General features: G+C 44.9%; 2 protein-coding genes across 7 annotated transcripts in view; both read left to right on the forward strand.

Annotated features, from left to right (window-relative positions):
• Positions 1-6,973: 6,973 nt before the first annotated feature.
• On the forward strand, positions 6,974-32,788 carry CNDP1 (carnosine dipeptidase 1). Of its 6 annotated transcripts, XM_033087372.1 has the most exons (14): positions 6,974-7,159; positions 7,255-7,413; positions 9,398-9,458; positions 15,034-15,159; positions 18,043-18,192; positions 19,460-19,622; positions 20,314-20,402; positions 21,833-22,033; positions 24,667-24,751; positions 28,227-28,387; positions 29,141-29,305; positions 30,636-30,777; positions 31,888-32,035; positions 32,220-32,787. In XM_033087372.1, exons 3-14 carry the CDS (start codon positions 9,435-9,437, stop codon positions 32,308-32,310), a joined length of 1,545 nt encoding a protein of 514 aa, XP_032943263.1. In that variant the 5' UTR covers positions 6,974-7,159; positions 7,255-7,413; positions 9,398-9,434; the 3' UTR covers positions 32,311-32,787. The 6 variants fall into 6 exon arrangements, with proteins under 6 accessions (XP_032943263.1, XP_032943264.1, XP_032943266.1 ...); XM_033087373.1 differs by having other exon boundaries at positions 6,974-7,413; XM_033087375.1 differs by lacking the exons at positions 6,974-7,159; positions 7,255-7,413 and having other exon boundaries at positions 9,093-9,458; positions 28,227-28,360; positions 32,220-32,788.
• Positions 32,789-47,786: 14,998 nt separating this feature from the next.
• ZNF407 (zinc finger protein 407) overlaps positions 47,787-71,423 on the forward strand; it is a 373,176-nt gene continuing 349,539 nt past the window's right edge. The window contains 4 exon segments of the mRNA XM_033087370.1: positions 47,787-47,830; positions 63,194-64,845; positions 64,847-65,597; positions 65,600-67,936. Of these exon segments, the coding sequence (XP_032943261.1) occupies positions 63,250-64,845; positions 64,847-65,597; positions 65,600-67,936 (4,684 nt within the window). The 5' untranslated portion in view covers positions 47,787-47,830; positions 63,194-63,249.

The raw sequence follows: 71,423 nt of genomic DNA on the forward strand, positions 1-71,423 counted from the left end.
ATTGGGAGGCATTCTCTTAGCCCCATGACCTCTCCGACACCTTCACTCCTGGGTCCTCCCCTGCCCCTAGCGTCACCTCTGCAGTCCCCGAAGCCTTGCGTTCTGCAGTCTTACCTCCATCCAGCCACCCCCATTTTTCTAGACCTCACGGGGGCTTATCTTAGGAAACCGACCTGATGTCAACCACTGTACAGCCCTGGAATGATCCTTTGAGCTACCTGCCCTGGAGTCTTTCCACTTGAACATCTCATTAGAGGATAAAAGCTTTTTATGCTAAGGCAACGGCCTAAGTCCAGGAGCTGTATTGTGCACAGGGGAGGCTTTCCTGGAATTGCTGAAATCCAAAGTTTGTCCTTGATGGCTTTACTGTTGCTCCCCAGGAGAAGGCTGGCCACCAACATAAACACAGCTGCCTGGTCTTATTTAGAAAACGGCAGGACTTGACTGGGCTACGTTCTTGATCTAGAAGAGGAGGGACCCACTTGACTGAGGGAAAGTCAACTTTACTCTGCTTTGTTACTTTTGGTATCTGGGTCAGCAAAGCTGTGCTAGATGCGAGGGTCCTTCAGCCATGATGTATTAATTAGAGATAATTAGGCTAGGCTGCTGTGACCAAACCAACAAAGGCTCACCGCCATGGCAGTTTACACATCTCTGTGCACAGGCAGGCCAGGCCGGGGCTGGTGTGGCTGTTCTGGGGGCCGGGCTCCCGGGTGGCACGTCCTCCGCTTTCAGGGATCTCTGCTCCAGTTCCTGCAACCCCAGCTGCATTTCAGCTGTGGGAGGGGAGTGGGGAGGGAAGACATGCTTCTTTGCCTTAGGGTGCAATCCAGAATTAGCAATCGTTTCTTCCATTTGCATCTTATTCTCAGAAAGTACAGGCCACTCCTAGCTGCACAGGAGGCGGGAAAAATGCCTGGCTGAAATACCTGCCATGCTATAGGAGGGCAAACATACTTGGCAGTCAGCCCTGAAATCCTTCTACACCATGATGTAGGTCCCAAGGAAACCGAGAGAAAGACTAGCATTAGAGAGGAAGGACTCACGGGACACTTGGTTACTCATTTTTCAGAGGAAATGAATGTCTGCGGCAACCCCTGAAACGAGAGGACGCTGAGTGGGAAAGCAGTTTGCTACCCCAACATATGCTTTCATGTACATGTTGGTTATTTTAAGTTGGTTATTTTTAAGAAACAAAAGACTCAGGAAGAACCTGTGACCTTCCCCCTAAATGTTAAAAGAATTTAGACAGAGGACCAGCTCCAGGAAGGGAGCTGACGTCATAGATGACTGTAGTTTAACAGGAACTCGTGTGTGATGGACGGAGAGGAACCTCACAAGGCCCATGTGATCCGAGTCCTCTGTGTCCCCTTATTAAGACGGTCCCGCAAACATTCATTTACCAAACATTTGCTTTTCCATCTCCTCATGAATTGCCATCCTGCCATTTGAAGTCCCCAACCAACCCCTTCCCTCCCAGCTCCTGGTGGCATATAAACTTTAACTGCCAATCTGTCCTCAGGTCTCCTATTCTTAGGAGAACCTCATATATCCTTACATAATAACTTTGGTTATTTAGTTCAGCCCAAAGAACTCAGAAGGAAAGAAGGAAAATTCATTCTTCCGCCCCCACCGTTTTGGCAAGCTAGGCAGGAGGACTCGACTGGTGGACACTATTTGCACTGGAACTGCTGGAGCCGAGTCCCTGGGCATCGCACAGGCTGGCACAAGGTAAGAGCTCTTACTGTGGCAGCACGTCGGCATGTGTGGGGTCTGGTGGAGCGAGAGTGGTGAGAATCTTTTCTCTCTCCTTTAGCCGGAGGAAATATTTGAGAAAATCATTTCGTGGGCAAACGTGACTCAGATGTGGTTTGAGTACTCTTGTTATCAGTTGACCCCGTTCCTCCTAGCAGTGGTCACTGTTTTTCTGTGCCGTTTGTCTTGTCCTGTGTTTGGAGAGCTTAGCTCCTCTTTGGTCTCTGGCCCCTAGACGGTGCACATAGGGACATGCATTTGGCAGCCATTCAAATAGACTGGAGGTTCTGAGCACCTGTATCCAGTAGGACTGGGCCAGCTGTAGCCAGTCGGCTATCATCTTTTCACCTTTATGTTGTTGCACTGTGCCAGCTCTCAGGGAAATTTGTCACGCGGGGTCCCAGTTCATCGGGCCTTTGTTATCTCAGCCTTTGCTGCTTTACTGCCTGTATCAATGAAAGGCTGTTATTGTCACAGAGTGTCCTGGAGCTGAACCTGCAGGTCTTGTGAGGGCTGCAAGCTTTGCATTCTTTTTTTTTTCTTTAATTTTTTTTAAATGTGTGTATAGTTCTAATTTCTTTTTTATATTAGTTTCAGGTGTACAAAACAATGTAATAGACATTTATCATTAATTTTATATATATATATAGTTACAACAAGTGGAGTGCAGCATTAGAAATAGAGACAGTGGGAATGTAATGGCTCTGTGCGATGTCAGAGGGGTAGTGGATGGGGAGAGGGTGATTATCACTGTATGAGGGATATAAATGATAAGCTTTGCACTTTTGTTGAAGCCTCTTAAACCGTAAAAGGCTCACTGGTTTGAGTCGCTGTTGAGGTTAATAGATCCTACCATCACTGGCCAAACACTGGATCCTTTGAGCTGGAAAAACTTCTATATTCGAAACCTTTTACAGATTTCGTTATATATAGCTGGTTTTTGATACCATTAGAAAGACCAAATTAAAAAAAAGAAAAAAAGGATACAAACAAATATGACTGCTAGCCTTACAAACAAAACCAGTTTGGAAAGCCTCATGGAATGTGCTGTCTTGGCTTTCCCTCACGGGTCTTACAGACAGCAATAAAAACAGTGGGTTAATTAAGTAGAGAATGGGGAGAGGCTGAGAGGACAGTCATGGGACTCTTCCCAACAAGGTAGAAATTTTTAAAAGGTTATTAAGAAATGAGGTGAACAAAGCAAGTATTGATAAAAGCAATAGAAAGAAGAAACGGAAGAGTCACAGGATTCATTCCAGCGGGGTGGAAATCTTTAGAAGGTTATTGAGAAATGGGATACATAAATCCGACATCAATGGGATTAAAGCAAAGGTTTTAATACAGCGCTTCCAAAGGTTGGACAGGCCAAAGAGACCCCCAGCTGGTCCCCCAACATTAGAGGGGTCCCCAAGCTGTCTGCTCTGTGTACCCCCGTCTGGAGAAATTTTAAAGCTAGAAGGCAGAGATTACAATGACAGTCCTGACCGGCAGTCTCTGGGGGCAGCAGCCAAGGCTGCAAATCAAGTCCCTCCTCGGTAGGGGACCCCCAAGCACGGCAGCACCAAAACCCACCCGCAGCCTGACTCAGGCGACAGTTAGATTGAGAGAATGTAGAAATGTAGTAAGAGTGTGAAAATTCGCATGTTGAAGCAGGTATTATGTAAAGAGGTTGTATCAACTTGACCTGAATGTTTTCTTGGGAATGGATATTAAATCTGACTGGGGAACTCCCCCTACCCAGTACTGTCAAAGAGAAGGCACGGAAATCCGTCCTTCGCACGATATATTTGGACATGCTAACTGTCCATCAGGAAGATGGCCTGAGCCCACATGCTGTAGAATAGAAGCTAGAGGCTTCTATCGGGCTAATGGGAACCAATGAAAAAGTAAAAAAGCTTGTAACTTGGATTGGATACTTTCTCTGTGCCTTTATGATGTACATTTTCTGCCCCCATCTTCTCTAGGACCTAAGAGCCATTCCTTTAAATGAAAATGATTCTTGGAAATTTGGCAAACGAAAATTCTTAAGTGTCTTCTCTACAACTATGAGATCTCTGTGTTTGTCTGTCTGTCTTTGTTATCTATGATATGTTATTTTTCTACCTCCAGATGGTTACTACTGAAAATTTTTTTTTCTTTTGTAAAGAACTTGGTTTAATTGGCTTAAAGGAGTTAAGCACTTATGTAAATTTTAAAATATAACAGAAAGGAAACCAAATGTCTTAACAGTTTCTAGGAAAATATTTGGTATTAAAGCTAATTTAAGTTTGTTGTTTTAATTAAAACAGACATGTCTTTAGAATTGTGAGAATTAAACATAATACATTTACCCATGGTATTTAAGTATAATACCTTTTATTTCACTTATTTTATAAAACTAAAGTCATATTGTCTCTTTTACAAAATTTGTCATCAGGAAAAAATTGCTTGGAATAATTATTGACTTTGATGTCTTACGGAATTTTCATGAGTAATCTAAGTATAATTATTAAGGATTAATAAACTAAATAGATGTAAGTAAATTTTTAAAAATTGTGGGGTAAAATTTTTTAGCAATAATTATATAGTATGTGTACTAAAAAATAGTTTCCCAAAATCTTTGGTAACTTGAAACCATAGAGTTTCACTAAGTTAAATTAAATGATGAAAATTTTTGAATATCTAGATCATTTTCAAATAAGAAAAAATACTGAAACGTTAATTGCTAAATAAGTCTATGTTTACCTAATTTTTTCTTTTGATTACAGAGAAACTAAAAGATGAATTTGGATCTTTTAGGGACTGTCTTATGCTTTGTTGAGGAGGCATATGTTTTTAAAAATTATGAAATATAGTTGCCGGTAAAAGAACCTGTTTTCCAGAGGTCATGAAATGTATTCATAAATTTGCTAATCTAAACAATGCTAATTGTTTACTTTTTAATTTTTCATAGAAATTAAGGTTTCTAAGGGTTAAGAATTCTGATTAATATGGAAGGAATTAATATATGTCTTTGGTAATAGAAGATATAAGGTATGAAAATACATTTTGAGGAAATTAAAAGAAAATGGTTTTCCTAAAATAAGTTGGTTACTTCTAAATGGGTAAGAGAACAAGAGACAACTGAGATAGGCAAGGAAAATGATACAAGGTTTATGAAAAGGAATCTTAAGAAAGAAAATTGTATGTGTGGTCAAGCTGAATAAGATTAAAATAAATTTAATTAAGTGAAATTTAAATATGAAAATTAGCTGATGCAAAATTAGAGTTTGGTTCTCTTTCTTTTTGTTAAAAGCTCAAAGTTTTCTTGGACTGTCAGCCTGCTCCCAATAAAATACTGTGAAAAGTTTTCTGTTCAAAAAGGAAAGATTCTATTTTATCAAAATAATTGTCTGTGTTTTATGTTGTCTTAATCAGGTCCTTGATTACTTAAGAAAACTGAATCTTTGTAATAGTAGGAGCTAAAGTTTTGCTAAGAATTATGTGACCTTCTGTATTTGTCTTTGTAATATTTTATTGTCACTTTGGTTAAATGGATAAGTATTGTTTCAAATGATCTGTGATTTTTTTTTAGTTAAATGTCCAAAACTTTTGATATTTTTTGATGAACTTCCCAAAATTTAAATTTTAAATTGCCTTTTTCTTAACCTGAAAATAATTGAGATTTTCAAAAAAAAAGTCCCCTTGGAACATTTCAAAGAATCTGTCTCCTTGTAAAAGGGAAATAGTAAAGTAATTAGTCCTTTTTGGTATGTTGAATTGCATGGACAGCATTGTCAAATAAGTAACAATTAACTTCCAGAGTAACTATTATTGTTATATGTCCCAGAAATTGTATGAAATTTCCAAACTTCTGATATGTCCTGATATAATGTTATCACTTGTGATTACAGAAATTTTTAAAAATGTTGAATGTCACAGAAATAAGCAAATTTCCTTATTGATTGCATTATAATAAACTCTCATTTAACCTTTAACCATGGGCATTTTAAGTCTTTTGTCATTTACGAACACTTATTGTTTTGTTCTGAGGCCTTTGAAAAAATACTTTCATTTTCAAAAAGATTCATAAAAAGGACTTCTGACAAATACAGTTTTCTGATAAACTTTCAGATCATATCATTGAACTGGGTAAAAATTTGAGAACTCTAATGGATAAACCGATGGCTTTATAAGATGCTAACAAAAGACCAAGATAAACACAAGTTAATTCTGTGGGGTTAAATGAACTGATGAGAACGATTATAATTTTTATGATTTTTTGTTTGAAATATTGCTGATTTTTAAAACCTTTTGTTTTTCAGTGATAAGGAAACTTGTTTCCTTAAACTACTTATGACTTAGAGCAATCTGGTAAATTATGCTTTTGTAAGCAGAATTGAAACATTTATCTTTTTCTACCTACCTGGTCCCTCTAGAATTCCAAAAATTGCAGTGAGTATTCTTATTTTCACGGCAATGTGATTATTTGGATAAATTCGCTAAGAATCTATTCTCCTTGTAACACGACACAGTCAGAAACTAGTTATATTCCCAAGGCCTTGACTGCACCGTCGTGTTTGAGAGAGACGTGCATGGACTCGGAAATGACCGGGCAGCTTTAAGGAATTAAGACTGACTTATGGACGCCGACCTGCTACTTGCCCACAGGGTTCCCAGCAGCCTTGCTGGTGAGTAAAGAAGGCCACTTCCTGGCAGGTGCAGGAACCTCAGCATATTTTGGATTAACCCAAATCTAAAGGTATAGGCAGTCTGATGGCAAGTATTGGGCTTGGCCTGTTAGCCTCGAGAGGCCTCTGAAAGTTCACTCTGAAGAGTCCTTGTGAAAAATTCCAGCAAAGCAAATATAAAAGAGCCCATATGATCAATTGTTATTCGTGCTATATTTACACAAATAATGGGCCAAGTTGATTGAAACTCAACTTATTTTGCAAGCAAATTAGTCCCAATTTATCTATCTTGGGTAAAAAGGAGGGTATTTTTAGAGAGAAGAATGATATCTCAGTAGACACTATAATATACAGTGACAGACATTAGATCCTAGTTTAGTTCATTGTCTTCGAGGTTTTAGCTTTTTACCTATAAACAGGATTGGACCCTGAATTCTTCTTGTTTCCTCAACTATTTGGGTGTAATGCTCTAAACTAAACATTTCCAATTTTCTCCCATCCTTTGATTTAAAGTCCCTGAGAACTAATACTGCCCTTTTCCCTGCAGCCCTGCAGACTGCAGTGAGACGACTTGTTATGAACTTGAGAGAAATCACAGCAGCTCATGCTTATGAAATCTCTGTGCCTGATACTGCCTGAGCCACTCCGATGTTTGCCTGAACACCTGCTGACATCGCCAGAGACAGTTCAAACTGAAAATCTTGGAGCCTGACATGTAGAAATCTCAACTGGTGGCTCTCTGGGCCCAGAAACTGGTTTATAATTTACTCCAATCATTAACCTTTGCTTTTCTTTTGTTTCTAGAAAAATGCCACTACTAAATACCTGACTGCTTGCTTGCACCTTATAGGCCTGACTGTGGGAGCCCTCCTGCCTCATGGCCACTGAAATAAGACACAACTCTTTAGCTGAACTGACCTATTCTCAAGACTGAGACTGCTTTGGTGAAATCTGAAGCAGCTACCAACTTAGCTTCTGGATTGTGAAACTTCTTAATCGAAGTTTCAAGGTAGGTCTGAGGGGAAGCAGTGTTTACCACCGCAAAGCATGTCTTTTTAAAAAGATATTATTTTAAGCTGCCTATTTGCAAGACACGAGACTCAGGACGAGCCTTTGACCTTCCCCCTTAATGCCTAAAAGATTTTAGATGGAGGAGATGCTCAGGAAGGGAGCTGACGTCATAGATGACTGTAGTTTAACAGGAACTCGTGTGTGATGGACGGAGAGGAACCTCGCAAGGTCCATGTGACCCTAGTCCTCTGTGTCCCCTTGTTAAGACGGCCCCGCAAACATTTGTTCACCACACATTTGCTTTTCCACCCCCATGTGAATTGCCTTCCAGCCCTTTGAAGTCTCAAACCACAACTCCCTTTCTCCTAAACTCAAGATGGCATATAAGTCTTAACTGCCTAATCTGTCCTGGGGACCCATGATCTCAGGGAACCCTGGTATGTACATATGTGATAAATGTGGTCGTTTTCTCCTGTTAATTTGTCTCAGGCTACTTTGATTATCAGTCTAGCCAGAAGAACTTAGAAGGGTAGAAGGAAACTTCAGTTTTCTATCCCCACAGTGGCAATGAGGAAGCAAACTGTGAGAATGGTGTTCACAGCCTTCCCTCCTTCCTTCCTTTTCCTCTGCACTGTTTCGTAATCAAAATGTGACCATGGGTCGTCTCAGGCTCACAGTGGAGCCGGGTAGCATCCATTCTTTTCAGTTTAGCATTCGACATCATGAATCACTTATGTTTAGTAGAATTGATTACTCTACAGCATAAGAGTCTGGCCCCTAGATGGACATATGGAAATATGGATGCAGAATTCCACTCACCTATAGTTCCCATGACCTTGGAACTGAGGCTGGTTCAATGCACAACTTGAATGGAACGTTCATTTAGTAGGAGCAGGGGTTCTTCGGGACAACAGACGTTCCTCCCAAGAGGGAACCGTGTGGACTCTGGCCCAGTGGAGGTGGTCCTGCTGCCCCCACCGTGATTGTGGGAGAGACCAGGGACGAACCCCACCCAGGGAGAACCCCCAGAGAGTCACATCCGGGCATGGTGTGCTTCGAAAGCCCTCTCTAGGGGATTTGGAGGCTCACAAGCTGTCAGGGTTTGAGTTGTGTTCCCCCAAAATTCATGTGTTGAAGTCCTAACTCCAGTAGCTCAGAATGTGACCTGATTGGGCTGTGGGGACTCTGCAGATGTAGTGATGATGAGGCCCCTCTGGGCTAGGACAGGCCCTATTCCACTGTGACTGGTGTCCTTACGAAAGGGGGGTATTTGGACAGGGATACGCACACGGGAATGCCATGTGAAGACGGGAAGATTGTGTGAGACATGTGCACGGCAAGGAACACCGAGATGCCAGCAACGTGTAGTGGAAGCTGGGAGTGAGGCCAGGGACACACTCCCTCACAGCCCTCCGAGGAGCCAACGCTGCTGCACCTTGATCTTGGACTTCTGGCCTCTAGAACTGGAAGATAAGAGATCTCTGTTGTTTACGCCACCCAGTTTGTGGCAGCCTGAGTAAACTAACACATAGCCTATAACCCTGCCCTAGCTCCTAGGTGGCATTCCGTCACGAGGGTCCCCAGTGACACAGCAGCACGTTCTGTCACCTGCTCAGGGTAATGGTGTGTTCATATCGCCTCTCTCTCGGCTCTGCTGGCCTTGGGCACGTGCACACTTACAGCGAAACACCTGGGTTGTCACACTCAGCCCGAGGCAGCCCTGAGGGCCGGCAGTAGCATCAGATGACTTCCGGGCTATTACCTCACCACATACAGGCCCATACGAGACACAGTGTTTCTTCTCCTGCCCCCAGATCGGATGGATGTCTCTGAAGCATCTTTGTTTTCCAGCGTGAATAGGTCCACTATGGGGCCTTGTCCTCCTTCCGGGGGAGAGGGAGGGGCACGAGACAAGCAATAGAGACATTTAATGTGACCTCTGAGGGCCTTGCTGAAATCTCCTCTTCCACTTCCCTTTGCAGTCTAGGGAGCTGCTAGAGGCTTCAGAGCTCCAGCCCAATGGACCCCACACTGGGAAACATGGTGAGTGGGCCCTGCCACATGTGGCGAGTAGCCTCCACAGGGCTAGACTTCCGTTTGCTGGGGAGTACGTGCTCCGCCGGGAGCCAGGTGGACAGAGAGATGCTGTGTGTGGTCCACGGGAAGCTGCTACTTAGAGATGTCTCTAGGGGTGCTATTTGGAGGGACTTGACCGGCATGCTTTGGTGGCTCTGGTGCTTGCAAACAATTAAGGGGCATGATTTTCAAGTAGTTTATGTGCCACCTGGAGTGCAGGTGTGCCGGGCGGTGCCCGGGCCTGGGCTCGAGACACGAGCAGCGACTCTCGGTGGAGTGAACCAGGACTCAGAGCAGCACACTTCTCCACACTCATGTTTTCTTTCCACAAAAAGCAGTGTTCTGATTCAAACCACAAGGCAGAGCTTGGAGCCGCTGAATGCTCAAGGCAATGCGCGAGAGGAAGGTGCGGACAGCCGTACGTCAGGTACCGTCCGCTGCCTTTCGCACTAAGGCCTGGACGCTGCTCACCACCCACACATCAGCGAACCGTTGGGGGAAGGGAGCCCTGGGATCTGCATGTTTAAAGTGTACGATTCAGTAACTTTTAGCACACTCACAGACATGTGTGACCATCACCACAGCTGCCTTTAGGACATTCTCAGCACCCCAAAAAGAAACCCCGCACCCCAAGCATTACCGCCTCCTCCCTTGTCCCAGCCCCCAGCCCTTAGCCCTTTCTTACCAAAACCACATCTTCCTTTCCTTGCGTACTTTGTACAGTGCTGTTTTCCTTACCATCATTATTCCTAGTCGTTCTACTTACACAGGTTAGAATTCTTAATCCTTAGTAACTTTAATAGCTAGTAAAAACTAGGAAGTAAGCCACTGTGAACTAGTTGTCACATTAGCAGATTTATGAGTACGTAATTTCATAATTTCTAGAAGTATATGTTTCCTCATAGTATGAATACAGTTTATTTTCAGTGTGGCAAAAGAACGTATTTACTAACAGACTCACATTTCTTCAGTCTCTACAGTAAGAAGCCAAATGTACCCTGTTTCCCCAAAACTAAGACCTAGCCGGACCATAAGCTCTAATGCATCTTTTGCAGCAAAAATTGATATAAGACCCAGTCTTATTTTAATGTAAGACCAGACATAATATAATGTAATATAATACCAGGTGTATTATATTATATAATATATAGTATATTATATATAATATATTATATAATATATAATTATATATAATATATAGTATATAGTATATTATATAATATATATTATAGTATATTATATAATATACTATACTATGATATAATATAATATAATATAATATAATATAGGATCTTATATTAATTTTTGCTCCAAAAGACGCATTAGAGCTGATGGTCTGGCTAGGTCTCATTTTTGGGGAGACACGGTATATAAACCTATGTTTAGAAATTAAGGTTTAAGTCTTTTATTTAGAAATGATCTGGACATTTAATGAATATCCATCATTTCACTTAGTATAATTTTAAGGTTCCAAGTTACCAAAAAGGTTTTGAAACTGTTTTTAAGCAGACATATTTTATGAAACAGAATCATTGTTTGCGTTGGAATGAGCAAAATGTGTGTCAGTCAGACATCAGTGAATGAGGAAATCCGAAGTCATGGAGGGAGGAAGGGCGCGGACAGTTGGCAAGGCTGTTCTGAATTGTGAGGGGCTGGTCGTCAATGCCATGGGGTGCAGAGGGAGGGCCCGTTAGGCCCGAGCAGCTGGCACGGCGTTGCTGCTGAACTTCGAGGCTGGAGGCTCTGGGTGGTGGAGAGAAGCACTGAGACCCCAGGCAGCAGAGGGACAACGAACAAAGGGCCAGCTGTGGATTTTCAGGGATCTTTGGGGACTCCTGAGACTGCCAGGAGGAAAAAGAACCTGCCTTATTCGTGTTTGCAGCTGAGAGAGTTTTCTTTGTAGACAGAGTTTGTGTTACCTACACGATGTTGAAATGGAACTCGTTATATTAGTGAAAATGACCCACTACTGGTGTCCTTCAAGACATTGCATTCATTTATTCAATAAATGTGCCCCTCACTCTGTGACGGGCACTTAGGGGCATGGAAATAAGGGAGACTAACTGCTGGCCCTCAGGCCGCTTATGTTCAAGCAGGTTGGATGGAGAATAAGTAAACGAAGAATATTAGATCGTGACAAGAAAATAAAGAGTGGACTGTACTGGGTGGAATGATGCCCCCCCAAAAAAATATGCATGTCTATCTGGAGCGTCTGAATGTGACCTGATTTGGAAGGAGGGCCTTTGTAGATGTAATGAGTTAAAATGGGGTCCTACTGGATTGGGGTGCTCCCTAATCCAATGACTGGTGTCCTGTGAGAAGAGGAGAGGGCACAGACACACCCAGGTGGAGGCCAGGTGGTGAGGTGGGGGCCCAGGCTGCAGTGACCCCTGCGAGCCAGGGAGCACCCAGGACCGCTGGCCACCACCAGATGGTGGCGGGGCGGGGGGCTGGAAGGGCTCTCCCCTGGAGGCTGCGGAGGAAGTTGGCCCTCCCTACCCTGATTTCTAACTCGCAACCTCCAGAACCCGAAGCAAGTACATTTCTCTTGTTCGAAGTCACCAGCCTGTGGTACTGTGTTACAGCAGCCCCAGGAAACCAGCACAAAGGGGTTGGTGAATTCCTGCCCTCTCCTCAAAACTGCCTTGTTCTTGAATGTTCACTTTGTGAACTTTGGTTCACAACCAAAGTACAACCTGCACGTGGTGTCGTGCCGCCTTTGGATCCGGGAGTGAGACTGAGCTGAACTCTCCTCTGGGGTCAAACTTGCCAGCCAGTCCCAACTAGAGGCTCCTGAACTTTCTGGGAGATTCTGCCCTTCCAGACGGCATCCTTCACGCCGCGTGAGCCCGGGCTGCCCCCCAGAGCTGCACGCACTGGCTTGCTCTTTAGGACTCACCAGACCTCGTCTCGGCAGGAACGCGTGTGTCCATGCAGCTCTGCAGGGGACTGCGCAGAATCCAAACGGGCCTGTCTGGGCTTTGATTTCTAAGCCTGTCATGGGGAGAGAAAGTGAGCCAGTACACGCATTTTTCCCTGGATTGTAACAAAAGTGCCAAGACAGACAGGGCTGAGCCACCTCTATAAAACAAACACTCCCGTGGGACCCTAGATGGCTTGGTAAGTGGCCTTCTGGGCATCCAAGTTCACCAGCATAGAGTCTCATGGGCGGAGAAGGGTTTGGCTGATGGGCCATTGTGGGCACAGGGGAGGAACCAGGCTTGGCCGGGCTGTGGGGGTGGGAGGCAAGAATGCTTTCAGTTTTCTGTTCTATTTGACATCAGAAACAAACCACAGCAGCAAAGAGTTCAAGAATGGGTTTTGTCAACAGCTGGCCTCCTCCCAGCCTCTTTTTGGGGTGCCTGCTATTAATTTAGATGGATGGACTGCAAAAATTAGTCTCCCCATTTCAAAGAGCTTTTGCCCGGCTCCTGGAGCTCCTTCTTCCTGCTGCTGTCTGTCTCTGGGAGTCATTTCCTCCTGAATTATTTGCAGCCCCTGGGGCTTGGCTCTGCCAACCCTCCCCAACCCCCCCCCAGCTTAGCTGGATCTGGCCTCATTCCTACCGGAGCAGGCTGCAGAGGGAGCTCAGGAACGGCTCATTGGCACCATCTGCTGGACCCAGTTCTTAATGTGCTCACGAATGAGCGCGGCTCACTTTTACCTTGGTTTTACCCACTACTTAGTTTCCTGTATAGACATTTTTCATAGTCAATAATATATTTATATTGTTGAACGAGTGTTTAGGTTTATGATTATTGTTTTTGTAGCAACCTAATTGCAGTATAATTCACATACTTACCATCCATCCATTTAAAGTGTGCATTTAAATGGTTTTTAGTATATTCAGCATTGCACAATCATTGCCACAGTTAAGTTTAGGAGATTTCTACCTCCCAAAAAGACCCTCCTCCAGTCATTACCAATCACTGTCCATTTCCCCTCAACTCTACGAAACTCTGGCAGACACCAATCTCCTTTTGTCTCTCAGGAATTAGCTCTTCTGGACATTTCATGTAACTGGACTGATACAATATGTAGTCTTCTGTGTCTGGTTTCTTTCACTTCATTTTCAAGGTTCATCCATGTTGTCGCAGATGGCAAGATTTCATTCTTGTTATGGCTGAGTAATATTCCATTGTATGCATAGAACACATGTTGTTTGTCCGTTCGTCCACTGATGGACACTCGGATTGTCTCCACCTTTTGGCTATCACGAATAATGCTGCTGTAAACATCCATGTACGAGTTTTTTGTGTGGACATATGTTTTCATTTCCCTTGAGCCCATACCTAAGAGTGGAATTGCTGGGTCATATGTTTAAACATTGCAGGAACTACCAGACCATTTCCCAAAGCAATTGCACCTTGTTGTATTCACACTAGCAGTGTATGAGGGTTCCAATTTCTCCACATCCTCACCAACACTTGCTGTTATCTGACTTCTTTATTTTAACCATGCTGGTAGGTAAGAAGCGGTGTCTCATTGTGGTTTGATTTGCATTTCTCTGATGGTTGATGGTTGTGGGCATCTTTTCCTGTACTCGTTGGCCATTTGTATATTTTCTTTGGAGAAATGTCTAATCAAATTCTTTGCCCATTTTTAAAATTGGGTTAATTCGTCTTAGTATCGACTTGTAGTAGTTTTTTATAATCTAGACACATGTCCTCACCTTGGATCAGGTGGTGCCTGGAGCGGGAGGCCGGGGAGGAAGCAGCCTAAACTTAAAATGGCCCTAAAAAAGAAAGTCTATTTTCAAAATGTATGAAAATCCACAAGAAGAGTGGTTTGGAAGAAGATAGTGGGTTTAGTTCTGAGCCTGGTTTTCTGCTCTGCCCTGAGCCTGGAGCCACCATGGAGGTGGGAGACGACCTGGAAGGGAGCAAAGGGGGAGGCCCCGGGAAGGGGGCAGGGATGGGGTCAGGTCCCTCGTTTACAGGTGAGGTGGGAGGGAAAGAGCAGAAAGCCATGGACCAGGGGCTCCCAGGCGGAGAGTGTGGCCGGCGGGGTCTGCATGATCGCCAGTCTTCCATGTTAATTGTTCAGCATGGGGTAGAAGTTTCTTTTTAACGTACTCTCGCTGCAGGAGCTGGTGGAGAGAAACCACACAGCACGGCCCAGGATCTTAGACAGTCCTTACAAAATAGTTTTTTCTAATAAAGTGGTTCATCACACATAGACATTGTTTAAAAATGACCTCACACTTGTCTCTCTCACCAACATTGCCCTTCACACAATATGTAGCGGCTGAGTTACCTTTGTAGGAAATGAACCAACAGGTAGGACTGTATTGTAGGGAAAAAAATGGATGGACGTTGTTGGAAGACATGCTTATGAACTTGGTTTCTGCCTTCGTACAATTCTTTAACATTGAAATGAAGCGCTCGGGGAAAGATAGAGCAAAAAACTCTATTTCCTGTTCTACTACCTTGGTTGTTTTAGCAGCTGTGTTGAATACCAAACTTTCTTGAAGTATTTAAAAGGTTGAAAGTCCAAAACCTGGCATTTATTTTCACGCGTTCCTCCCCTGCCCGGCTCACAGGCGTCCTGTCAACTTGCTCTCCTGCTGCTGCTTTTAGGAAGCATGTCTGCTCCGTCCTCACCGCCAGCCGGGCTGCTAGGGAGGGTCTTCCAGTACATTGACCTCCATCAGGACGAATTCGTGCAGGTAGGAGAAACTACCCCCGGAAGGCTTGCTGGGGTGCCTTCTGGTATCAGGGTGAATGGTTGTGTGCTGGGAGATAGGGGGTTTTTCTTGCCTGACAGCTTAATTCCATTGAAAATGCCTGCGACTCCTCGTTGAGTTAAACTAATCCATATGCATTAGCTTTAGGTATGAGCTCGCTCCCGGCCGTTTCCCGGAGAAAGGGCGCTCGGTGTTTCTGGCACCTTTGGTCCAGGCGTCCCTTGCGTCCTGGCCAGCACACTCTGATGAACTCACATGTACCGTGGGCCGTCCTCACATCACCTGTCCTCCCCACCAGACGTCCCTTGCTGAGGTCCTATCCGCCCCCAAACCTGGCTGGCACCATCCTGGTAACGCCTCCTGGCAGCAGCCGCTCCAGGTCCAGACAGAGTTCTGCCAAGTTCCGTGTCAAAGCTGCTTGTTTTGTAATCCCTGTGCAACATGCACTTTATCTCCTCCCGTATAATCTCTGCTTCATTCCTGTCTCACCACATGACACATACATGGGAGCTGGAGATGGAGACGAGAGCTAGGAGCAGAGGGAGAGGGGGCTGCCTGGGGAGCAGAAAGTTGGGGGTGGCAGGAAAGTTCTGCACCCACAGTCTCACCTGCAAGCCCCCCTGCACCCCTGCTTCATGCAGGCCCACGCCAGAGCCCGGACTCCCTGAGGTTTCCCCGCACTTTGTACCTGAATCCCCACACCATGTCTGGCACATGTGCTCAATATGTGGTTGTAATTTGATGGACAGATCGCTGTTGGGACGGTCATTGGACATTTAGGTGTGAAACTTCTGGGTTCCGTGCGAAAGCACAAAGCTGAGCATCCGGGCCGCTGTTCCGAAGCTTGACCTTCGCGGATGCCCTCCTCACGTGGGAGTATGGACCTGACCTAATATCTGTCGCATTTTCGAAACCCGAGTGGGGTTTCTGATGTAGGCAGGAATTGGCGGAGGGAGAGGAACAGCATGTGGGGGAGCGTGAGCTGATCGGGCCTTTCAGCTAAAACCGTCCTCTTTACAACTTCAACGGTGCCGAGTCGTTCAAGTTAGGGGTAACTTGGCAGCATCTGCTCTATAGACTCTAGTATTCAAATGAAAGCAGTATTCCTTATGGTGAGATACATTTTTTCATAATAAAAATAAAAGTGCTACAAGCGGGATAGAGATCAAAGTAAAATAGCATGGGAAGCCCAAGACCCGTCACCCAAATGTGTGGTTTTAGGAAAAATGTGGCCGTCCCAGTACAAGTGGCTCAGGTACCAGTCCTGGAGCTCACTGCCTGTTATTAACATCTCAGTATTACCCAGCATTCATTGGGCGCCGAACAAAGTCTTCTTCCACGCACAGTCTCTCATTCAGCCTCCACGGAGCAAAGCTTGCTTCCTTCCACTCCACTCACTCTGCCCAGATGTGTGTGTTTCCCACACGAGAAGCCGTTAGTTCTCAGTTCTCCTCGGGCACCAACTAGGCGGCCTCCGCGTTGACTCACTTCTCACACTGCCTCCTGGAGTTAGCCTCACCCTACCCCCACTACCAGTGCACTGCAGGCGCCGGTCACGACACTTCTGTCCAACTTGGCCACACGTGGGGGCTGTCATGACCCCCTCCTCAGGTCAGGTCATGTGCTAGAACAGCTTGCAGAGCTCAGGGAAACACTTAATGTTTGCCGGTTTGTTGTGTGAAAAAGGACATGATAAAGGACAAGGACGCAGGTGGAGAGATGGGGAAGAGGAGCACAGGGCGGGTCTGGAAGGGCTGGGACCCAGGAGCGTGTGTGTGGGGGGGCGCACTGCCCTCCTGGCTGTGGATGTGCCACCCGCCGGGAAGCTCTCTGAAGCCCCTGCTTCAGGGGGTTCTACGGAGGCCGCATCACGTGGGCACGACCGATTGTTACCTCAAAGCCCAGCCCCGCTTTCTTCCCCTGACGTTGGGGGCAGAGCTGTAAGTTCCTCGCCTCTAATCACAGCTTGGTCTCTCTGGGGACCACCCCCATCCAGGAGTCCACCAAAAGTTGCCCCATTAGAACAACATGTGTTCCTGTCCCCCAGAAAACCCGCCCCTGGGGAGTTAGAACCCCGTGTCAGGAGCCCGAGGCAGACAGCAAATACCAGAAGCAGAGATGGTCCCACGTGGCGCCTTCATCGCTAGCAGTTATGCAAGTTTGTGGAGCCCTGGCCGTGACCTGGGACAAAGACCAAGTCCATATTTCTGACTGTGTCGCTGTCACACTCGCAGTAACCTGCAGTGACACATTGTCACTGTCCTTGTGCAGATGGGAAAGCTGAGGTAAGAGAGCGTAAGGAACACACTGCAGGTCCCCCAGCTCTCATGGGCAGAGCCAGATAGGAACTAAGGAGTTGGAACCCTGGGTTACACTACCTGCCGGATACAGGAGGAGCAGAGAGGGGCGACCACAAAATCTAAATGCAAAGGGACGTCAGGAGCAGCCTGCAGCCGGGCTGAGGCTGCCTTCTGGTGAAATCAGCACAGCCCACGCGGGCCTCCGTGGGAGGCCCAGAGTCCCGAGTGGGGCGGCTGCGGTGGCCCCCCAGGTGCTCTGGGTGCTTGATGACTAGAGATGCCGGGTTGGGACCTGCCGTTCTTTGCAGTCCTGGCGGAACCACGGGGTCCCAGGCCCAGGTGTTGAGGAAGACCCCGGTCCACGCAACCTGCGCCTGTCCCATCTCCTTTTATTAACCCGCCAGCCCTGGCCTGCCTCTGGGCTCCTGAGGGCAGCCTCAGCTTCTCTGCCTGTGACTAGGGATCCTGAGTTTGCCAGCTCAGCCTTCAGGTCCCATGAAGGGCGCTGGGACCGGCCCCCTCCTGTGCTGGTGTCCTGCTCATCAGCTCCTGCCTTTCCTCGCAGACTCTCAGGGAGTGGGTGGCCGTTGAGAGTGACTCCATCCAGCCTGTGCCCCGCCTCAGAGAAGAGCTCTTCACCATGATGAGCTTGGCTGCAGAGGAGCTCCGGCGCCTGGGCGCCAGCGTGGACGTCGTGGACTCAGGCTCTCAGAAGGTGCTGGCGGTCCCTCCCCTCGCCCCCAGCGGCTGCCACTTCCGTGCACTGCGACCATGATCTTCCTTTGTGGCGGCAACACAGGGGCATGCCCTGATTTTCAAAAAATGCCCCCATAATCTCTATCCCCAGTAAGGATGAAAAAGTCCTCCTCCTGGCCCCAAATGAGACTGTCATGTTAATTGCCCATCGTGTCTGGACTTGGGTTGGGTGGGGGGAGCAGGCGGAGGCGGCAAGTGGAGGCCAGCTCGTTTTGGAAAGGGCCCCTGTACTAGGCACACCATGCGCCCACGGTTCAGATTTCTGCCACCCGTCCTTCCCCTGAAGCCCTGAAGTTTCAACGCATGTTCCTCCAAGGACGCACCCTCTCACCAGAATCCTTGCCTATTACTGTCACTCTGTCACAGACAGCGATCTTAAATCTAAGTGCCCACTGCCACCTGATGTAGCACAGGCGAGTCTCTGGACAGACCACCTGTTTCCTAGCGGCGCCCACCTAAGCTGAGCTCGTGGAGTCTGAGTTTGCACCGATGAGCACATTCAATTAAGTTTCCTATTTGTCAACGAGGATCCAAGGAAGTGCTTAGGTCTCACATTTTAATTAAAAGTGACTCATGGTGCCCACTTTGGAGCTGGCTAAAGGACGATCAGCAAATGGTGCAGGCTTCACAGGACCCAGGGGTAAAAACAGGACTGCTGGTGTCATGTCTTTGAATTTTCTGGAAGAACAAAATAGCATTTTTTCTTTTTTTTACCAACAGGCTGTATTCTGTATGTAGCCGTTAATATACATTATATGCAACTTCTACTACAATAATCTTTCCAGCAGTATACAGTATATGAAGTGCAATGTTATATAAAATATAATTTTATGCTTTTTATTATCTAAAGTGGTAAAAATAAATTGCAGAAAGTATTAATCCTGTGAATCTACTGATTACTTTCTAATCTCAGGAAAAAGTTATCTGAATAATAGGGACTATCTTAAAATGTGTCTAGTTCTATGACATTGTATGTCAAGGTTAACTTTTAGGGCAGAGATGGATGAGTGCTTTTGTGAAGGTAAATGCTTACAGAGCCTATGCTTCAAGTTTTGTCCCTCCCGTAAGGATATTTTATATAAAGTTGCAAAAGTTACTGTTTGCAAAAGGTCTGACGTGAGGCTGAAGACACATTTTCCTGGAGGTAAGAAGTGGGCTCCAGGCAGGAAGAGCAGTGGATCTCAAAACATCATTTTTAATAACTGTGGCCCATTTTCCTTCTGCAGCTGCCTGGTGGCCAGACTCTCCCGATTCCTCCTGTCATCCTGGCTGAACTGGGGAATGACCCAAAGAAAGCCACCGTGTGCTTCTACGGCCACCTGGACGTGCAGCCTGCCAGACAGGAAGACGGGTGGCTCACCGACCCCTACACGCTGACAGAAGTGGACGGTCAGTGACACGCCCCAGGGGACTGCTGGGTTCTTCTGAGGATGAGGGATGGGTCACAGGGCTTAAGAACTTAAGACGTGCCTCCTGTCCCCGGCTGCAGGTCCGAACCTGTCGTCAGGAGTGGACGCTATGCCGCTCTCACAGTCTGCAAGCCAGTCCACTGAGGCTGATTTTCTTTCCTCTGTGGAAGGAACTGTGAACCTCTGTGTCCCCGGGTGAATTAACTCCTCAGGTTGGGGTCCTTGGGTTGTGAGGAAAATAGTTGTCTCGGTCACACATTTTCTTTTAAAAATACCAGATGTAATCTTTTTCAAAGGAAAGAAGAAGAAAGGTTAACAGAGATGCACACGCGCCCTGTTTTCATTCTTCTGCTCATTGGAAAATCTCAAAATGAGAGGCCACGGCCCATGACATTCTGCAAGAAACCCCCGGGTCCTTTTCAATGAACTTGGGTCAAGTCGCTAATTATTGCTCAGGCCAAAGGACCTGTATGTTTCAAATTAGCTTGTATATTCTGCCTAGCTGATGGCTACTGTTTGTACATAAGGAATCGTACTTAGCGATTTCAGAGCAACACTTGTGCCTGGAAACATGGAGGGCAAGTGATTACCCATAAAACCGCCTTTGTTTTTGTCACTCTACTGGGCAGAGGTGTCCATGCCTTTCTAAAATTCTTCCTCTGTTTTTAAAGGAAAACTTTATGGACGAGGAGCAACAGACAACAAAGGTCCTGTTTTAGCGTGGATTAATGCTGTGAGCACATTCCGGGCCCTCGAGGAAGTAGGTGCCCAGGAAGGGAGGGAGGGCAATGACGGTGATGACGGTGATGACGACGACACAGGCAGGGTGCTGTGAGTCGCTCACTGTGCTCCAAGCTTTCAGCTGAATTATGTCTTTGACTCTCCCCAGCAGTCTTCAGAGGTGTGTATTATCATCATACCCGTTTTACAGAGGAGGACAGTGAGGCTCTGGAAGCTGGGGGAGCTTGCTGTAAGCTTCGCAGCTGGCTCGGGCACAAGCGCTGATGCTGTTTGACCACATTAAAAATGAAACACAACAAAAACCGTGATAAGCCCTTGGCTGAGTTACTCTCTGCTGGTCTGTCATCTTCCTCCAACACTTAGCAGCTATTGGCTTGCGTTTTCTTCATCACGTTTTGCCAGCAAATCCTTAGGCTTTCCAACTACTGCTCAGCAATTGTTTGCTTGTTAAATGATAATAAAAAGCTTTCAATATTAAGGATTCAGAACTTTAGCTCGACTTCCTAAGATGCATAGAAATGTGTGCAAGTGATACATTTGAACAAATCATTATCCCCACGTGCCCTTAACCAACAGAAGGACTGGAGGTCACATTTTCTAATACATAATCCCCCACTCAGCCTGCCTTTGTGAACCTTCGGCGAGTTGATCCCACTCATTAGAACTAATCAGTCTGTTTGTGCTGTCATTTGTCTGCGTGTAATCACTTTGAGAGCCCCTATGTGTGTCTTCTGCTCCAGGAAGAGACTTTGACCTCTCTTCTGTGCGTGGCTCTCAAAGATATGCAGTTATAAATTATAGAGATACAATAAGATCAAAACCAAAGGGGGAGAAGGGCACATTGTCAAAAATTTAAAGGAGCTATTCCGTGCCCTGATATTAACTAGACAAAAATTCAAGTTCCATTTTGCTGCATGATCAAAGCCTCTGAATAAGTTAAAAGGCAGATTGAACTCATAGCTGAAAGATAACAGACACTTGAAATACAAATTAGCCTGGGGCTTAAACATTAGACAATCTTTCAAAGGAAAGAGTTCTCCTTTATCCTGCTCAGAATTCTGAAGACAGAAAAGAGATTTGAGTAACCTTTCTTGAAAAATTCCTTCTGGGGAGAAAGAAGAAAGTGCCTCTCTGCGGTGGCCCCAGTGGGCTTGTAATGCCGATATTCCTTCTTCTTTAGAACTTCCTTCCCCACGTCCTTTCTCAACACTACATGCATGGACCATGTTGGAATGCACATACACGGGGCATTGCCTCGAATTCTCCTTCACAATCTGAGTTAAAACTCCTTGGCTATAAACAGCTGGTGGGAATGTGAATAATCCATATATTGAACACATAAAAATTTAATGTATTTGTGTGAAATACACACCAATCCTGGGTTCTAAAAGGCGACTGGCCAAGTTGTGCAATGTTTTGACAGAATGGTTTGTTCCACCGTTGATTCAGGATCTGCCCGTGAATCTCAAGTTCATCATGGAAGGGATGGAAGAAGCCGGTTCTCTGGCCCTGGAGGAACTTGTCAGAAGAGAAAAGAACCGATTCTTTTCCAGTGTAGACTACATCGTGATTTCAGATAACCTGTGGATCAGCCAGAGGAAGCCAGCCCTCGTTTACGGCATGCGAGGGAACAGCTATTTCACGGTGGAGGTATTGGCAAACGCAGTGGCATCCAGGCAGGAAGGCATCTTGGGGGCTCGGAGGGGAGGGCGTAAGCTCTTGTGAGAGCAGACAGTTCTCCCCTGAAGCGTGACCTGGGGGCTGCAGAGGCCTCGGCACTGGGTGGTGGGTTCCATGAAGCCGCCCACACTGGGAGGAGATGTGCGTTGCACATTTTTCTGGAGAGAGGATTCAGAGGGGTTGTGACTCACAAGCCCAAAACTTAGGAGCGACAGCGTTGGAATTTGGAGGCAGGACAGCAGCCCCTGGGGAAGGAGACTGCCTGTCAAGTGCAGGGGACACTGTGAGGGGAACAGCACCGGCTCCTGGGGCCTGCCTGCCGCATCCGCATGGAGGGGCTGGGGCGGCGGCATGCCGAGGCCTGCATCCGAATTCCGGCTCCTTCGATGTCCATACAGCCTGTGTAGACTCCTTAACCTCTGAGCCTCGGTTTCCTTACCTAGGAAGTAAGCACAGTAAGCCCGCCCCCCAGGGGTGCTGTGATCATTAAGTGTGACATCTGGTCCAGGTTTGACACGTAGCCTGTTTCCTTCTCCTTTTCTGTTCATACAGACAGCCCGTGATCGAGCACACAGTGTAGGATCAGAAGTCCCTCCCTGGGAAATCATTACTTATCACACACCCCCCAGCCATGCCTGGCTGTTGTGAGAATCCAGTGGGGTGCAAAGATGAAGCACTCGGGTGTTCGTGTGCACTTGAAACACAGTGTGTGCCCCGAGTGTAGCAGAATGATGATGCTGAGCCCGGGGGGTGCAGGCCCTGCTCTCCAGGCATTTACTGCCAGGGGACACAGGTGCCTCAGGAGATGACGTGGGAGTGAAGAGGAGAGGAAGCAGCGATGGTCCTTGTAGAAACCTCGCTCAAGACACTCGGCCGTGAAAAGAAGGACGAGACTGGATGGCGGCTGGAAGGAGCATAGGAGCAGAGCACCTTGAGGAGGCAGCAGGAAAGCTCAGCGGGGAGGGGTGTTTGTGAGAACAGGGGCACCGAGGGGTGGGGGTGAGACCCTGAGCCCAGTGCAGGAATTCCTCTCATCTGTGAGGGTGGAGGCCAGTTGCAGATGCAAGGTGGAGTCGCAGAGGTGACAGTTGATCCCCTGTAGTTGGCCTCTCTTTTTTTCCTGTTGAGTAGGAAGGACGTTTGTGTGTGGAGAAGTGCTTGTTTGACGTGGCCTCTGTGGAGGGATGAGGGGTGGACTGGAGCGTGAAGAAGACGTGCCAGCAGGATTAGGGTGCAGGATCACCTGTCCATGTAGCTGGATGAGTTTTGCGGCTCTGCTCAGTAGCCAGGGATGGAGAAGGCCCGTAGGGAAAAACACATCAAGACGTTGACCACAGAGAGGTCGAAGTGATAAACAATGGCATTTAAATTGAACAGATATGCGAGAGACAGGAGGAGCACAGGTGGGGAACTCTTGGATGGTTCAGGGGACTGGACGTCTTGCTGAAGCCGAGAGCAGGTGACCAGGAAGCCAGCAGGAGAGAAGTTGTGACCAGGAGGTGGGACAGGGTACCTGATGATTTCAGAGGTGGGCTCTGCAGACCCCACAGTGCTTTGTTAGTATTACTTCCTAATCAAATCAAGGTCTTAAGCTAAAGTGACTGAACGGAAGAGTCATCTGGTAGCACCTTAAAGATGGATCAGGCAGGGAAAGACCAACTGGGCAGGAAAGAGGAGAGGGAATGAATCAAAGAGACAATTAAAAAAGGACTCATTAGACCTTGGGAACAGATTGGGTATAATGTGCGTAGGAGAAATCCAAGATAATTTTAGGGCGATAGATTTACAGGACTGGGGACTTCTCTTGTTTGGGAAACGGGCAAGTTGATGGGAAGTCATTGTAGGAGAAAATTGAGTTAACTCCTAGACCTGAATTTCAGAAAGTGGGAGCAGAGCAAAGTGCCATGCACTGTGAGCAATGAAAATGTGCAGGTCTGGTGAGTAGGTAGAAGGCCGGACCTCCGGGACAAATGTTTGAGTGTGGAGGTTGCAAATGAAATCCAGTGAGTTAGTTCTCGGAGCTCTGTGTATAGAGGAAGAATGCGCCCCGGATTAAGCTATATGAGTGGGAGACAGAAAGTACGTTATTAGAGGAGACATAAATAGAATTGCCCTGTCTTGTCATGCCCCAAATTAAATAATGAAATCAATCATCTATCCATCTATCTATCTATCATCTATCTATCATCTATCTAATCTATCATCTATCTAATTTATCATCTATGTGCTTATCATCCATCATCTACCTATTCGGTCATCTATCTATAATCTACCTATTTATTCATCCATCTTTTCTATCTACCTGTCCTATCATCTATTCATTATCTATTCTGTCTATCATCTATCATCTATTTATCTACCTATAGATAGATAGAACCATGTTTGTGGCACTGGTGGGAGGTCAAGTCAGTTTCAAGGGATTCAGGACACAGTGGGAAATAAAGACACTCCCAGTCATGCAACTGGAAAGAACGAGAAGTGACATCAGGTTGTCCACCTGAGTCCTGAGGGCCCCCGCAGGGCGTGTTTCCCACCACATGGAAGCTGTTTGTTAACGCAATGTTGGTGGTAAGCACCTGTCTTCTGTTTGACTTTTCTTACAGGTGAAGTGCAGAGATCAAGACTTTCACTCAGGAACCTTCGGTGGTATCCTTAATGAACCAATGGCTGATTTGGTTGCTCTTCTTGGTAATGTCTTGTTTCATTTCACTTTTTAAACATCAAGCAATCTACTAAAATCAAGTTCTATCTGAACCTGTGTGTTTCTCCTCCCTTGGTTTCCAAGCCAGCTCTGAATAAGGTCAGAGTAGAAGGAAAAACATATTCTTAGCTCCCCCGCTCCCTTGGCTAAACAATCTTTAGGCTTTTTAAGTCCGTGTTATTCCTTTTCATGGACTGAACCACTTCCTGAATCTGCCCCTTTTTCTCTTACTGGATAGTGTGACACATCTGGCCATACTCAAGGATAATAGTATAGCACTGAAAGCCTTCTGGAGAAGCATCCACATATGGTGCCAAATATATTGGCACCACTTGGCTTCCTTTTCCCAGGTTGCTATGGCCCCAAGTGGCACAGAGACTCCAATGGGTTTACTCATCACCCCCACTCCTGACCTCCTATAGACTGCCTAGTGTCTGCAAGTAGAAGTTAGGGGTGTGTGTGTGTGTGTGTGTGTGTGTACGCATGTTCAGAGAGCCCGCCTTGATTTACCCTGGGGCTCTCGCCTACATTAGGACTGCCCAGCAGCTGGGGGGATCCCGGGGAATTGAAGGAAGCTTCATCTTGCAGGAGTCCCTTTCACAGTTCTGGCAGGGTCACTGCACTTTTATATTCATAATTTGGTGTTCTTTTTAAAAAGGAGGTTCTCAGGTTACATAAGCTTCAGACTGCATAATTCTTGGGCCTGTCTCACCTGCATAGAAGGTACCTTTATACAAATTTTCAATGTGCCTCTCACATCGTGGGGCAGACAAACTGCCAAACAGCGTGTCCTCTGTGGTGATCGTTCAGCAGAGGTGTCTCCGTGTTCCACGTTGACCCAGCTCTACCCAGCCCTGCTCCCTTGCAGCGCCTCAGCCTTGGCAGGCTCAGGGCACTGTCAGCCCACCTGTGACCTGTCGGGAAGCCGCCTAAAGGTCTTCAGCATCATCTTTAGTTCTAGAGCTTCCTGCTCCTTCATTCCCCAAATTAAATAATGAAATCTATCTATCTATCATTTATCAATCTATCATCTATCTATTATTTAATCTATCTAATCTATCATCTATCCAATTTATTATCTATCTACTTACCATCTATCCATCATCTACCTATTCGGTCATCTATCTATAATCTACCTATTTATTCATCCTTCTTTTCTATCTACCTCTTCTATCATCTATTCATCTATCTATTCTATGTAGCATCTATCTATCTATCTTTCTATCATCTATCTATTCTATCTGCGTATACCTATCTATGATCTAACTAGTCTATCTAGCTATCATCTATCTATCCTTCTATGGCCTTCTAGTTTTCCTAAAATATAACTCATGGACAGTATTTCCCATGCTTGACAATTTCAGACAGAATACAACAAGCCATTTCCCTTTAAAGCGTTTAAATTGTTTCCAGAAGAATTCAGATACCATGCAACTGAATATTTTTTGGGGAAAAACGATCAATTCTCTATTTTACCAGAACTAATTTTCTGTTCCCTAGGTACGGCATCTTCAGATCTTTGTAGTGCATTTCAATTCCCCTAAGCATGATTGCTGCTTGCCATCTTTCTAGACTATATGGTTTCACACAGGCATAGAATTCCTTTTAGCCCCACAAATGTTTATTGCTTTGCTAGGAAAAGTCTGCTCAGGGTCACGAATGGAAGGAAAAGCACAGGGTTTCACTTTCTTTAATTTTTGAAACAAATAATCAATCCGTAATAAAGTGATTCTGGGTTATGCCCTCTGCATAGTTTTCGTGGACTTTGTGTAAATACAGAAGGATGTAAGGCTGAAGGCTCCATGTGCACTGACGCACTACACCTGCTTACTGGCCACCTGCCACGTTCCCGGCACCCCATGAATGTTGGGATGTGACCTTCCATCATCAAGGTCACCGTCTCTGACCACACAAAGCTAAATAACAAATGTGAGCCCACAAGAGTGGACCAACGGGTGGCTTGGCTCTGTGTAGACACAATGAAAGCCAAGGAAAACACCTGACAAAACTCTACAGGGATGGCAGTGGTGCAACATGTAATAGGGTCCCCAGCGCTGTGAGATGATCGTGGAAAGAACAGCCCTGAGGGTTGAGCACGATGTAAGGGGAAGACTTTACTGTGTTGCTTTTCAACCACATCCTCCTGACCCCCTGCCGGGCCCCCCCAGGATTTCACCCAGACTTGCATAACTTCACTTTGGGGACAGTCGTGCAGATTGCTGGGCAGGCATCAGCCTCCCCACGGTCCTGAGCTATTGGATTCCCCTCATTTCACCCATGAAACATTGTATATTAGATAAATACACAAATCCATGGGTCAGATTCAAGTTAAGAAACCAGCCGGGCGCCAAGTGACTGGGACTGATTGTCACTGACGTGCGGTCCCTCTATCGCCCTCATCCAAACCAAACCTCACAAAACAGCACACTACCCACCCCCATAGCATAGCCACGCAGCTCTCCCCTCAGCGTGTGTCCCCAGACTGCTGGACATTCTTGAACGCAAGGACACCGGTGCCTGTGGACCCATGACTATGTTTTCACCCCGCGCTTTGCTACTGTCAACTCTAATGGAAAGATTTGACAGTGCTTCACAGTAATTCTGATATTGTCAAGTCATAATCACATTAAGACTGGAGCCTGTTTTGATCAAGTGTCTTTACTTGAATAAAAGTCCCCAGATGGATGGAGGAGGAATTTAGCTGCCCTGGAGACATTTTCCATCATTTATGTTAGTCTGCTTGCTGGGTGCTTTGTATCTTTGGTAAATACCTTCTCAAGAGGGTTAGAGCGGTGTTTACTTGATCTCAAATCTGCTGCTTTTAGAGATTTCTTTGGGGATTTCCCCCATTCATATTCACCCCAAAGTCGTTCCTGAAGAGCAGACTACTGTCTCCGCTTATCGCTACGAAGACTTTCATTGCATGATGTGTACACTGGACCCTGAGGACAGTATGCTTCTGAGGAAAGACATATGGTTATGGTGGGCGGCTGGAGAGACGCGGAGAAGGGATGATGGTTTGCATTTCTCAGGACTGCATGCACATACATACACATAGATATTTAACATCTTTCATAATGAAAATATTTTTAACTCAGGATAAGATAAAACTTTTAAAAAGAGGCCTTGTTTATGATACGAAAGGTGTAGTTGAGAGCTTGAATGCAATGCAGGTAAGTGACGCCTAGTTAAATGGACTACAGACCCACGTTTTCATCCCTCCGTAGATAAGGTAGGTGTTAAAACGGGTCTGACGCCGGCTGCGTCTGCCTGATGACCAGCTCCCTCCTGCGACCGTCACCTCCAGGAGGAGTTGCTGCCCGTGGCTGTGCCATGGGGACTGGAGCCAGTCCCAAGGCCTGTGGCCATCCCAGGAGAGGCACCCACGGTCCCAGTGCAGGGCCAGAGGCTCAGCATCCTCATGACATCTGTGTGGCTTTGTTTCCTGTGTGTATCTTGTAGGTGGCCTTGTAGACGCATCTGGTCATATTCTGGTCCCTGGGATCTATGACCACGTGGCCCCTCTTACGGAAGAAGAGCAGAAGATGTACGAAGCCATTGATCTGGACCTAGAAGAATACCGGAATAGCAGCCAGGTGAAGAGATTTCTGTTTGACACCAAGGTACGTCCGCAAGACGACGGGTGTCTGAAAGCTCCTGTTTCCCAGTGCCGGGTTGACTGGGCGCTGCGAATCTGTACATCTCAGAACCCAAAGCAGCTGTTCATTCTGGGGCAGATTTTCACTTTCACGGCCCCCTCCCCACCGTCTAGATCAAGCAGACTTTAATCTGGGGTCCACAACCTGAGGGGTGTCCCTCACGAGAGCCCTGCTTTTCCAAATCAGCCTGTGAGACTCCGTCCCACGCCAGCCTTCAGCCAGTGACTGTGCTTCTATCTGTGTAAAGACTGAGAATAGTCTGCAATTGTTCCACCTCCAAGACCCCTCGCTGTTCACTTTTCTGATGAAACCAAGAGCCTTCAGGGCTGCTCTGTAAATTGCTATATCGCTGCCTCGGTGTCATAAGTCAACCTGGAGCCAGAAGCGTCGGTGAAGGGCCATTTTAGATTGTTCTCTTGTTCCCTTCTCCTCCTCCTCCTCCTCTTTCTTCTTTGTACCTGCTCTTCAGAGCTCAGGCGACCAGGGGTCTTGTCAATGGGATTGGCTTAGGCAGGTGACAGCAGCTCAGGACCCACCCATGTCCGGGGGGAAATGTCCACATGTATTATTAGTCCAGACATATCTAAGTCAGGTGAGAATTAACTTGTCACGAACGGTGTCTCGGGTGGGCAGAAATGGCTGATACAAACAATCTAATTCAACTGAGCTTTAATTAAACAATCTTGTATACAGTAAAATAACTGTATCTTAATTTAGGAGGAAATTCTGATGCACCTTTGGAGGTACCCATCTCTTTCTATTCACGGGATTGAGGGCGCGTTTGATGAGCCTGGAGCTAAAACAGTCATACCTGGCCGAGTGACAGGGAAATTTTCCATCCGCCTCGTCCCACACATGAATACATCTGTGGTGGAAAAGCAGGTAACGGGTGCTCGCTGTCCCCCTGCCTGGCAGCACCATTTCTGATGGCGCGTGACAGTTCATGGAGCAACTCCGCAGTTAGCACTGAAATACCATTTTTAATTTCCCCCAGTACAAAAGGGACTAGAACAAATGTCAAAAAAAAATATAATTTTTGTGCGGTAAAAATCTCCTTCCTCAATTATATGCAATCACAGTAGTCGGGTAAATAAGCTTTTGGAGTTGGAGTGATTGGAAATTTTCAAAAATTAAATGGAAGCTATCAAGGCAAGATTGGTTTTATGTACAGATGAAGCAACTGACCTCCTACAGCTGGATTGAACCAGAAAATCTCCAGCCTCAATCATTAGTGTGTCCACGCATCTGAAATGAATACTTTGATAGAAACCATTTTAATGAAAGTATTATCTGGAAGGAGTTATGTCTGAATTATCCACCTCATCAGTTTACCTCAAGTTTAACAGGAGGGCGACTCTGAATAAATGAGCTCATGAAATACCTCATCCCAACCTTCTCTATGCCCCTGTCCTCTTTTATCTTCTTCTAGGTGCTAATTACATTCTAAACTACCCTCCCAGCCCCTCCTCTGTTTCCGCTCCCCTCCTTTTTCCTCCCTTTCCCTCCCTTTTTGGAAGTACTGTCCGTTTTTCTCACAGCACTCATATTCCCTGAGGGCAGGATCTTGGCCGTTTTGCTCACAGCTGTATTCCCAGCCCTTAGAACCCTTCTTGCCACATGACATGTGTTCAGTAACCGTTTGCTGAAGGAACGAATGGAAGAAATGTTTCAGAGTATGGAGTTTTCCTGGGAGGATTTCCATAGTGGTGACTGGGAAGGAGCCAAGGGAAAAGAGACCTTCACTGACAATGAGGCTCTTTCACAGCTCAGTGTGGAATTATTCCCAAATTTCATAAATTTCCAAATGCTTAATGTTCCCAAAATATTCATTAAGGTACTGATAGTCCAAAATTGAGTCGTATTATGTTTCATAATCACCAAACACTCATAATATTCGTATTATTCATGTTATCCATAATGTCATAATGACCCACACTCATAATAACCAAACATTCGCAGTCAGACACTGAGGTGAGGAGGGCATGGGGCAGGACGGGGAGTGAGATCCAGTGTTTCTCCCACTGGGGGAAGCTCTCAGTGCCGGAGACGGGGTCACTCCATGTCAGCCCTCTGGCAGAATCAAGGTCAAATCACAACACGTGGATGTGGTGGGTTGGGATCTCAGTGTTTCTTGATGAAAGACTACTATCTATCCATTGTATGAGAGAAGACCTGGAGAATTTCTCTTCTAATTAACAATGTCACCTTTTAGGTGGAGCGGCATCTCGAGTATATATTCTCCAAAAGAAACAGTTCCAACAAGATGGCTGTTTCTATGACACTAGGACTACTTCCCTGGACTGCAAACATTACAGATAATCAGTACCTTGCGGCAAAAAAAGCCATCAAAACAGGTTGGACTTAAAATTACCAGTTTACAGTGGGGCGGGGGGGGGGGGGGGCGCGGGGGCGGGGAGAAGTTCCTGCAGGGGGTGGGGGCTGTGGATATAGTAGTCACATTTAAAACTTTGGTATTGGCTGTCCTATTTATACAGACTGTATTGCTGAGTATAAACTGTGCAGGGCTCTTTGTATACACTATGTCTTGAATGTGGTCTCTCTTTCAAACTATCCTGTACTGTACTCACCCTTCTTGTGATGATGGGTGCCTACGTGATGCGATGAAGTCAGTGAATGATGTGTGCACTGTTTATTTCTGGAATTTTCCATTTAATATTTTACACTGTGGTTGATCGTGGGTCACTGAAACTGCGGAAAGTGAAACCATGGATAAGTGGGGACAATTATTAGGGACCACACCCCTAATAATGGTGGAGTGGGAACATGAGGTCCAGACCCTCTGGGAGCACTAACTATCAGGGTTATCAGTGCATGGGACACAGACGTGAAAAATTAGAGGATAAACCCAAGACTTGGAGCATGTCTTTCTACATCGTCGTTCCCACTGCCCCCAACTGTGGCAGTATTTTACCAGTAAAATTTGGGAGTAAAGAAAAGAGGAACAAAAATTAGGCAGGTAAATAGAATGCCAGCTGAAAAGAGATGTGTGATTGAAATGTCAAGGTCAACGAGAAAGCGTGGTATAGGGAAAGGGAAAGACTGGCGAAATGCAAATACAGTCTGAGTCTAGCTGATGATATCGTTCCAATTTTAATTTCCTATTTTTGGCAATTGCACAATAGTTACCTAAGATGTTAACACTGGGGAAGGTAGGTAGAGTCAATGGTACACGGGAGCTCTGCATTATTTTTTGCTAACTTTTCTGTAAGTTTCAATTAGTTCAAAATTAACATTTTATTTAAAATATGATTTAAAAATATTTTTAAAAAGTGGTTGTAAAGAAGGCAATCATAGTTTTCTTCTTTATTCTATTGACTATTTGAGAATATAAATTGCATGATAGCAAGATGCTTACTTACCCCAGGCACCTAATGTAATGGTGATTACCTGGGGGGTAGCCTTATCCTTGTTCTATTCAGATGCCTTCTTTTCCTGTGTTTCAGTGTTTGGAACAGAGCCAGATATGATCCAGGATGGATCAACCATACCGATTGCCAGAATATTCCAGGATATTATCCAGAAGAGTGTGCTGATGCTCCCGCTGGGTGCTGTGGATGATGGAGAGCACGCTCAGAATGAGAAAATCAACAGGTATCCGCCGGTCCTGTGGTGCTGAGCTCTCGCTGCCCCAACCCCAGGGTCTCCATCCATCCCCTCCCCACACGCCACACTTTTGGTTGAATTTATAGCCTCAAATCTTCCTGTTTAAATTGCAGACTAGTTTTCCCCTGTCATTTAAATGAAAGTAACACTGTTTCTCTTCTTCTCTTGTTAGGTGGAACTACATAGAGGGATCCAAATTATTTGCTGCCTTTTTCCTAGAGGTGGCTCAGCTGCACATTAATGACAGGAACAGTCCAGCTTAGATCTGACCTGCTGACAGATCCCCTCTCCCACACCCCTGAGCAGGAATAGAGCCTAAATAGCCAGAGAATTTGGGTCAGTAAATAATGTTTCCCTCCCATTTAAAGTGTCTTCGGATATTTGGACCAGTAATAAGGTACTTTAAAGGTACAGACGTTGGATGGTTTACTGTCCCGTTGCTGCGTTCCTAAAGTCACAGCTCCTTCAACGACTTGATTTCGCCAAGTTCTACTGCAATAGCCCCTGAATTGGACTCATTCTACCTTCAAGCACAAGGCCGATTCCTCACTTAGACTCTGTCCTGGCAATTGGATTGGCGTAGTCACTCTAGTTTGCTTTCCAGGTCCAGAAATACTCATGCCACGTAATCACTCCAGCCAATGACAGTCATCACTTGCTTCACCCTCGCTTTTGCCACATCTTCCTTGTATCTTATTAATAAAACTGTGTGTCTCCACCACTGACTTCCATGATGTCCCTGTGTTTCACTTTTTGAGGCGTCACTAAAGCAGGATACCATGTTACCCTCTTGCCTCCCCTTCACTTATTTTCCCTGCTTCTGAAAAGCTCTAAAATGGAAATGGTCAATATTCATATCCACACGCCATTTGGGATTCCTGTGTGAAGATGGGGCCTTTTGTTTCATCCCAAGCCTCTCGACCTTTGCTGTTGAGGATGCCAACCGACCCCTCGCGTTTCCTGTTCTTTCTTCCTCCCCATCAGTAAAATCAGTAAAGCCCACCCCCGCTCCTCCAGTGTCTGTGCCCATGTAAATTCACCACAGCAGAATCAATCCTGATGGGATTTCACTCAGCCCACTGGAATTTTCCTCAGTGACTACATCCAAATTGCTCAAAGCTCTTAATAGCATCAGTGTTAGATAGAGAACTAATCAACCCTGACATCAGGAACACATTCTAAATTTAAAGCCATCAGCTAGTGCTGCATTCATTCATCATTTTAGTTAACCATCTTGTTTGGCTTGATTGAACTTGAAGGTGTAAACAAACAAGAATGTAATTTTTCTAAGGCTGAGTATGTGTAAACAAATCAATTTAATCTTTATAAATGCATTATCTAAATCACATTAATGGAGAAGAATTTAAGGGTTTATTAAAAATGTTTCTCTTGCGATTCCAAATGAAAGCAAAGCATAATCCATTCCATCCTTTTGTGGGTTCTTGAAATGCCAGTTTTAAAACTTGCTGTCCATGTTTGAAATGGCTGGACCGTGAGGCCAGTGATTCAGCTGACCCCAACTCTCACCACAGAAAGGGGACCCCAGTGGGGCCGCAGCCTGGCAGGAACATGTTCAAAGGGTCCCCTTCTTCTCTGCTGTTAGAGAGCATCAATTCCTGTGGTTGGTATTGGCAGGTGTTTGCTATTCTTTCTTATGCAGCTTGGTCCCTGCTCGCCAGATTACACTGAATCTTGTGACATTTTGGATTTTGCGGGACCTGCCTGGCGTATTTGGCAGAGTTCCCAAGAACTAACTGTGCTAGAGGTTTACGATGCCAATTTACATTTTTAAAAGAGTGTTGAGAGTAGTCAATTAACAAAAGCTGGTTGTAAAATATGTTGTAACCACATCTGAGCAATATAACATCAGTTTTACCAAGTCACTAAATAATACGATGTATTTGCTGACCTTCACTTCTGCTGAATCTCTGAGATCAGACAAGCAAGGATAAGGACAAATGAGGTCATTGAATCCAGGAGATTCCAACCCTGGGATGCCTGAATCCAGAGCCCATGTTTTTCTGCCTCCCCGGTCACCCTCACTCTCACAGGTCCCTCTGGATTTTCTACCAGGCCTGAGCCATCTAGCTACCCAGGTCACGCTGTGCTGTGGGAGCCAGAAAGGAGTGTCTTCCATGTTGGTTACATTCAGAGGTAAGAGAAATCTACCTACTTATAGGCCAGGAGACCAATTAATCAGTTGTACAAGGACAAAGAAGTTGAGGGTAGAGAAATTGAAATATTTGCTTTGAAATTTTTTATTGAAGAAATATATGCACATGGGTGAAAATGATTGCCCCGGGTACCTGCCGAGGGTCTGTTGTGACACCTTGACCAGGACGGGACTTCGTTGTACTGGAGGAGGGCAGTGTATCAGGCGTAGGGGTTATGGCTATCTGTTGGATTGGTAGATGCTCTTATGGAAAATACTGAGGACTGGGGATGTGTTTGGCTTTATGTTGTATTTACAGACATGACGTGTATTGGCCTGGAAACCTTGTGTGAGTACACACTGGACAGGGCACGAGCCCAGTTGGCGACACAATGTCTGCATTTGCAGCTCGAGGAAGGCAGTGGACCAGGGACACACAGGGGACCTGGTCTGGGCCTCCCTCACTCCACGTGCTCACTGCAGGGCATCCCTTGGCCTTCGTGTCTGCCAGGACACCAAACCCAGCCCCCCGATCCTGCTGCGTATTTCATAATGGAAATTTGACTCTTTCAAAATGGAAACTTTCATCCATTCTCCCACACCTGTTTCCCCTCTGGGGTTCCCTGCCCTTGTAAATGGACCATGGGAACCCTAATCTTCTTTGAACCTTTTCCCTTTCAAATCCAATTTAATATCAAGACCAATCAACTCCATTTCTCAAAAGCCACCACTTCCACAGTCTCCTCCCACAGCCTGTAAGCCAAATCCTCTATAACTTTTGGTGGTTAACGCAAAAGCTCCTACCTAATCTCTTTGCTTCCCCAGCAGACCTCTGCAATGTCCCCGTCACACTGCAGCCTGTGTGTCCTTCCCCCCTGCCCCCTGCTTAAAACACTGGAGTGGCCAGCTGGTCTGAGAATGAAGTCCAGCGTCACCATAGGGTCACAGCATTTGTGGGAACCATCCACGTGCTGCCACGCCTCCCCACAATTTAAGTAAACTTGAAGCTCATACTATCAGGTTCCATTTCCAGCTGATCTCTGTACTTCAGGGGCCCAGTGAAGTGCACTGCACACAGTAGCTGCTAAATACATCTTGCTAAAATCTTCCTTTTGATTCAGCAGCTGTAATTTTTGAAGTGTGTCCCACCAGGCCTGTTGTTGCACCTGGACTTTCATGTTTAGGCTCTTCGCCCCACGTCGTTCCTAGTTGAAACCATCTTGGCAGCGGCTAGTTCTGAGAAAAGCATGTAAGTCACGCTGAGGTGCCACTGACTGGTAACGGCTCGTGTGTATCCTTCCAGGCAGCACTGTGTCTTCACAGGGGTCATGCCTTAATCCAGAGGCCACAAATCAGCATTCTGTTTCAGGCAGCCTTCACAGTGACCTGAGCTTCTGAATTGGATGCCAGCATGGCAAAACTGACAGACTTCACACAAATAATATCCCTTGTGCAATCAGAAGATTGGGCAACACTGATCTGCTGTCCCTGCAGCGTGACAGCCAGCTGAGCTGAGGAAAGGTTGTGCCTGGCCCATAATATGTGCTCAACAAGTTTTTCTGAAGTGCAATGGGAAGGAAGCTCACAAAAGAAGACCATATGCTGTTCTATTTGGCTTCTCACTTCTCCTGACAGCTACTTTCACTTAACAAAACAAGTCACCAAACACCATTTTATGATAGGGCCAAATGACTTTTGAATACTCTCCTATTTTAAATATCTAGTTTTAAATGTATTCAATGTCATCTAGCTATTATTTTTTAATGTTGTTTTTCAATTCGACTTGGAATATTAATTGAACATGTAATAATAGCGAAAGAATTCAATAATGATTTGAGGTCTCGGTTATGAGATGAAATAAGATATTTGTTTCCAGGATAATGCTCCTATGGTTAGATCAGGTATAGTTATGTTATTTATCTGTCATACCACTACCTTACATGACAAGCAATAAAATTTAAACCAAAACCTAATACTTGCACATGTTCCTTCTGTTCTTCCACTGACCAACTCGGTAACATTTACATTCTATTCTGTGGAGCTCTGAACATGTAAGAAAGACAGCCTTCCTCCTCACTGTATTGGAAAGGACTTCCCTTGTTAGGATGCAAGCTCTGGGAGGCCGAGGCTGGGTTGGGTGTTCTACGCTCTGCCAGCTACCGAAGGCTCAGTCAACTGATGAAGTGCAAAGACAGAAATATAGATTTTCTGAAGCAAAGTGATGTTTTTCTTTCTTTTTTCCCCAGCATGATGTGGAACAGAATGGATGATAGGTGTAATGACTATAATTTCTTAACAGTTATGGTAAGTAAATAAATGCTTCTGAGCTTTTTAAATTTGGGTAGGATGAAGGGGAAAAAAATTCCCATTATGTGGAAAAATTTTACTTAAAAATATTATTCCAGTGTAATTTGTTATTCAGAATGAAAAAAGGTGTCAGAGAAATTATGCCTTTGACTATAATGGAAAATATGATTTTAAATCATCTCCCCTCCCACACTGAAATTCACTAAAGCACTAGTCAAAAAGAACTTAGATTTAAAATCCCAGTGTGGGTGGTTAAGTGTTCAAAGCATATTGTCGCTGTTACTGTTTGTAGGCATTGGAACGTAATGACAAAAAATGCTAATTTGAAGGAAATTAGAACTTTAAAGGACACTGTTAAATTAGTCATCAAAAATGTGTAGTCACCAAAAATGACCAATGTTTCTTTTCAAATTTTAAGTTATAATCAAATAAAGGAGGCTATCTAAACTTTGTTTAAAATACCACTTCCTGGATGGTGTAGATGCTTGACTACTGTGCTATATACCTGAAGCTGAAGCTGAATAATAATGAATGTCAATTATAATGTAATATATATATATAATCACAGGATGTGGATGGAGTACAGCATAGGGAATAGAATCAATGGAATTGTAACAGCTATATTCGGTGTCAGAGGGGCAATGGATTGGGGGAGGGGATTATCACTTTGTGAGGGGTGTAGATGTCTAACTATTACATTGTTTCGAACACCTGAAACTGAAAAAAAAAATATTCAGGGTTGTTACAAGAGCACAAAGTTAAGGGGAGGGAGTTTCTGGAAAGGAGACAGAGTCACAGAGGGGAAGCACCAAATTCTGCATATTCTGCAAAAATCTCTGGATGACCTCTGAACTATGCACGTGTGAGGCACATTTAAGCCCCCCAGCTAAGTCTGAAGAAGTATGAATACAGCCCAAATGACTGTCTGTTAAAACATCAATGAACAACCTCTTCAAAGGAACATAACTGAATTCAGAATCTCTACATATTATTCAAATGTCTAAGATACAACTCAAAATTACTAGATATTTAATAAAGAGGAACACATGACTCATAATCAAAAGAGAAAATTAATCAAGATTAAATCCAAGATGATTCATATGTTGAAATTAGCAGACATTATAACTTGACAAAGCTGCCATTATAACTTTGCTCAAAGACATAAAGGAAAATATACCTTTAATAACTGCACAAATAGGAAATCTCAACAGAGAAATAGAAATTATAAGACAGACCCAAACACAAATTTTAGAACTAAAAGCTGCATATCTGAAATAAGGGGGAAAAATCACTAGCTGTTTTTAAGATTGGAGATGACAGAAGAATCAGAGAACATAGAAGATAAATCAATAGAAATTATCCAATCTGAAGGTCTGAGAGGAAAAAAAAGAATGTCAAGAGGTGTAATACATATTTTATTGGCATTCTCTAGAAAAAGGGAATGGGGATATCTCCCTCCTCCCAGCAAGCGTCTTCACTGGGACTACATCCAGACCACAGGGCCAAATTAGTAGGAGTGGTACACGTGTGAGAGTAAATTGAGGGGAATAGTTACCAACATTACCCAATATGGACAGAACCAGAGAACAAGACATCACTTCTTTGAGCTTCATTTTTCTTATCTATAAAATGATAAAAATCTATAAAATGAAAATAATATCCTTATTTAGAAAAGTTATAAGAAATAATTTAAGGTTTTAGCATACTGCCTGGTATTTTGGAAGTTGGTATATTTTTTTGTACATTCTCCTTTTAACTTTTCAACCTGCTATTGCAAAAGTATTTACTATTATTAATGGGAAAAAATTACATGTACCTAAAAAAGATGTAAATCTATTGATTGCTTTATTTCCTCAAATATGATAGAGTACACATTTAAATTTATGAAGTTTGAAAACTTTTGCTCTTTTTCCTTTATATGCTTTCTTAGACTGACATTGTGGTAGATTTGGTAGTAATCCTTCTGTATCATTTAAATTGCTTCACGGTGCAAGTAAAAGAAAACCTGACAAAAAAGGAAAGGGCTTTTTTTTCCCCCTGGCTGATGCAAGTGGAAAGTTCCAAGCAGGACTAGCTTTGCTTGAGGTGTGACCACGGCAACTGTCTCACCAAGAGCACTACACCATCACCAGGCATCCCTGCAGCTTTCCACATCAAACATGGCTCAGGCAGAGGAGTCCTGGCTCTGAATTTCACCCTTAGAATCAGAAAATGAGTCCTTCATCAGACCAATGGAAACTTCCAACTGGAACTGAGGGACATTTGGGTGGTTGGAGATGCTACGATTGTGAGTGCTAAGTTGGCCCTCTGATGACTGAACAGTGATACTTACTTTTGTTAAAGACAAGCAGATTAAAGTAAACACAATGAAGGTCTCAATCTGTATTAGGAAATTCAAGTTCTTCATAATGCTTAAGTACACTTTAATTTTTTATGATAGAAGTATGATAAATATGAAACTTTAAATGGTTTAAACCATCTCTTCCATCAATATGTGGTGGTTGTCATCTTTCCTTAACATTCCATTAGGTTCCTCAGGCCCAAAGGTAAGTAATACCTAGTCATTTGTTACTTCTCCTTTGCCAGAATTGTTGATGGGCAGGGCTGCTGACAAAAAGGAAGCACCAAAGAGTGGGAGAGGGCACAAGTAACACACACTGAGTATACCCTAATAAATCCACACACTTGGATCAACAATTGAGTTTCAAAACTATGCAATTTTCTTTAGGTTTTGATTTGCGGCAAAGAAAGAACTGTAACGTGAACCTGTGGCAGAGAGGGATTTGAGGATAATCCACAGAACAGTGGTGATCCCATCCACAATCCTTGACAATGGCTCAAACTCTGGTTCAGGAATGCTGTGGAAATATTTGTGAAGACAGATTATTGCATGTAAATATATCATATAGAAAGTTGTTTGTGTTACTCAGATAAGAATCCTCATCTCTTGAAGGAGCCTAAGATGACGGGGGGAAGGCATTAGCTGAAGGTGTAAGGATAGTACTTTAAGAAAACTTGTCCACAACAGTAAAAACCATCAGTCAATGCAGAAATCAGTTTGAAGACAGTGGTTTGGGAAGCTTCATTTCAGAGAAAAGTGGTGGGAATGGAGCTCCAACATGAGCAGAGGATCCAACAGCTCTATCCAAACAATGGAAGGAATAAACCTTTGAGCAAGCTACCCGTGGGCTCTGAGTTTCACATAAACACCCTACATTTGGCTGGTCTGTCATCTCAGTCCAGAAAAGTTGGCCTCCCATCCCTAGGGCCTCCATCCCTTCAAATGCTAGAGGAGTTGGAGAAGTGTTGGACTACTCTTGCTTTATAGCAAACTTATAAAAATAAATTAATTGTTTTTGTCCTGTGGTTAAAGGTGTGAAGAGAAATACTTTTTTAAAAAGTCCCAAGGTTTTATGTAAATACACATAAATATAAAACACACACACACACACACACATATATATATGTGTATATATATATATATATATGTATATATATATATTTTTTTTGGTTTGTTTTTTTCTCCTGACACACAGAAAAACATTACCAAAATTTTCCTATTCTTGGATTTTTCTAGAGCACTGCATGACATAGTAGGTGCTTAATAAACCATAGCTATCATCATCATTAGTGTTGTCTAATGTAGCCAAGTTCTTTAATGAGAGTACTATTATTAGACACTATTACTATGATTTAGGAATTTCAGAACCTTCGATTATAGCAGTAGAATTTCAAAAGAACTTTAAATGATTCATTTTACACATGAGGAAAATGAGGTCAAATTGACCTGTCTCAGGAAAATAATGCATGATGGAAGTGAAAAGTAAATTAAGATTTTGTTTCATTGCTCAAAGAAGGAAGCCAAAATGTTAACTAAATCCCCAAGGTTAAGAAAGGTAGCAAGACTCATCACCCAAAGACCAGAAGGATGCCTAATCCATGTGAATTGTGCTAGCTACTGTTATTGTTGAGAAATTTATCACCTCATCATTGAAGACTAACACTATAGAAATAGATATTAAAAGATTGTATTTAAGTGCCATGTTTTCCAGTAAATTTCCAAGTGAACTCTTTGAAGACAGAATCTAATTTTACTTATCTTTTATTTAACAGGCACCCAATAAATGTTGGTTAATGGAATATGTATCACTGACAGGCTGGTCACCTATTCTGAGAAAACTGTTTTCCATGTGTTACTCTACAACTTTTCATTAACTATTACTGAACTGAGTCAGCATGGCAGAGTGGAGAGGTCCACTGTGGAGTTCAAGGCTGGGTTCTACTTTTACTAGCTGTGTGATCTTGGAATGGTTGCTTCTAGATTCTAAACAGCAATTTTCTACTGTGGATGATAGAACTCATGTGGATTATAATGAGAATTCAATCAGATGTCTACAAGTAGTTCTTCATAAAACACTATTTATAAATGTTATCACCCGAATTTTCGTAAGAGTTTATTTGAGCCAAACTGATATTTGCCCCAGAGTAAGATCTCAAATGCTCCCATCACCTGAATATTCCAATTTAAATAGAACCGAGCTGAAACGGGCCTTGAGAAATGATTTGGTTGGAAAGCCTATCATTAGTATTATCAGGCCATTATTTTAAAATCCCGCTCACTTAAAATTATCTTTTAAATACAATTCTGATTATTTAACAGATTCCCTTATGGCTACAAGATGAAACCCCCTAACGAGCCTTACGTATCTTCACACCCTGACCCAAGTTGGGCCATCACTGCCCATCTCCATATATAATGTCTCTGTCATTGCACTTTTCAGGCCGTGGTCTTCCTTCTTAGATTTTGAGTTTCCAAAGAAAGGGTTCTAAACCTGAGGTCCGCGGATAACGCATAAGGGGAGGGAGAGGCTGTGACTAGCAGGCCATGGTGTGTCTTACTTTCTTCCTATCCTTGTGTTGCTCCATTAACGTTTATAGAAACAGTCCATGCGAGACGTGTTAAAACACCCAAGGCCTTTTCAGGTTTTATTGCCAAACTAACTAACCACCACATTCAGCTTCTCTGCGTCCCCATTAGTATCAGAATTCGGCTAGTGGCTCCTAGGACCCCAATTTGGTATCACTGTAGACTTTTCACATCATCTGGGGTGGCGCACGCGCCTGGCACAGCAGAAAGATCTCGATCCTCTAAGTGGGTGCCTCAGAAACGTCGGGCACCAACCGGGCGGGTGAAGGCCAAAGGCAGCGGGCCGTCCGCCAGGCGGAAGCCTCAGCGGCTCTCGCACCGTCCGGGGAGCTAGCGTCCGTTCGTCCCGCGTGGCCCTCGGCGTTCTTTATGGCTGGCGGGCGAGGGGGTGGAGCGAGGAGGGATGGGGTAGGGAGGAGGCGCGATCGCCCGGGAGGAACCTGCTCAGAGACCTTCTGTAAATCCCAGGTGGCTCTCCGGGTCGGACCCCGCCAACCTTCGAACCCGACGATTGCCTCCCCTTCTTTACGTGACTCCTTCAGCTTTCCGTTTTCCTCTCTTGGGAAGAGGTGGGACTTCCGGTTTCATCTCCGAGTGACTTCCGGCAAGAGCTCATGTCCTGAAAACAAGACAGCACACGGGTCCGTTGGCCACTCGGGGTGAAAAAAGGGAACTCGACGGGGCTTTACTAAACCAGTCCCGCGATCCTGTTGTTTGGGTTGTAGTGTGCGGCGATCGACCCACGAGACGGTCGTCCTGGGAACCGCCGGAAGTCGGTCGACGGAAAAACAGGAAGTCCCGCCTCTTCCTCCCAGAGGGAAGACGGTGAGCCGGAGGAGTCAGTCGTAGGGGCTAGTAGGAGCGATTCTGTCGGCAAACAGGTAAGTTACTCTCTGGCCGGGGCGGGGGGTTTGGAGGCGGGGACCGTCCAGCGTCAGCGCGGGTCCTGGGGGCGGTGGCTTCAGGGCCGGGGCCCCGGCGGCTGGACTCTGGGAGCCCCGCCGGGGCCCTTCGCTCTTCCTCCTCCCCCCTCCCCCCGCCTCCGCCCCTCCCTGCTCGCCGGTCCCTCCCGACGCCGCCCAGACTCTCCCGACACACGCCCGCCGCCCGCCCGTCCTCGCCGCAGCGGCCCGGCCTCCGCTCCCGCCCGCCCCTGCTCGCTCCGCGGCCAGCCCGGCGGGCAGGGCACACGCGGCCCCCGCGGGGCTTCGGTTTCCCGGCGGTGCCGGGCTGTCAGCGGCGCCCCGGCGCGCCCCGCACGCATCGGGATGCTTCTTACCGCCCGCTTTCTCCAAAAGGAGCCCAAACACGCCCCGAGCGCGGAACAGCCCAGGGGTTGGCGTCTAGTCTGGGCGGTGGTTTCCTTAGCCTCCCGCCCACTCTCCGGTCGCCCCGGCTGCACGGACCGCGCCGCTGCCACCCCGGCCTCCTTCCGTTAAGGACGCGGGCGGGCAGCGGCCCCGACGCTTGTCACCGGGATCACCGCGACTGGCAGTCGGGGGTGCTGGCCTCTCCGGCGTCCCCCGCCCTCAGCACCCGGAGGCGGACCCCGCTGTGCGCGGCCATCGCTTTTGTCTCGGCACATACCCACCTGTCTCCCCGGCCGCAGGCACGTCCTGGTGCTGGTCGCCTTCTGGAGATGGGTCTAGTGCAGTGGGTGCCCGGAGCTGCTGACCCCTGTCGGTGGCGTTGAGTTTTGAATACTCCATTTTTTTTTCATGGGGGAGTTCTAGAAAAGGGTACCTTGTCAGGGTGGCGTCCAGGAACACACGCAGGACTTCTTTATGGGGAACCACGGCCCGGATGGGGACTGAGCTGTAGCTTTACGGTCTGTGCCTGTGGACCTAGCCGTCGTGTGCACGTGGTTTGCGGTGACCTGTTGGTCCAGGTGGAACACGTATAGGGAGTGGGACACCTTGAGGAGAGCTCCTTGGATACATAATATACTTTGTATACTTCATTTAGCACAGCGACCTTGTAGAGTAGGAATTTTCTTTTTCCCAGCTGAGACCCGGGTTAAATCATTTGACCAAAATTAATGTCAGTATTCAAATCTCGTGTTTCTTACTCATTTTTACTCAAGTTTGCTACATGTGAAATTACTAACTCCTGGCACCTCTGAAAAACTAAGGCAAGGCTCTCTAGCAGGTAATGTCTTCTTGCTTGACATGTAAGGCAAGTGGCGATTATTGCTGTTAACAGTTGCTACTGGTGCCTTTAAAAAAATGTTTTGGAATAATTTCCAGTTTACAGAAAAGCTGCAAGATGGAACAGAGTTCCACTGTATTCAGCAGAGAGGCTCCACTTCTATAAACACTGGTTCCTGCTTTGTGCCGACACCATTCTAGGTGCTGGAGAGAGCAACAGACTGCCCTAGGTGATTTCAAGGTCTGGTTGAGGGGGCAGATACGCAAACTGATGCAATGCCTTTTTGCTAAGGCCTAAAGTGGAGGTACAGGGACATGGGGCATTATGTCTGACTGCCTGGGAATGGGGGGCGAGAACTTGCAGGATACAGGCTTTGAGTTAGGTCGTAAGGATTAGTGGGTATTCACTTGATTGAGGGGACAGTTCTCTCAACATTCATCCTAATTAGGTTTGTTTTATTAGAGGAGAGCTCCCTAACCATTGTAAAACAGACTCTTTGTGTTTGATTGCATCTCCTCTGAGATTTGTTTTACAGGTATCACAGGCTGTGAGTAGAATACCAGTTTATAAATCTATGAATAGATTAAATGAAGGTATGTTTCTTATGCAGTTATGGAAATATCTAGAGCTATACATTTTAGAATTCTTTGTTTTTCATACTTGTTAAATATTTCTTGTGGCCTGACCGTACACGTTCTTTATTCAAGGACGGGAGCCCAGTTCTGAGCTATAATCTGTGTTAGATCCACACACCAGAGGGGAAACTGGAGTCAGTTTTAACTCGGCCTGCTGTAACAATACCACAGCCTGGAGGCCTGAGAAAACAGTCCTTTCTTTCTCAGTTCTGGAGCTCGAGAAGTCCAAGATCAAGGTGCAGTTTCCTGGTGAGGCTCTTCCTGGCTTGCAGATGACCACCTCTTGCTGTGTCCTCACATAGCAGAAAGCAAGAGAGAACTCTGGTCTCTTCCTCTTCTGAGGACACTGATCCCATCTTGGGAGCCAGCCCTCAAGACCTCATCTAAACCTAATCATCTCCCAAAGGCTTTCACTAAAGCAAACACAGTTTTATTTAAAATAATAGGTTATTTTAGAGATGTTAAATATGATTCAGTTGATGAAGACATTTTCATTGTTGCGTTTTGATGAAAGGACAATATGTGTGGCACACTGGTGCTCTTTCCTATTTTCGGCCATGCAGGGATGAGTGCCCTCACAGTTAGATCAGGGTAGAGGGATGTGGCATTGATCTAATCCCGTTCCCTCGTGTCGGATAGGGAGGCTGGGCCCCACGGAAGCCAAGTGACAAATCCATCTCGGAGGTTAGTGGCAGAGCAAGGATTAGAATCAGGTCTCCTGATTTACAGGCCAGTCTTTCTGCTCTTCCCTCAGTGGTTCTCAGACTGGAGGTGCGGCAGGGTCACCTTGGGGGCTTGTGCAGCCATGTTGGGCCTTGCCCAGAGGTCTGAACCAGCAGGTGAGGTGGGGATCGGGGTCTGACTGGTTTGCTAATAACCTTCCCGATTTTCACTTTGAAAATTTCCAGTTTTTTGTTTGCCTCAAAGAGAGAGCAGAGTATACCTCAATCACGTAGTGGTTGCCACCTCATCAGTATTTCACTTGGGGCACTTCTTGTATCCTCCTGAAGTTAAAGTTGGCAGCGTCTGTGGCTCTTACCAAACAGGACACTTTTTTGTTTTTTAAAGATTTATTGGGAAAGGGAACAGGACTTTATTGGGGAACAGTGTGTATTTCCAGGACTTTTTTCCAAGTCTAGTTGTTGTCCTTTCAATCTTAGTTGTGGAGGGTGCCGTTCAGCTTCAAGTTGTCCTTTCAGTCTTCGCTGTGGAGGGCGCAGCTCAGCTCCAGGTCCAGTTGCCGTTGCTAGTTGCCGGGGGCGCAGCCCACCATCCCTTGCGGGAGTCGAGGAATCCAACAGGCAACCTTTTGTGGTTGAGAGCCCACTGGCCCATGTGGGAATCGAACCGGCAGCCTTCGGAGTTAGGAGCATGGGAGCTCCAACCGCCTGAGCCATCGGGCTGGCCTAGGACACTTTTTTGACGGTGGGATACATTTCTAATTCACATCATTCACAAATATCAACCAAAAAGTGAACAATGAATGGCTTTGATAGGAAGGCAAGACAATGGTACTTTCAGAAGACAGTGTAGGACCCTGGTTGTGTGAGTGCTGGAGGGAAGAGGGTTTTAAACAAATCACAGAAGGAACAAACCACAAAGGAAAAGATCAGTATGTTGACAACTCGAACACTGATGGCCAATGTTAATAAAAGAAACCAAGACAGTGAAGAGACAAGTCACAAGTGAGAATAGGTATTTTGGATACATATTACTGATGATAAAAGATTGGTGTCCAGAAAGGTAAACAGCAACGAATCAATAAGACCAATAGAGAAATGGGTCAATTACCGGAAGAGGAAAGCTGAGTGCAGAGATTCTCAACTTATTAATAAGTATTAGAGAAAGGCAAATTAGGACCAAAATGATACATAGTTTCATACATTTGGTTGACAAAGATGTAAAAGTCTGGCAGTATCTGTGGGGGAGGTAGGAAACAGCTGGAATGCTTACCACTGACGGGAGTGTAAGTTGGTACAGTGACTTTGGAATTAGCTAATACAGTTGCATGCACCCTTTGCCCCAGTAATTCCACTCCTGGGCCTTCATCCTGGAGCAGTGCTTCTGTATGGTCTTTCCCCCACACCATCTCCAGGGAACTGGCTCAAAGTGGGCAGTTTTGGGCCCCACCCAGGGCCCGCTGGATCGGACACTTTGGGGATGGGCTAGCCTTCAGCCTTCGCTAGCTGTCCAGGGGATTGGATGTGGGCTAAAATGGGCAGACATTCCCCAAGAGAAGCTCGTGTGCACCAGAGCCTGGAGTCATGTACAAGCATCTCCAAAGTTGCAGGGTTTGTAAAAGGAACGCTCTGGAAGCAATGTGCATTGCAGGAGGATGGATACATGGTGGTGTATTCCTAGTGGTAGTTAAGTACCGTACAGCAGGGAGACTGACTGGATTTTGGCGACATGCGTGAGAAGTGTCAGGAACCTCGCCTCCAGGGCAAAAGGCTATTTCCAGAAGAAGGCACATAATATTTTCCCCATTACTTGTTAACTTTCTAAGTTTAGAAACATGCAAAACAAAATGGCATAATGTTAGGAATACAAATACGGTAAATAGTAAATAAAACAGGTAAATTGCAAACATGAACTTCAAGTTAGTGGGTACTAGCTCTGTAAGAAGAGGGAAGGTGATGGAGACACCACCGGGTCTTTTTCAAAGATGAGAATTTACTTTTCTTAAACTGCGTTCTGTAGTCAGGGTTTTGTTACGTTATGTTTAATACCTTGCACATATTAAAATTATTATTTTTTCTATCAAATATTTTAAAAACTGGATGAAAAAAGGCTTCTAGGGAAAGGAATCTTACAGGGCGATCTGATCATCCGTTCCTAACTGGGCCGGTGGTAGTGGGTGGTCACGCCCCAGCCTTGTAGCTTCTTTAGTAAAAGCCTTACCTTTGCCTTAAGCAAATCCTGTCCGTTGCTTCTGTGTGTCTAGGTGCACAGGCCTTTGAAAAGCTGGGAGTAATGCTTACCCCTTGGGGGCCTGAGCATCCTCCAGAGAGAGCACAGAATCTTTACTATCCTGGAATTGGACCCCGCCTTGCTTTCTCCCACCTTCCTGTCTGCTTTCTTGTATTCTTAATTTCAAATGCATAAAAGCTGCTGCAAAACTATTATTCTCTGGAGCATTTGAGCTGTTGCTTCCTGGCAATTGTCATTTTGGCTCATAACTCATACAAATTCTCTGCAGGTTTGGATGTTCGTACGTCCACAAAACAAATGTTTGTTTTTCTCTTTTTGCACATCTGTCTACACAGGGACTATTGAGTTTGTAAGAAAAAGCTATGATGGGTGTCATGTGGTCACGGAGATACGTTCTTGCAGGGTTATGATACAAAAGTAGTTTCGGGAGTAGAGACCTCCAAGAGAAGATTGGTTTCGATGCAAATGATTGTTAATACTTGCTGAACACTTATTAGGTTGCATGCAGTGGTCGAAGCACAGTATGTGCTAATTTTACACTCGGCTAACTGAAGGTTAAGCCCCACCCACAGTGCAGCTCTCGGGGTTGTATCACTACTGCCCCAGTTTCACGAGGCGGAAAGGTGCCCATGGACACCCACGTGGGAGTGGAAGAGATCTCCTGACTCCTGCACGCCTGCCAGGTAGATAGTCACAGACGGAGTATGTCTGTGAGTGTTGGAGTTACAAGGAAAAGACGCCACTGGAGGGGTGGGAGTGTGAAGGACGCACAGGGCAGAGTTCCCGCTGGTTTCCAAGTTACTGACTTTGTTTTAGGAGGTTTGTTTCCAAACCAGTAGATACGACTTCGTCATTCTAGCAGATGACACGTCCCTAAAGCAGAAAAGGAATTGTATTTTGTTCTTAGCTCTAAGGATGGCACCTTCTTATTTATTAGAAGTGGTAGTACCATGCCACAGGGTTTAGAAAATCCTACTTCTTTGCTTAGGCAATTAGCTGCTAAAAAGGGCACTTTTGGGAACTCTACTTTGCCTGTTTTTCTTTTTTTGTAGCCTTTGATAATTTTTTTTGTGTCATATTTATTCCATGTTATGAAGTTTTTTTCTTAAACATACATTGCTTTACTGTAAACCTTACTTTAAGCCATCATTTTATGTCACTCCTTGAAATTAATAAGTAAGAAAAATAAAAATATGGTTCTAGAACTAGTCCTAAGTCAAATTACATGTCCTGTGGAATCATAGATTACTATTTTTGTTTTCTATTCAGAGTGCTACAATTGTCTAAACCACTAGAACTGTCAAGTGTTTGTAGTTCTGTAATGTCAGACTTTGTAGCACAGTCAGCCCGGCACTAAGGATGCCACAGCCCAGGGAGTCCTTCCCTATGTCTGCATCTCAGACACCTGTGCTTGTCCGAGTTCCCTTACGGGCAACTGCGGAACACGCGCCGTACAACAGATTGTTTAGTTCTAAACTAAAACAGCTCTTCCAGTTTCAGCTGCATTTTGCGAAAGCTAGATAATCTATCTTAATTCTGAGTGCTTTTCAATGTTTGATGTTCATACTCCTCTTTTATCTTCTATGCTGGGCTTTTTTTCTTCCATTGAAAAAGAAAAAAAACTAAATAGCCTGAAATAAAAACAAGTAAGGTGACAAGAAGCCTCCTAGGGATAAGACTTTTTTTTGATACAGTTGGAATAACACCAGTGTACTCATCATCCACTGTAACCAAAGCCCGAATAAAACGTAACCTTTGTGATTTAAACCTAGTAGAACAAGCAACAGACCACTCTCTTGTTGAAGTATACAGTTCAGTTGTGATTTCTGCTGATTGTGAATTATGGATCAGAATTTGATATATAATCATTGGATCACTTATTAGAGAATGAGGAATCACAGAGGAGTGCATATAATTATAAAACCATTAGAATTTAAACTAAGGTGATAATGTACTTTTAAAAATAGCTTAGAAAATTGAGATCAAGGAGAAGTGGTAGAAATTACAGTCTTTTAGAAAATGAGATCAAACCGTTATCACTAAGACTTTCATGGTTCATAATCTGGTTTTCCACGTGGGTGTTGTTTTAAGACCTAGGATTTCAGGGGGGTGGCTAGAGGCAGTGTTTGCTAAAATGAGGCAGACTAATTTTGTGTGTGGCCAAGTATGACGCAGGTGGCTGGGGTTGGAGGCCCTGTGTGATAGCTGTTTAGGACACTACACTTTCTCTCCTTCCTGGTCCCCCTTTCTTTCTCTCCCTGCCCCTGCCCCCCTCCGCACCTCAGCTCTGTGTCTGGTAAATATATGTTAATATACATATTGGTTCTTTTGAAGGCGGGAGGGGCTTTAATCCAGTGGGTCCCATATCTGGCTCTTTAGTCACCCAGGGAGCTCTAGAAAACTCCACATTTTTGTCCTCACCCTGTCTCCAAGGGTATGACCTGGACATTCACGTTTTGCTGATTAGCTAAATTTGTGAATGATTGGTATTGTCCTAATTCCCCTGTTTTGCAAATGTGGAATAGGTAATAGGTCCAGGTGTGCTCTTCCACGGATAGCTGCATTTCTCAGAAAAGATTTTTGTAAGTCTTGGAGCCTTCCTTGAAGGCAGAGCGACAGACACTATGACAATTTTTGGATTGGCATGTGTCAGAGCTGGCTAGCTGTCTCTACATCAGGCCTTCCCTCCCGGACACAGGGAGAGGTGCACGGCGCCTGCTGCGTTTTCACACTCCTCGTAGCAGGCAGGTGTGATGTACTGGTGGGTGCTGCTTTCCAGTCAAGACTTTTAGAAGCAAATGCATTGCCTCTTTCATTTATAAGTAGATGAAATGAGATAGATGCATTTATTACAGGAACTGGCAGGCCGCAATCCCCCGGGGGGTGGGGCGGGGTGGGGAGACCTCTGCCACTGGTGAAGAAGATGCATCAGAATTTCAGGGCTCAGTATCCCCAGCTTCCTCACGCCCTCACCACCCCGATTCATAGAATCCCAGTCTTTTCTCAGAGGTGCCCCCACTTCAACAGTAGACACCCTGCAAGGCTCAGAGTTCAGTTTGTGTCGTGCGGAGACCCTGCTCGCTGCGCCATTTGTCACGCGGGGCGGCCTGCGGGGTCTCAGCTCCCGCTCCCCACATAAGAATGCAGGATGTGGCGAAGCCAAAAAGGAACACCCACGGAGCCATAGGTAGGGGAGTCATACCACTATGGTCTCGCTGGAGGCTGGAGTCACACGACCTGCGACCTGCTGTCCGCTTCTCTGCCTGCCAACCGACTTCCTCTCCCCAGTGCAGCCGCGGCAGTTATGTCAGTGGCCAATGGCTAACCGGCTACAGCCGACAGCCACCTACTACCCGAGCCAGCACCTTTCCACGTGAGGCCGAGAGCCTGGAAACTGCTCTCTGGGGCTCTGTCCCCACAGCTTGCTCTCCGGTGTGGCCAGTCACACAGGTTCTGAGTTAGATTTTCAGCCGTTTCAGCCCTGAGGCTGCAGGGTCAGGCTGTCCCTCGAGGCGTACCTGGACGTCCTAGGCTGCTTGCTGTGCTGGTGCTGGGACGTCAGATCCCCGAGCTCATTGCCTCCTGCCCCTACTCTGTCCAGTGATACCAGGGCCACCCAACCAAAGGCATTATTTTCCTTAATTTTCCAAAAATGTCCGTCAGTGTCACGTACAGAGTCCGTTAGCGTTGCTTCCAGGTGGCTGCGGTACGGGTAGTTTGTGTGTCTGTCCAGGTCACACCGCAGGCTCTAGACGCTCTCTCTGCTCTGGGAGCATCTTTAATCAGATGAGGGAGCCAGCTCCAGAAACCCCAGAACCAATTCAGAAACTCATCCTTGACATCTGCTCCTCTAGAACCTCTCTCAGTACCAAATCTGTATGGTCAGGATTCCCCAGAGAAACACACCAACAGGACGTGTATTTATTTACTGTCGAGTTGGCTCACGTGACTGTGGAGGCAGAGGAGTCCCAGTCTTCTGCAGGCTGGAGAAACAGCAAAGCCAGTGATATAATTCAGTTTGGTTTCGAAGGTCCAGGCACCAGGAGTGCAGATGTCTGAGGGCAGGAGAAGATGGGTGTCCCAGAAAAAAAGCAAATTCGCCCTTTCTGCACCTTTTTGTTCTGTTAAAGGGCCCTCAGCAGGTTGGATGGTACCCACCACACTGGGGAGGGCATTCTTTACTCAGTCTCCCCATTTGAGTGTTAACCCCTCCCAGAAACAGCCTCTCAGATGCACCCAGAAATATTGTTTCACCAGCTCTCTGGGTGTCCCCTGGCCCAGTCAACTTGACACACAAAATTAACCCTCACAGTACTTTCTGTCGGTCGACCTGAAATGTCCATAGTGGCATGTTTCCCTGCCCTCACAGGGCAGCCTGAGAACAGGTGTTGCGTTTGGCTGGTGTGTCTTTAGCCTCCTTTCATCAGGTACGTTCCCCTAGGCTGTCTTTCAGGACATTGACATTTGTGAAGAAAATACTGCGTTTCCCCGAAAAGAAGACCTAGCCGGACAATTAGCTCTAATGCGTGTTTTGGAGCAAAAATTAATGGAAGACCCAGTCTTATATTACTATAACATAAGATCTGGTCTAATATAATATAATATAATATAATATAATATAATATAATATAATATATAATAAATGTAATATAATACCGGGTCTTATATTAATTTTTGCTCCAAAAGACGCATTAGAGCTGACGGTAGTCTCCCCCACTTTCCTTTTTCGTCTTTAAAGAAAACATCCCTCACTTTGAGTTTCTCGGCTGTTTCCATTCCATTCGCTGAGAGTCTTGTGTCTTGGCTGCCTTGCTGCCTTGGTGTCCCGTCCTTCCTGGGGTGACATCGGGGGCATACCATGGCCGTCTGCCCTCCTGCGGATGCTAACTTTCATCACCTGGGCACGGTGCCCATTTACCCACTGGACGGTTACTGACTATTTTCCTCTCCGTACGTCTCCCAGTTTGTAGGGAGACGCTCAGAGTCCACTGGTGCTTCTGGCCCGCGAGGTACAACCTTCGCCAGTGTGGTGTTCTACCTTCCTGTCCACCCTCCGTATTTACCAGGAGGCCCTCAGCGTTCTGTTCATCCTTTGCCCCATCAGTCTGTCTATCTCTCTGTCTCCCATCATTAAAATGGACTCATTCATTCCTGCTTTGAATGGTTGAGTGGTGCTTAGTTATTTCGGTGCTCAAATTGTCCCAGTAGGATTTGGCTAGCAGGAACGGCTGCCAGTTGACTTCTGTGTCTTTGTGACGTCATCTTTTAAAAAGCATTTGCTTACTTTCTGATATAATAAGATGCTCTGGGCCCCAAGTTTACCGACCTTGCCCCCACCCTGGAATCCGCCATTTCTTGGGGAGCCCAGGTTCCTTTTAGTGTGGGTGGCATCGGAGGCTGAGGCCTGGGTGCCAGCTGTGCTCCTTTGTGCTGGTTCTCCTGCCTCCATTCACAGTTCAGCGTGAGGTCTGCTGAGCCAAGGTCAATTGCTTTGTGTCCTTGGGTGATTTGACCAAAATTAGACACCAAGCTTCTCTGACTGTTATGAGCCCCCCTCCCCGCCCTCGACTTTGCTGTTTGTTTGTTTTGATTTTGAATTTAGTCCAAGAATCAAAATTATAAATGTATTTCTCTCTTAGGGCTTCTCTTCTTTCTTGAAGCAGTCATTACTTTCCATTCAGTCATGTAAAGATTTTTTTAAAGCTTCCCCTCAGTTTTCCCCCCAAAGTAATATATTTTGCAAAGTACAGAAAAGTGCCAGGAAGAAGAAGAAAAAATTACCTATCATTTCACCATCCAGAGGAAAATATTAACCTTATTATATAAATGTTAGAACTATATTTAAAAAATTTAATACCGAAGATCTCCTTTCTAAATATACTTTCTTAACACTCCGATCTTCGATACCCAATAATTTATATCCCAAATGTCTTGAGGCTTGATAGTTTTATATTGTATGTTAGCTTATTGACATTTGGAATTACAGTGTTTTCCTGATTCTTCCAAAATTAGTAGTTTTAGTCTTTTTCCCCTGCAGTTCTTTGATTAGGTATTGTCTTCTATCTCTTCTCAGTGGACCTAAAGGATCTTTAAAAAAGGATCTTTTTTAAAGTGATATTTTCCCCAGGTTTACATTTTGGAACTACCCATTTTCTTCCTATTTTTTGCTAGAATGAAAAACATCCATTACCAAGAATATCTTTTTCTGCTGGTCGATGTTCAGCAGTTCCTTACTATGAGTGAGGGATTTTTCTCGTGTAATTTAGGAATTTTAGTCCTTCCTCCCACTTTCCAAATGAGGAAACTGTGGCTTAGAATAGTTACATGGTTGCCACGTGTCCTACACTTATTGTTGGTCTAGCTGGGACGAAAACAAAGGCCTGTACCTCACTTCTTTTTCGCTAGTGTTTAAAAATTTCAGTGTAAAATGTATTATGTGTTTCTTTAGTTTTATTCTCCTAATTTTCTTCCCTTCGGCATAGATTTGCTGCGTGCTTCGTTTTCTTGCCTTTTGAAAAAGATGAAAGGCAAATTTAAGGAAAATATACTAACTTTTATCATGGAATGCTTTTTTTATGGCTGCATTATAAATTCTTGAAAGCAAAGGATCTAATGGAAACATTTCATGAGAAAGTAGGGGTTCTATCAGTGTGTCCCCCCCACCTTTTTCTTTTCTTTCTTTCTTTCTTTCTTTCTTTCTTTCTTTCTTCTTTCTTTCTTTCTTTCTTTCTTTCTTTCTTTCTTTTTTTTTGTGAATAGACCATTTAAACTAAATTAAGTAAAGGATATAAATTCTGTTGTTTCAGTTTTAATATTTCATGACTGATTTTATAGATGAAATTATATTTTACAATAAATAGGAAGAAGAATTTATACAGCCTGTTCTATTTGATGTGAAACAGCAAATCCCATTTCTCTGTAGCTGTAAAGAAAATTCATTATAATGTCTTTAGTTGTAAGGGATGGTTTCATTGTGATTAGTTACACTGATAATAAAACAACCTTTTCAAATGGTATAAGATACAAACGATCCTGTGTGTCTGCTTTTAATGGCATTGAAATTTTCCATTCTCTGTTTTGTTCATAGAATCTGCACTCCTTTCTTTTATCCTGTTTTCCTGTCCCAATTAAAATTTTCTTTCTTAAAAAAAATTAAAACAATTAGGTGGAAATACTAACAAAACATTGATTTTAAAAATACTTTTTGAAAGGAGATAAATTTTAACTTCTTCTGTGAAATCTTTCTGACTACAAAAGATTCATTTGTCAGAGTTGGTTGATATAAGATTATTATAAAATTAACTTTTTAACTGGATCAATTTACTGTATTTGCAAAATAGCACTTGAAGTGTAAGGAGATTAAAACAAAGAAAAGAAATAGCCAGGTGAGAAGGCTCAGCTAATTTTATAGTTTATTTTCCCCCATGATTTGTTGTTTTATATTGCTTTTCACACATCTTCGCACGCACGTAGTGTTGGAAAGGCCGGGCTCTGGTAATGGAAGGGCTGATGATCTGGTTATTCTTTTATGGTCACCGTGGTTTGAGCCCTGGTAGTCTGGCTAATCGGTGCTTGTTTTAGCTCTAACTTAAGCGCTAGGCAAATATTCTGATTTTTAACTTGCAAGCAAAATTGAGTGGGATATTTGAAATAGAACATGGGCATCCCTGGAATAGAAGCAGTACTCTACTCTGATGCGCGGGAGGCTTCTTTTCCCCATCTCACTGGGCTTGGGAGCCGCAGTCCCAGCACCTGGCTTCAGTGTATCCTTGGCCTCTGGCTGGGGAAGGTTCTGTTTGAGGATTGAGCTAAACGTGGCCTGTGAGATGCTCCGGGGATGAACTTGACCAGGTTGGGGTCCTGTGGCCAGAGCCCCCGGCCCTCCAAGCTGCCATGCCTGCTGCTGGAGGCCGGTGAGGGAGCCATGCCGTCAGCGTGGCCCAAGGGCTCGGGCTCCTTCAGCGCCATGGCCTGTGCTGGCCGTGTGTTTATCGTGTGGGCTGCCTCGTCGGCTTTGGGGCTGTTAGACGTGGAGGCGGCCAACATTTCGGAGCCTCGCTGGAAAGGAGCTCCGGGCTCGCATTTGCTCCGACGCAGATGAGCTGCTGAACAATTCCAGGGGCCTCTGAAATGGTTGTGCTCCTCCAAAGGAGGAGGTTTTTCAGAAACATGAAGACATCTCTTTTGTTCCATACGAATCTAAATTTAAAACTCTCTCCGCCTCATCTTTTTATTAGTTAGCTCTTTACTCACTCCTGATTTTATTATATCAGTTTTTCATTGTAAGTGGTATCAGATCTGATTTTGATAGTGGAAGAGGCATAACTCTAAATATCGGTTTATTGACGTTCTGATATTTTACAGCAGTTTGATAGGAATTCTGCTCTTCATATACGTTTCAGACAATATACCTCAGTTAACACTTACTGACTTCCTGCTGTGTATCTTAATATTATACTACCAGGCTAGTCCCAAAGACTTCTGTTAAAGATCGGAGCATGTAGGAAACGAAATACGTTATCAAATATATACCAAGGAGAGGTGAACTTGAGCTGTATCTGTTCTCGGCAAGGTAGAAAGGAGAAGGGCATTCTAGGAGTCATTTATTGATACGTAAGAAATTATGTCACAACTTAGTGGCATAAAGCAACAAGCGTTTATTCCCTCACAGTTTCTGTGGGTCTCGGCTTTGGCAGTGCCTTCACTCGGTGGTCCCCACTCGCTACAGTGGGGCCTTACTGACTTCTACAGGTCAGCCTTTTTGATGTCCACAAAGGAGTTCAGAGCACTGTTGGGAGTTTTTATACACGCCTGTGTGTGTACGCCTGCCCTGCTACACCTGCGTATCCCGTGTGATCTTCCTGGTGGCCTGGTGCCAACAGGTGCTAACTTCACAGTGCTTACACCCTAATTTGGGTGCGTCTAGGAGGGGTGATGGGGGCCTGGCGTGGGATGGATCCAGAGACAAGGTGGTTCCTTGTGTGGTTGGCTTTGTCTGCTAGTGAGAGTGTGCGCGTCTGTGTGCACCCGTGTGTGTGTGTGTGTGTGTGTGTGTGTGTGTGTGTGAGAGAGAGAGAGAGAGAGAGAGAGAGGGGGGCAGAGAGGCGGGGGAGGGCTCAAGCTTGCTTAATGTATATACGCCTTAGAGAAAAGAAATGAAGAGAGAAATGAAGACTAGATTGGAATGAGAAAAAATTGGAACAAAAAGAAGGAAAATGAAGGGAAAAGAGTCATGCATGCTGCCCTTGGTAAAGATAGCACATGAAATTGCTGAGTATTTGTACGTTTCTCTAATAGTTCCTGAAATACTTGAAGATGCTGGAAAAGGTTCCCGTGAGAAGTGACCACCAGGGGTCATCAGAAGGCTGCTCTTGATTTCTTTTTTATTTTTCTTAAAATGTATATGAGAATTTTGATTTTTGCGATTTTTTTTTTTAAACCATAGCAGACTATTTCAATTAGAGCAGAAACTTTCCTTTGTGACAGATTCTTGGTGAGTTAATAATTTATAGGTAAAATTGAAGATAATAAAGTGATATGTAACTTATTTTTTTGAGTCAAGGCACAACTAGTTGAGAATTTGGATAAGAAAGTAGACACTGTAAACGGAACTGCATATTTGATAATCGTGGCACAGTGAAGATACGTGTTGAGTGGTAATGGATGGAATTGTATGAGAAGCATATGCTTTAAGATTTGGTTTAATAATGTATCTCATTATTTTTGTCTAAACACCTACCAGGTCATGAGTATGTTGAAACCTTACTGTGGGAAGAAATCCAAGACTCATTTTTTTTCTCCACTGGATACAGTACGAGTCCTTTCAGAAAGAAGTGATATTGTGCCTTCTTTACTCTGAGGGTTGGCAGTGAGTTGAGTCCTGTCTGTTCTGTTGGCTGGCTTTGTTCCTGAGAGAATAAAAGGGGCTTTCTGGAACAGGGTAGGCTTTCAGTGAGTGTTTGTTGAGTGAATGAGTGACATAAGCCTCCACAAAAATGAGCTCCTAAACTCTCTCAATCGGGTGATTTTTGAATTCCACTTTAAAAAAGACCCCCTCCCACATCTCCATTGGTAATATTGTGCTAGTTCTAATACCCTTTCTGCTGAAGGTTTTTCTCTTTCATTTACATTAGGATAAACTTCCTCATTTCCGTTTCATCCCCTCCAGATCACTTTAAGGTACTTAAATCACTTTGCAGTTCTGCGCACTGACCTTGTCCTAGTTCTGGGCCGTGTAACTTAGACGAGTGAAAGGCTCCTAGACTTTCTCTGCCTATGATATGTTCTGCTTACAGAGAAACTCACCTTCCTCTAGCCGGGCTGTTTTGGTGACGCCCCACTGACACTGCTGAGTAGATCCCAGCTCTTAATTCAGAGCCTGTGTGACGTGGCCCTGGTTGACCAGCTGCCTTTGTTCTAGGCTGCAGTGCAGTAGAAAGCCAGTCCTGCCGCGGTCTGGACTGCCCACGGCCTTGCTCTCTCATTGTGTGTTGTATGGCTTTGTCTAATGTCTCTCTTCTACGAACTGTTCCTACCTGCTCCCTCAACAAAAGAAAAAAAAGATTTTTCATTACCTCAAGGTTCAGCTCAAATGATGTTTCTGCTATTTTAGCCAACTATTCTACGTGGAAGTATGATCCCTTGCTCATTTATACTGCTTTAGATCTTAGTTTATGTCACACACGGTCGTCACGTGTGGCCTTGTCTTAGAGTTCCTTTGCGTGTATGTCAGTGGCTCCTAATAGACTATGAGCCGGTTGAGGGCAAAGAATGTGTTTGTATCTTTAGAGTTCCTTTCACATGGTAGGCACTCTCTCTCTCTCTGTGTTGAATGTTACTCTTTCGTGATACACTAACATATTGAATTATTTTATTATTTAAAATGTCAGTTGGGAAATAGTGTAGAAATATTTCCTCTGTTTGTTGTAGAGTTTTTAGAGCCATTATCTAGAAGATAGTAAAGGGTGTCATTATTTTGCTTCTGCATATGAATGTAGTTGTCATTCTTTTGTCTCCAAAAACATACGAGCAGGTGTCACCATTAGAACATTCACGTTGAGCAGAGCTTGTGTGCTATCCATGCCTTCGTGGCGATGACACCGCGCTAGTGGCGATGGAGAAGGTAGCGCAGTCGTGGAGAGCAGTGTGGGGACAGCAGGAGATGGCTGGGCTCGTCATCAAAAGGGAGAGAATTCACACTGTTGTAGACTAAGCATTCACAGAAATTTGAATATAACTTCTATCCGGGACATTTTCAAGCATATCCATATACAGACTTATACCAAAGTTGATAGAATCGTACACTGAGTCCCCATGTCACTGCCGCTTGGCTTTAAGACCCTTAACTGTGCCCTGTTCCTGGACGGTTTTGAAATGCATCTCAAACATTTTTTATTTCATCCATAAATACTTACGAGAGGAGACATTTCTCATATCACAGTGAGGTATTCGCTCATTCTAGTACCTTATATGTGCTTGGAATTGTTCGAGGCTCTTGGGTTAAAAGGGTGTATAAAATAAACCATGCCCTTACATTCTGGTGTGGGGAGACAGAAAATAAAACAGATTCATTAACAACCAGAACAGGAAAAACATTGATTTCATCAAAATTTAAAACTTCTGCTTATCAAAAGACAACATTAATAAAACTAAAAGGGAGGAAATATTTGTCAAACACGTAACTGACAAAGGGCTTACATCCAGAATACACGAGCCACCCTGCAGCTCTGTAATAAAGTCGACACCCGATGTCAGACATGGGCAGAAGGCTACCCTGCGCGTCACAAAGCACATGACAGAGGATTGGGCTCTGTCACTGGCCACTGGGAGATGCCGAGAAGAGCGCCACACACCCCTTACAGTGACTGAAATGTACAAGCCCGGCAGCTTCAGACGGGGTCTGCCTGCGCATCACTCCCAGTTCTTGCTGTTGCCAGTGGCTGTGTAACACATGCAGCCACTTGGAAAATCCGTCAGTGTCGGGTAGAGCTAAACATACCCTATAGCCCAGCAATACCACCCCTATGTATTTATACAAAAGGAATGAAAACACGTGCTCATAGAAAGACGTGTGCAGGAGCAGTCACAGCAGCTTTACCATAATAGCAAAAAACGGGCAGCAACTCAGAAGGCCATCAGCGGAATTGTGGTCAATCCACACAAGCACTTAGGCTCAGCGGTGGTCTCAGGGCTGCTGCGTGCAACGTGCAACCCAACAAGCTTCCCCCCCCCCCACCCCCCCAGGGCATGTCCGATTCCATTTGCAGAACTTCTGGAACAGGCCAAACTGCTCTATTATGGAAGAATTCAGAGCAGTGGTTGCCTCAGGGATGGGAGGTAGCAAGGCTTGAGTGTGAGGTGGCCTGAGACAGTTTTCTGGAAGATGGCTGTGTTGTCTTAATAGGGACACTCAGGAGAGGCCTCTGCAGACCTCGGCTTCTCTTTCTGGTGTCTCTCCTCTCCTTTACTCCACCCGAAGGACTCCAGCTGTTGGGGACCCCTCCCTGTGCTGTGGCCCGGCTCCTCTCTCCAGGGGGTAAGCTGGGACTTACCTGCCTTAGGTCCCCTCTCAGGGATCACTCCCCTTCGGGCCTGCTGAGAAGAGCCCCACATGCGCGTTCCAATGGTTGCAGGCTGCCGTTTCCTACATTTTTTCCCCCCACTTTTTCAGTTGTTTCATTCATGAGAGTAAATTCAGTCCCTGGGAATTCTTGACCAGAGAGGATGTCCTGGATGGAGAATATGTCTATTTAAAAAACTATGTTGTCTCACCCCTTATGACGTAGGCAGAGATTTTGTGTTGTTCTTTGCTGGAATTCCAGTGTCTACAACCAAGAATGCTTGGCATATACCGGCACTAAGTGCAGTTTCTGGAACAGACACATCATTCATTCTTCCTTTCATCCCTCTGTTACAAAGATTGAATAGAAAAACCAGTGCTTTATCTAAAAGACCATTTTTCTGAAAGGTCCATTGGAACCTTGATCTTTATAAACAAAGGGTTTTGTAATGAATTAGTTTGGGAACTGCTTATGTACTGAGCTATCCTGTGGTAAAGAAACTTTGTTTAAACCAGAGTTTTCTTCTTTGACCAGGGATATTACCCCCACCACCACTCCAAAAATAAACAAACCTATTGATCTGTCACCTAATTATATTGTCTGGAACACATTTTGAAGAAAACGGTGAACATCTTATAAGTGTAATAAAACCATGTACATTATCTTTTCACTCTTTAACAAGAGTGATACCAATGTTATACTGTATTACATACAATAAATACAGGATGTTTTCATATTGTAGATTATATATGACAATCTGTATATTTTTAAGCAGCTTTATTGAGATATTCACATACCATTCAATTCACCCATTTAAACTATGGTTTAATGGATTTAAGTATATTCAGACATGTGCGACCCTCACCACAATGAATCTAGGACGTTTTCATCACCTCAAAGAGAAACCCTGTAACCTTTAGCTATCACTCCCCTCCCCCCCCGCCACTTGCCCCCCACTCCCCCGCTCGCTCCCCGACCCCCCTGGAATCTGTCTCTAGATTCTATAGGTTTGCCTACTCTGGACATTTCCTCTAAGAGGAATTCTGTAGTATGTGGGTCTTTGTACCTGGCTTTTTTCACTTAACGTAGTGTTTTCAAGGTTCATCCATGTTGTGGCATGTGTCAGTGCTTCATTCATTTTGTGGCGGAATATTTTTCCATTGTATGGATGGGCCACATTTAGTTTATCCGTTAATCTACTGATGAACATTTGGGTCGTTTCCACCTTCTGGCTCTTAGGAATAATATCGCTGTCAACATTCTGGTACAAGTTTTTGTGTGCATGTAGGTTTTCATTTCTTTTGAGAATATACCTATGAGTGGAATTGCTGGCTGTATGGTAACTCCATGTTTAATTGTTTGAGGAACTACCAGACTGTTTTCCAAAGTGGCATCACCATTTTACATCCCTACCAGCAGTGTGGGAGGATTCTGAATTCTCCACATTCTCGCCAGCACTTATTATTCTCTGACTTTCTGATTTTAGCCATCCCAGTGGGTGTGAAGTGGGATCACATTATGGTTTCGATTTGCATTTTTCTAATGATGACTGATGTAGATTATGTCGTCATGCACTTTTTGGCCATTTGTATGTTCGTTGGAGAAATGTATATTTAGCTCCTTTGCTCATTTTAAAATTAGTTGTTTTGTTATTGAGTTGTAAGAGTTCTTTATGTGTTCTAGATTAAGTCCTATATGAAATATATGATTTGTGAAGTTTTTTTTGCATTCTGTTGGCTGTCTTTTCATTTTCTTGTTAGTGGCCTTTGAAGCATAGTGACATTTGAAGTTTTTAATTTTGATAAAGTCCAATTTATGCATTTTTCTTTTGTTGCTCATGCTTTTAGTGTCACATACATATTTTTTGTTCCCTGCTTTTCGCAGAGTCAAAGCAACAGCCTCCATGTCGTTGTTATGGAAAAAAATAGTTATCATTAAATTTGAGGACATAATATGTGATGGCTTTCTATAACATCAAATAAAATGGATTTTGGTTGAAAAGTCTAATTATCGTGTAAAGTAGATGGAAAATGATATATTTTAATTGAATTAAATAGCACAATGAAAAATAAAATCAATCTTATTGATTTTAAAGCATTTTATTCAAAAAAATCCCTTCCCCTCCCCCAAATTTACTTAATTAATTCTGTTCTACCACTGACATTTCCCTTTGCTGTTAACCTTCAGACAGCACAGAATGTCTATTAGATGAAGAGATTGGTGATTGACAACTGGAATAGGAGCGGCTTTTCATTGGCAGAACAGCTTGAGCATGAATGGTGATATGTGATGAGAATATGCACGTTGTTAATTAGGATACAGCTAGAAAAATAATGGTGAGGCTCTTGGCTCCAGGGGAAAGGATGAAGCTGTTGTTTTTATTTTTAGTTATTTATTTTTTATTTATTAGGTTTATTGGGGTGACATTGGTTAGTAAAATTGTACAGGTTTCAGATGTACGTTTCTATGGTATTTCACCATATATTTGACCCTCTTTACCCTTTTCTACAACCCTCCTCCCCGCTTACCCTCTGGTAACCACACAGTTGTCTGTGTCTATGAGTTTTGGTTTCTTCATTTGTTTGTCTTGTTCCTCTGTTTCTTTCAATTTTGTATCCCACTTATGTGAAGTCATCTGGTTCTTGATGCAAAAAATCTGAAAACATTTACCTGTAAAGGTATATGTACCCCGATGTTCATTACAGCATTATTCACGGTGGCCAACCAAAGTGACAACCAAAGTGACAACCAAAGTGACAAGTTGTTTAGTTATGGGAACAACCAAAGTGTCCTTCCTTCCATAGATGACTGGATAAAGAAGATGTGATGTGTGTGTGTGCGTGTGTGTATGTATATATATATATTACTGTATGTATAATATATATATATTACGGTATATAATATACCGGGGAATATTACTCGGCTGTAAGAAAGGATGAAATCCTGCCATTTGTGACGAATGGATGGATCTTGAGATTATTTGTGCTAAGTAAAATAAGTCAGACAGAAGCAATTGTTTTTAAATATGTTTCTTTTATACTGGGACTTGGGCTTCTTTTGGGGAGGCATAGAGGGGCAAGCCTGACTTGCATCACAGCAGTTTTGTTTTAATCTGTTTTACAGAGTGGGAATTCACTGAAACAATATTTGAAAAGAGCTTCTCTGTTCAGAAAAATGAAGTAGTAATTTTAAATGTCCTGGAAAAGAGAGTTGAAACTTGGCAGTTTCTTTTGCAAGCCGGTTGAGAGAATCGCCTTTCTGTCACAGGGACCATAGCACTGCTTCCTGGGCCAGCAGCGTGCTGAGGTGGTGTGCCCAGAGTCCGATTCTCATAAAGGATCACACATCAGGTTCATCTTAACATGAAGGGAGTCTCCCTTAGTCTAGTTTTATGGTTTTCATCCAGGGTGTCACTTTATGTGACTTTTGGATTAACGTACGTGTCTTTATGTTCAAAGGTTATAACCACGTGTATTTCCTTTGCAGGGTACGAGTGCCAAGTGATCGCCGCTGACACAGGGAACGTCATCAGCACTTTATTAATGATGGATACTGAGAAGAAACCTGAGAATGATGAGGATGAAGATGTAAACAAAGAAGCAGCAGGCTCGAGCAATGTTTCATCCTGTCCTGTGGGTTGTGGGCCCATGTCTGATTCGATAGCAGATTCCTCTGCGAATTCCACAAGCAAAAGAGGTTTTTCAGAATCATCAAACTCGGACAGTGCCATTTTGGAGGAAGATGGAAATAAACATGCTTCCAAGCGAATGAAATTAGCCGAGATGGAGCCCCTCAGATCTGCAGAGGAAGGCGTTCGTGGGTTGGAAACGTCCCAGAGCTCAGTCCCAGGAGTGGGTGTGCCGTCAGATGAGACAGGGAAGGTGCCCTCCCTGAACGACTGCTCAGATGGCAATGCACGTCTCCCCCCCACCTTCTCCCCTCTCTGCAGTTTTAGCATTGTTGATGCTGTTTCTCTGAAAACAGACACTGAAAAAAAGTCTGCTCAGGAAGTGGTTTCCCTTGACCAGGAAAGAGAATCCTCTTTTCCCACGAAAGAGATTAGTGATAGTTGTACCATTGGAAATGTAGATTCAGTTCTCAAGTGCAACACATGTGATCATTTGTTTTCATCTTGCTTTGATTTGGAAAAGCACGCCGCACGTCACACGCAACAGTCTAAGGAGTACGCCTGCTGCAACTGCGGCCACCAAGCGGAGAGCAGCGCAGCATTGCAGACGCACGTGACACAGACGCACGGGCCACAGAAAGTCTTTTCTTGTGATCTCTGTGGCTTTCAGTGTGTGGAAGAAAACCTTTTGAATGCGCATTGTCTTGGCAAAACACATCTCCGGCGTCAGAATCTTGCTGCTCGTGGAGGATTTGTACAGATCTTAACAAAAGAACCTTTTCCTAAGAAACCATGTACCATCGGAACAAAAAATGTCCGCGCAAAACCAAGAGCTTCTAAACCAATAGCGAAGAATAGTGAGTCAAAAGGCCTGAGAAGCATTGGAAGCAAATTGAAAGACTTCAGAGGAAGCATTTCTAAACAAAGTGGAAGTAGCAGTCAGCTTCTTGTTGAAATGATGCCATCCAGGAATACTTTGTCAGAAAAAGTAGAGATTGTTGAAGAAAATGTTACTTCCCTTGGTATAGCTGGAAATGCTGAAAGCCAGGGTAAAACGGTAGGAGCTTTAGTCACCTCAGAGGGTCTCTTAGATAGATTGGAATCTACCAAAAATACCCTACAGACAGCACATGGTGTCGGTTCAAGCCTGAGACCAAGACCGGAGCGACATGTTCTCGTGTTGGGTGACAGCTTCCGACGGCGGAGTGGCACCTTCGCCTTAAAAGGCCAGGCAAAGAAAAGGTTGAATTTGTTAGGAATTAATAAAAGAGGCGCTGGTGAGACTCAGAAGATGTATATGAAACACTTTAGACCACAGATAAAAGCAGGAGATGCAGAATCCGCTCCTAAACACGGAGCTACGAGTGGCGGTGTCCACAGTCTGGGCCTGTCTTCCTCAGAAGCCCAGGACCCGAAGCAGGACGCGAGGGACGCCCACAGCGTGTGTTCCTTTGAGCCTCCGACCATGAGGGCAGCCTGTGACCACCAGACGGTGGGTCCTTGTACAGACCTGTGGTCAGATCGCCACGAGTAGGACAGAGTTGGAAATGCACGTGCAAAGCTGCCACGCGACAGAGGTGAAATTTCACTGCCAAACGTGTGGGTTTTCCAGCGTGTCGCGGAGGGACTTGGACGAGCATTTGCACAATCAGCATCAGCAAAGCGCGTCTGTCCTCAGCTGTCAGTGTTGTTCGTTTGTTTCCTGGAATGAGAGGAACCTGAGAGAGCACATGAAGGAAGAACACCGGATGGGCTTTCTGTGCGCTGCTTGTCTTCTGTTCTTCGCATCTGAGAAGGACATGGAGGCACACGTGGCAGCTGAGAAGCACGTGGCTTATTGGTTCAGCCCAAAGACTTGTCAGCCGTTTAACAGTGACTTGGTCTCACAGACTTTACCCTTGAGTACTTTAGCATCAGAAAATACAGAAGAGTCTGTGAGCGAGTCAGGAAAAGCAGCTCAGGAAGCACCGGCCAAGTCCCGGGCCAGCCACGGGAATGAGGGGAGGCATTCCAGCAGGCCGCAGTTTCAGTGTAAGAAGTGTTTTTATAAAACAAGGTCGTCCACTGTCCTCACGAGGCACATAAAGCTCCGGCATGGTCAAGACTATCACTTTCTTTGTAAAGCATGTAATCTGTATTCATTGAGTAAAGAAGGAATGGAGAAACACATTAAGAGAAGCAAACACCTTGAAAATGCCAAGAAAAATAACATCGGCTTAAGCTTTGAAGAATGTATTGAAAGGGTGTGTATAGGTGCAAATGACAAAAAGAAGAGCTCAGCGCCGCCGGCGGTGGGAGGACAGAAGGCCACCTAGCCGGTGTGCAGTTGCAGGAGTGTTCCCCTCTTGAGAAGGGCACACTCACTGCCAAGGAGGTGGCGCAGCCTGGTGCAGTTGCCAAAGTCGACGAACTAGCTTTGAGCGCCACTTCGAAGAGAGGGCGACCAAAAGGTGCTGTCTCACGGACGTGCTCTCACTGCGGCCTTTTGGCCTCTAGTATTACAAACTTGACTGTTCACATTAGACGGAAGCACAGTCACCAGTATAGCTACCTATGCAAAGTGTGTAAGTATTACACCGTAACTAAGGGGGACATGGAACGGCACTGTGCCACCAAGAAACATAAAGGACGCGTAGGAGTAGAAGCAAACGGAAAGCAAAGTTCAGACATCATTGTTGGGCCTGAAGGCGGTAAGCGCGAAGCCTGTAGAGGGAACGCCCGTGCAGCAGTGTCAGGTGGACGTGCTGACCCGTCAGCTGAGTCAGGGCCCTCGGTGGCAGGAAAGCCCGGGGAAGAGCACGGCAGCCCCACTGAAGTCGAGCTCGGCAGTGTTTTTCATTGTGCAGGTGGGGAGGCTAGCAGGCACCTTCCTGAGGAAAAGGAACAAGTGTCTCTAGACCCAGAGGACCTGATGCAACAGGGGGACGCCTGCTCCCAGAGCCATGTCACGACTACAGGCGACAATAAATGCGCCCACTGTGAATTTCACGCTCACTCTTCTGCTTCTCTGGAACTACACGTGAAACGGAAACACACAAGAGAGTTTGCGTTTTATTGCATGGCATGTGATTACTATGCGGTGACTCATCGAGAGATGACGAGGCACGCGGCGACAGAAAAGCACAAGGTGAAAAGGCATTCTTACCTGCACTCTTCTAATGCAGAGGCGGATTCTGCAGAAATGTCCCCAAACATTATTGTTCCTGAGGAGCAGCACCCACAAAGTCCTGAGGAATTTCCAGTCATTTCAGACCAACCGCCAGAAACTCTTAAATCTAGAAATACTGCTGATGGTTCAATTTTAGGTGATAATATTAATTTAGACGTGTCCAAAGTACTCTGTGCTCCTGACACTGTAGAAGTTGAGACTGCAGAAGAATCCAGTCTCAGTGGAGAGCATTCCTTTTGTGAAACTTTCCAACAGCCCCTCGCTAAGGATCAAGTTAGGAAACCCGAGGAAATGGTGTCCCTTAATATTTCCCCTAATTATGGCTCCCCGTGCAAATTTCAGAATGAGAATTCAGGAAGTTCGGCTTTGAATTACGAGACAGCAAAGAAAAGCCACGATCGGTTGAGTGGCATCGGTGATCCAAATATACAGTGTGAGAGCGATGGAGGAAATGTTGGGGACGTGGCAGGTGAGGTCCTTGGCCGACATGGAGGTCCCTGCGTCCCTGGTGGAGCGCACTCCGCAGACAGCGCGCTGCGTGCCGTGGTGCGAATGGCAGGAGGACAGCTGCACCCCGACAGCAGTGACCATGACAGAGCTGGAAATGTGCAGACTTCAGGGGATTTGAAAGATGTGCGAGGAGATCCCGTTCTGGAAAATAAGGACATTCTGATGCATTCACAACATGAAACTGAAATTATTTTGGAAGAGGACGGTCTCGCTTCTGACAGCACAGTGGAGAGTAACGACGTTTACGGAACAATAATCAGCATTGATGAGAAAGGACAGGCCACGTACAGTTTGGGCCGGTTTGATTCTTCCATCATAAGAATAAAGAATCCGGAAGATGGTGACCTGATCGACCAGCCTGAAGAGGGTGTGGAAGCAGCGCGAGTGAGGCTCAGTGAGTCGTCCCTCAAAGACTGTGCTCAAGGGGTGAAGAAGAAGAGACCCGAAGGCAGCCCGTTTGGGGAGTCCACACGCATCCGCTGCGACGACTGCGGCTTCTTGGCGGACGGCTTGAGTGGACTGAACGTTCACATAGCCATGAAGCATCCCACGAAAGAGAAGCACTTCCACTGCCTGCTGTGTGGGAAGTCCTTCTACACGGAGAGCAACCTGCACCAGCACCTGGCCAGCGCGGGCCACCTGAGGAACGAGCAGGCCAGCGTGGAGGAGCTTCCGGAGGGCGGTGCCACCTTCAAGTGTGTCAAGTGCACGGAACCCTTTGACTCGGAGCAGAGTTTGTTCCTGCACATTAAAGGGCAGCACGAGGAGCTGCTGCGGGAGGTGAACAAGTACATCGTGGAAGACACTGAGCAGATCAACCGCGAGAGAGAGGAGAACCAGGGAAACGTTTGCAAGTATTGTGGCAAGATGTGTCGGAGCAGCAACTCCATGGCATTCCTGGCGCACATTCGCACTCACACAGGTACGTGGCCTGCCGCACGCCTGTGTTCACCTGTGCGTGCACATGGGTGGGAAGAAGGGCACGTCCTCCCCCCGAGCGATCCGGAGTCCTACCCGCAGTCCTGGGTGCACTTGCTGGCTGGCCCTCGTTGCGCCCCTTCCCCAGCTCTGCTGGGTGGGGCTCTGGGCTGCGGCCTGTCGTTTCTAAAGGCAGTTGCACCTCACGGATCCCAAAGGCAGGCTCCTGACACATTTCTTTCTGTTTCATCACACAGCCCCATCCCTCTGATGCTGTTGTTAAAATCCCCTCTTAGAGCTTTTCAGTTGCCTCCGAGTCCTAATTGTTTGGTTTTCCCCGGTGTCTATTAAGTGGCACTTGCGGATTCAGAGGACATATTAAGTAGCTTTTGAGGAATGGGATAGTAAACATTTTCTTACAATTTTAGGGATTTAAAAATATTCACTGCCAGAGAGTTTATATCTGAATGTGGAACTCCCAGCCAGCGAGATTCTCCTTTCAAGGATGCACGTTAGTCAGTGCTTTTCCCAGTCTGTATGTGTGGGGATTTGGTTTTCGCAGAGGTAGTAGCGCCTGATTTCGTTTCTGTGCTCTGTCACATACAGTGTTCCATTTTAATGTTTAATTTTAGGTGGAAATTTTTTAAAAAACTTTTTTTTTTGGTGGGAAATGCATAAGCCACTGTTCTAAATTTATGTAAAAATTCACTGCACTGTTTCTATAAACCTGCCATACATTCTTTATTTTAAATAGACAGCTTTTCTAAATCATTGGGCTCTGCTTAGACAAGTTCTGTCTCCATGGTTGAATTTATGAGTGGATTTGAATAATAAATTCACATTTCAATGAACATATTTTCATTAAAACTGTAAGGTTTATTTTACTGTACTTTTAAATAATGGCTTATTATTAAAGCTATACTTTAAATTCATGCAGTTTTTGAAACTTTGTGCATCGTTACAAGGAGGAAGACAAAAGAGTAGGGAACATTACTAATAGAGTTAGGTGATTAAAGACAGATAAAAGTTGTTCGTTGACAGCTCCCAGGGCAGCCTGTATAAGAGGAAGCTTGGTAAATAGCAGCACTGTCCTGTCGCCTGGCTTCCCAGTGGAGTAGAGCCACTGGTGGGGGACATGTCCAGAGACGTGTTTGCTGGCTTGGTGACACCTCTCTTGGGACTGTGCTGCAGCTCACTTTCTGAAATGACATGGTTTTAGGAATCAGGCTTGTTCACACGTGCAGAAAATACGTACTTTCTTAATATGCCCTCTTAAGGCAGATAAAACTGAATAAAACTAAGGAAGATGCTAATGGAGCCCTTTTTAGAATTCTTTATGCAACTGTCTGGTCAAGACATGTTGCTTATAATTGATGTGTCCATTACTTGAATTCTCTTGTAATTATAGTCAATAAGTCTTGTAAATGTGTTAAAGCTCACTAAAAGCATACAAATTCAAGAACAGAGTAAGGCTAATAATTTAAAATAATCAATGTAGGCATTTCAGCACTTAATTTCCCTTGTGTGTTGATAGCTGATCATTCTTAATCCATTAAGATTTATTTAGTCGTTTACAATGCAAAATAGGTTTGCACTGGTCACTTGTGCCATTTGAAAATGTCCACCAGGTTAAGTGCAGAATGTAGTCCATTAGTCTTCCTTGACTATATGTATTAATTGCATTTAAAATCAAGTTAATGTGGATGTGAAAGTGAGGTAACTATCAATATGTGACAAAGTAACCCTACTTATATAAGTTACATCATTGATTGTAACATTTAGTAAAAGTTCGCATACTTTTTAACGTTTTGTGTCGGGCTGACCAGCAAGTACATTTTTGTGGAGTTCTGAGGTGCCGCAGGACACTGCCAGTCTACCCTTCAGGTTTGCAAGTCATTTTTTTGGGGGGAAATTGCTCTCTAGGTTTTCACTCCAAGTTTTTTTCTTGGCCCATCTGAAAATGAATTGCTTTTCTGAGACTTTGCTTCTGTCCATGAAATAGTAATGTGGGGACTGTTATTAATGGTTAACTGGAAAAGCCTTACTCTTCCAATCCCTGTTTTCATATTTTGTGATTTACTATATGTTTTATGTAACCTTTTCTCCCCATCCTTAGCACGATAAAAGCAGCACTGTAAGAAATAAATGAGTTTGGGTTATCAAGAATTGTACGAAGAAAGCACCCCCGAGTTTTTCTGTGTGTTTGCTGGTAGGGAGCTGTCAGCATGACCAGAAAGGGCAGTGTCTCCTTCCCAGTGTGTCGTAGTCCAAACAAGTGTTGTCTTCTCTCGGCATCGTTCTGTTAGCCAGAGCTTTCATTTACTTTACATTGGAAGGTGCCATTAAGCTAGAAGACTGTCTGAAGCCCGTCATTTCATGTCCGGAGTGCACCGGTCTCGTGTGCTACGTGAAAGTGTTCACGTGGGGAGACGGGGAGCTGTGGGACTTCACTGAGAAATTGCCAGGTCAGGGCTGATAGTGTTTGTAACTTACCGTTTCCCCGAAAATCAGACCTAGACAGACCATCAGCTCTAATGCGTCTTTTGGAGCAAAAATTAATATAAGGCCCGGTATTACATTATATTATATTATAAGACCCAGTCTTATTTTACTATAAATTTTTGCTCTAAAACACATAGTAGAGCTGATTGTCTGGCTGGATCTGATTTTCGGGGAAACACGGTATATTATGTGACAGTTCAGAAGCTGAGTCCGCTTGAGAAGAGATGGGTTAGGGGTTCGTTTGTCGAGTGTAAGAGAGAGAACGTGGGGTTTACCGGGTTCGCTCCTTCCTCTCAGAGCCCTACACATAGGTGGCTCTCAGTGTCATTTGTGATGAAAGAATGCAGTTCGGTGTGTAGGGAGGAGCGTGGAATTCAGGCTGTAGTGCAGAGGCATTAGATGATGGGTGGGGTACGTCTTCCTGGATTCTGTGGGATCTAAATTCGTATTAATTGTCGAATGTTCATGTCACACCTGTGTGTGCGTCGCGGTCAGCAGTGACTGACGTTGGGGTGGCCTGTGGAGGTCAGTGAGAGACCTAGTTGTTAATGTCTCGGGAATTCTGGGGGTGACATTGGAAGGTGCCAGGAAGCCAGAGAGCCTCTTTCGTTTTGCCCTTTCAAAACACCTCACAAGCCGAACTGAAAGAAAAAAAACACCTGCTTGGGATGCTGTCCCAAGGAATGGAACTATTTAAAATAATATTGATAGTTCATAATAATCACAATACCCCTGAGAGACAGAGTTTAGAAATATGTGGTTTTTACCAAATTTGCCTTATAAACACTATGACTGGATTCATTTTGGGTTGTGCATAGCAAGCTTAAACGTGGAAACATTATCAGTTAGGAAAAAAGGGACACATTTTTTTTTCTTATACCGAAAAGTATTACCTGCAGTCCTCTAACATTTGAATTTTTATGGCACAGAAAGGAGATTTTATACAGTCGCCTCTGAATATAAGGCCAAAAAAATAGCCAGGGCCTCAG

This window comes from Rhinolophus ferrumequinum, chromosome 19 (assembly GCF_004115265.2).
Source record: "Rhinolophus ferrumequinum isolate MPI-CBG mRhiFer1 chromosome 19, mRhiFer1_v1.p, whole genome shotgun sequence".
Classification (NCBI taxonomy): Eukaryota; Metazoa; Chordata; class Mammalia; order Chiroptera; family Rhinolophidae; genus Rhinolophus; species Rhinolophus ferrumequinum.

What these genes read in the sequence shown, in the direction of transcription:
- CNDP1 (XM_033087373.1), top strand. Translation starts at nt 9,435, where the DNA reads ATGGACCCCACACTGGGAAACATG. An exon ending in ACCCCACACTGGGAAACATG is followed by an intron (nt 9,459 to 15,033) that starts GTGAGTGGGCCC and finishes CCCGGCTCACAG; the next exon opens with GCGTCCTGTCAACTTGCTCT. An exon ending in CATTCCGGGCCCTCGAGGAA is followed by an intron (nt 20,403 to 21,832) that starts GTAGGTGCCCAG and finishes CCGTTGATTCAG; the next exon opens with GATCTGCCCGTGAATCTCAA.